General features: G+C 33.9%; 6 protein-coding genes across 16 annotated transcripts in view; 4 read left to right on the top strand and 2 right to left on the bottom strand.

Moving 5' to 3' along the window:
- The first annotated feature begins 3,380 nt into the window (after positions 1-3,380).
- On the top strand, positions 3,381-4,139 carry LOC112096996. Its single transcript, XM_024181257.1, has one exon. The coding sequence runs from the start codon at positions 3,381-3,383 to the stop codon at positions 4,137-4,139; it is 759 nt and encodes a 252-aa protein (XP_024037025.1).
- Positions 4,140-5,527: 1,388 nt separating this feature from the next.
- On the top strand, positions 5,528-6,049 carry LOC112096995. Its single transcript, XM_024181256.1, has one exon. The coding sequence runs from the start codon at positions 5,528-5,530 to the stop codon at positions 6,047-6,049; it is 522 nt and encodes a 173-aa protein (XP_024037024.1).
- An 18,949-nt stretch (positions 6,050-24,998) lies between these two features.
- On the bottom strand, positions 24,999-29,020 carry LOC18035850 (protein BRASSINOSTEROID INSENSITIVE 1). Its single transcript, XM_006427869.2, has one exon. It carries the CDS (start codon positions 28,771-28,773, stop codon positions 25,207-25,209), a length of 3,567 nt encoding a protein of 1,188 aa, XP_006427932.1. The 5' UTR covers positions 28,774-29,020; the 3' UTR covers positions 24,999-25,206.
- Positions 29,021-39,168: 10,148 nt separating this feature from the next.
- On the bottom strand, positions 39,169-46,761 carry LOC18036660 (UDP-rhamnose/UDP-galactose transporter 4). Of its 6 annotated transcripts, none has more exons than XM_024180531.1 (7): positions 46,559-46,761; positions 46,230-46,308; positions 45,486-45,728; positions 44,462-44,646; positions 44,149-44,349; positions 43,616-43,777; positions 39,169-39,771 (listed from the first exon to the last, which is right to left on the bottom strand). In XM_024180531.1, exons 3-7 carry the CDS (start codon positions 45,616-45,618, stop codon positions 39,448-39,450), a joined length of 1,005 nt encoding a protein of 334 aa, XP_024036299.1. In that variant the 5' UTR covers positions 45,619-45,728; positions 46,230-46,308; positions 46,559-46,761; the 3' UTR covers positions 39,169-39,447. The 6 variants fall into 6 exon arrangements, with proteins under 6 accessions (XP_024036299.1, XP_024036301.1, XP_024036298.1 ...); XM_024180533.1 differs by having other exon boundaries at positions 45,486-45,666; XM_024180530.1 differs by lacking the exon at positions 46,230-46,308.
- Positions 46,762-58,072: 11,311 nt separating this feature from the next.
- On the top strand, positions 58,073-62,010 carry LOC18036875. The gene is made up of 3 exons (XM_006427866.2): positions 58,073-58,496; positions 59,057-59,137; positions 61,292-62,010. The coding sequence occupies exons 1-3, from the start codon at positions 58,338-58,340 to the stop codon at positions 61,679-61,681; spliced, it is 630 nt and encodes a 209-aa protein (XP_006427929.1). The 5' UTR covers positions 58,073-58,337; the 3' UTR covers positions 61,682-62,010.
- A 592-nt stretch (positions 62,011-62,602) lies between these two features.
- Positions 62,603-63,895, top strand: part of LOC18036186 (TSL-kinase interacting protein 1) — a 5,548-nt gene continuing 4,255 nt past the window's right edge. For 3 of the 6 annotated variants that reach the window (XM_006427865.2, XM_024180474.1, XM_024180475.1), the window contains exon 1: positions 62,603-62,871. The gene's annotated coding sequence lies outside the window, so the exon portion shown is untranslated. Of the gene's footprint in view, positions 62,872-63,406 lie in introns of those variants that run through there. The other 3 variants (XM_024180471.1, XM_006427864.2, XM_024180472.1) reach the window with 3 other exon arrangements.

Raw genomic sequence — 63,895 nt, 5'->3', positions numbered from 1 at the left:
ATTGTTCAGGAGGTTGATTAGTCTTATCCTTAAGCTTACCTTGTAAAATTAAATACTCATTTTTATTTTACTTGAATCGGTTTGTATGGTGTTCTATCATACCTTATGACGGAGCATCGCCGCCATATCTTTCTCTTAAGTTTAAATTTAATGGAGAAAATCTGAGAAATGGATTCTTCAAATCACATATTTATGGCACTAGACTCTGATATTCAATATAAAATCAAATTCGCTGTCTCCTCTTCTTCTCAGAAAGCAAAGGAAAAAAAAAAGGCTCTTGAGCTCTTTACTTGCTCCAACTTTTCTCTAGACTACACGAAATTCTGGCAAAAGATTTACAAAATAGTTATGGAATTACAACTATTTTTTCCTCTACCAAATTTTACATTTATTAGTAAAGATAAGTGTGCCTTACTTAGAGCAAAAAATACATTGATGTTTAAAAAACATTCCACCGTTGAGAAAAGCAATCATTTATTTGAGTACTCATAACACCATCAACGGATCAGCGATTTACCAGACTTATAAGTTACAATCCATGCCATGGAATGCCTCTATGGGGTTAATGCTTGGTTTCTTCCAGCACGTCTTCTTTCATGTACTGACTTTTGTTTAAGCCCCTGTAGCTCACTACTGAAGCTTTGTAGGACCATGGTGCTCAAATGCTAAATGATTTTCTTCACTGATGACCATGCCCTAGGAAACGATTGACGGATGATGAGATTCCATTGTTTTGATTACAAAAGCTGCTCTAATGGAAGCTTGCATTGTCATTTTACTTTTAAGTTGTGAGTTGAGTATTTGGCAGTGGTTAACAATCCGTGGGTTGTGATTGAGATGTATATTCTGGATGCTAGTATCAACAAGTACTTGTTTTGAATAAAAGAGTTGTTAATTTGTAAATTATAATTCCTCTCTCTTGTTCAGTTATGATTTTTTTCTTTTATAAATTTTGCTCACCTTCTACCTTTTAAATAAAATAAATTAATTAATTAACATCTCACAAAGAAATTATTCAAGAATTCCCACGTTCATATAATAGTAAGAAATTGATTTTTTAATCCTCTATCTCACTAGAATTTATTCATGATTGGTAAGTCAAAGAAAATACTAAAACAAAAATATAATGATAAAAACAAAAAGAGTTAATTGGATATTTATTAAATTAAGACCAAACTCTTTGTAAATCGTTAATTTTGAATTATCCCCTCATAAATTGACTATTTTTAAATCACCCCTTTCTTTTAAAAACCTCAATTTATTCCCATTTTATTTTGTTGAGAAGAAAAAAAAATCATCATTTGAACCCTATTTTTTTTTATCTTTTGAACAAAAATAGGGGCAACTTGAAGTTTTCAAAGTGAACGAGTGATTTGAAATAGTTAATTGAGGAGAGGATTAAACCAAAATTTACCCCTTTGACGAATGCATTTACATTCAGGTGGTGATATTCCACTCTACAAATTTTATAAACCTACCCCATTTTCAAAAACTTATTACAACAAGTTTACATTATTTTTAAAAAAATTCAAATTAAGAAGAAATTTAAAAAAAAATTGTCAATTAAATCCATATTCATTTTGTAGACTTTTTTTATTATATTTGACCAATAAGGTTACTTTAACATAAATTAATATGACTATTTTACCCTCATCATAAAGTATAAGAATATATCAATTTTACTTTTACTTTAATAATTTTTTATACATTTTTTTCATATTTTAATGATATAGTAGTGACTTATTTGACATTCATTTATTTTTTTAAGACTATGTTTTTTTATTATATTTAAACAATAAGGTTGCTTTAATATAAATTAATATAATTACTTTACCCTCGTAAGGTAAAAGTATGACAATATCTAAAAATTTATTTTAATTATTTTTATATAAATTTTTAGTTTATATGTGAATGATGTATAAGGAGTAATTTATTGGTATGACTATTAATATTCCACCAAGCTGGCAAGATATAATGAAGGCATGTGAATTATTAAAAATTATTAAATTTTATATAAAATATGTTAGATTATATATATAAACCATCCTAGCATATCTATAGGGAAGTAGCAAGTTAATTATTTGTTTATCTTACTTTAAATAAATGAGTTGTTTTTTTTATTTTATTAGAATAATGATCGGATAATTTACCAAGTTTTTGTCCCAATTAATGTGGCTTTATTTTATAAAGTTACGTGATGATTTGTTGTTAAACTTTATCATTGGTCGAGTTTATTTTGGCTCGACACAATCGGTATCCCAATTTTATAATTGTATCACTATCGTCGTAATTATATTCGTCTCTCTTGTTTCTTTGTATTTTTTCTGTCTTTATAAAATCTTCATGCCAGATTGGTATTACTGCAATTTTAAAGAGTAATCATATAAAAGAATTAGCTTTCATGAAAAGCATGATTTATTCTTTGGTCTACCCATTGAACATGGACTCCAGATTCACTGACTCTTCAAGCTTTGTTTCTCCATATGTACGGGCCATGGAAACCATATTGGCGTCATCAAACTTCAAACTTACGTACTAGATGAATTTTGACTGTGTATTTTGACTTCTAATATAGTGACAATATGCACTAAATTTAATGCGAATTTTATGAATTAGTACTTATTGCAAACAATTAGTTTAGTGAACAATTTGAATATTTAATTGTAAGGCCCTTCAAAAAAAAAAAAATGAATGGCTAGTAATAATGGACCAACTTTGAAAAGAAAAAAGCCACTCAAAACTCTCTTGAGGTTTATTTAAATAGTAATAGAGATCCCGTTAGTTTCGTTAACGATCACGCTAAACCTTATTATTCTTATTTTCACAATTATAGCCTCTGACAAATTAACATGAAGCAAGATTATGGTTTAAGGCTTGCTTTTATTCTGAGTTTTCTAACCTGAAATTTCATCCTCAATCTAAGATGTATCCTGAGCCCATTTAAGAGAAAAACTGCCCATTTCCTCCCCCTTCGGCCCTAATAGATTTAACATTATTGAGCCCTGATCACTTCTCTTATCACACTTCCTTTAGAATAAAGCAACAAGGCATTAGTGCTACGGCTATTGCCCAAAACATCAAATCAATTTATAATCAACTTCCATGATTGTCAACAACTAATAGTATGTTCTAAAGATAATCTCTCTTCACAGGTGCTCTCCTCTTCGTGAGAAAACCTTGAAGGAGAGAAACAACGAGTCTTTATGGCTCATATAGCCACTCTTTGATAGTGGCGGCTAGTTTAGTTCTCATAGTATTGTCCCCAACCTTCTGAGGTTGGCAGTGAGAGTCATAAAACAGGCGGAGTTCATTAAACACGGGGATTGTTGCAGGAAAACTTTTAGAAGTTCTTTATTGAAGTAGTTGAGAACTAGTAAGGTATGGATACAGAGGAGTTAATTCGCAAATGCAAAGCTATTTCAATCAAAGGAGAGCAGCCGAATAAGATATCATTCATGGGTAGAAAGAGTGCTAGGGGGGAGCAAATAGCAGCATGCTGTCTGGTGGGCAAGTTTATGCACCAAAGAGGAGTGAATCTAGAAGGTCTTAGATCTGCTATGCTACAGATATGGAGAACAAATAAAGAAGTGAGAATAGAGAGCTTGGGCGGTAACATATTTATGTTTAAGTTTGCTGTGGAGGCTGATAAAAAGAGAGTCATGGGAGGAGGGCCCTGGCATTTTGATGGGGCGCTAATGGTGTTAACGGAACCAAAAGGCATTGGAGACATAGCAAACCAGTCATTCACTCACACACTTTTTTGGGTTCATCTTCGTAATATGCCGATTACATGGATGCACAGAGATATGGTCCAAGAGTTGGGAGAGTACATTGGTTCAGTGGAAGATATAGACACAGATAAAGAGGGGAACTGTATTGGGGAGATTGCAAGACTCCGAATCTCGGTGGATATCACTAAACCCCTTCGGAAATTTCTGGAAGTGGAAACAGAAGATGAATGCAGCATCCCAATTCCAATTCTATATGAAAGACTACCTGATTTTTGTTTTTGTTGTGGGCTTATAGGGCATCAATATAAGGAGTGCATAGAGTATAAAGGGCAACCCAAGAAAGACCTCCCTTACGGCTACTGGATGAAAGCTACAACACGATTTGGAAAACTAAAGCAGAATCGTTGAGATAAATGGCAGCGAGAACAGAATCAATTCAAGAAAGGAGATGGTGCTTCGGATACCCAAAGTCAACAGAAAATGCAAAACAGTCAACGAGACTCGGAAACTGAATATGGATCTGAATCCAGTCCTCTCAAATCAGGTGAACCTTTAGACCCAATGGTCCATGGAAAGAATGGCAAAGTAGATGGAGAACATTTAATGCAAGAAGTTGGAAATTCGAGGAGACAGCTCAAGCTACTAGCTGTAGAAGTTGCAGAAGCTGACATAGTAGAGCAAAGCGGGAAATTAATCACAAAATAAGGAAAAGAAAAAGAGCGGGAAAAAGAAGCTGAAAACTCATTTAAAGAAAACAACACATGCCAAGCAAGTGCGGAAGAGGAAGTGGAAAATGGGCCAATAGCGAGCCAAAGTAAGCCCAAACGCAGGAAGTGGAAACTACAGGCTAGGGAAATAAGCAGCAGCAGTAAGGCAAAAAAGGGATTGGGAGCTACTAAACGGAAAGGAGAAACAATTTCATGAAGAAGCCCAGATCGTAAGAAGAAAAGATTAAATAGCCTAAGGGCAGCAACAGCCATACACTTGCACTGCAGCTCTCCCTTGGCAAAGATCAAATTGAGCTAGGAAAATACAAACCCAGAAAAGCAAGATGCTACAGCTTTAACAAAGAACTTATCGATGGAGGCTGGTGACCAGCCCCGCCGAGAACCATGAGGATCCTCAGCTGGAATGTCTGGGGAATGGGGAATGACCGGACGTTCTTAGCACTCAAAACCATTCTCCAAATGCACAAACCTCAAGTTGTTTTCTTGTGTGAAACCAAATTGATGTCTGTGCAAATGAGAAAAGTTGGCAAATTACTGAAGTTTGATGGATGTTTTGCAATTAGCAGTAAAGGGAGAAGCGGAGGAATAGTCATGATGTGGGACTCAGAAATCTCAGTTAACATTACATCTTTCAGCAGCCACCATATATATGCTGAAGTGCAAACCGAACGAGGGAAATGGGTGAGGTGTACGGGAATTTACAGACATCCGGAGGCGGATCAAAAAAGGCATACTTGGACTTTACTCAGAAGGCTCGCAGGCTTATCTTCCACTACTTGGCTTTGCTTTGGTGACTTTAATGAAATCCTTCACTTGCATGAAAAGAATGGAGGTAATGACAGAGACTCAAATGCTATTAGCGAGTTTCGAAAGGCTATCCAGGACAGTAAGCTAATTGATATGGGAAGTAATGGTTGTTCTTACACTTGGTCCAATAGGAGAATCGGATGAGGTTTCATTGAGGAGAAATTAGATAGATTTTTTTGTAGTAAAGACTAGACAGATCACTTCCACGATGCAATGGCAACAAACCTTGTAAGCTAGAGCTTCGACCATAATCCCATCTTAATGGAAGTTCGGGAAAGAAGTAATAAGGTGAACTATAAGAGGAAAAATTTTTCAAGAGTCTATTACGAAGATATGTGGAGTTCTTACGAAGCATGCAAGGAAATTATCAAAGCGGAATGGTCTTGTAACGGCAGCTGGTTGGGGGATTCGGTGGTGCAAACGTTTGCCAAAACAACAAGAGACTCTTTAGCTCAGCTAAAAAATTGTAGCAGAGAAGAATTTGGTGGTAGGGAAAAGAAGCTTCAAAGGCTGATTGATAAGCTTGGAAAGCTAACGGAGGATCAGAAGCAGGAAGATAGTGGGGAGGAAATCAAAATGACTGAAAGGCAAATTCACAGATTCTTGGCTGAGAAAGAAATTTATTGGAAGCACCGTTCGAGAGCAGATTGGCTTAAGCAAGGAGATAAAAATACCAAGTTTTTTCATTCCAAAGCATCATCTAGGAAACGAAAGAACAAGATATGGGGCATTGAAAATGATCAAGGGAATTGGACTGAAGACGATGAAGAAGTGGAAAAATAAATTTACGGATACTTCGCAAATTTATTTTCTACCTCGAATCCAACTCAAGATCAATTAGAAGCTAGTTTAAAGGGGTTAAATCCAAAAGTCAGTGCTGCAATGAATGAGGAGCTTGATCAACCTTTTACCGAGGAGGAAGTAACAGAGGCTTTAGCTCAGATGTGCCCAACCAAAGCTCCGGGTCCGGACGGATTACATGCTATTTTTTTCCAAAGGCATTGGCAGTCAGTTAAAACGGGAGTCATTAGTACCTGTTTGTACATCCTTAACAAGAAAGGTACCATTGCTCCTTTAAATCACACCTACATTGTTTTAATTCCGAAAATCGGAAAGCCTAGGAAAGTTGCTGATTTCAGACCCATTAGTCTATGCAATGTCATTTATAGGATTATTACAAAAGCCATAGCTAATCGGTTAAAACATATTCTTCAGCATGTTATTTCCCCAGCACAAAGTGCTTTTATTCCCAATAGATTAATCACTGACAATATCATTATTGGGTATGAATGCTTGCATAAAATCAGACATAGTAAGGGGAAAAAGAATGGGTTAGTGGCATTAAAGCTTGATATAAGCAAAGCCTATGATCGGGTGGAGTGGCATTTTTTAGAAAAAACAATGCTGAAGCTAGGTTTTTCTAATAAGTGGGTAGAGCTGATAATGGGCTGCATAACCACAACATCCTTCTCAGTCCTCATTAATGGAGTGCCGAAGGGTTTGATTCAGCCTCAAAGAGGACTAAGACAAGGATGTCCTCTTTCTCCATATTTGTTCATTTTGTGTGCAGAGGTTTTTTCAAATCTCCTGATGCAAGCTGAAAGTCAAAGGCTGATACATGGGCTGAAATTCGGCAACAATATCACCATTTCTCATCTGTTATTTGCCGATGATAGTCTAATTTTTGCAAGAGCCTCGAAGGAGGATTGTGTGCATCTCAAAGGAATTTTTTATTGCTATGCTACGGCATCCGGGCAAATTTTCAATTTCGACAAGTCATCAATTTTTTTCAGTCACAATGTGAAAGCAGATCAAATTTCGACCATAAAGAATTTATTCAAGCTCAAGGTGGTTTCGAAGCATGAGAGGTACTTGGGGCTGCCTTCTATGATTGGGTGAAAAAAGAAATCCTTCTTCAATGAGATAAAGCTCAAGATCCTGAGCAAAATATCAAGTTGGGAGCATAAATGTTTTTCAAGTGGAGGTAAAGAAGTGCTCATCAAAGCAGTAGCGCAAGCGGTGCCAGCCTATGCCATGAGTGTGTTCAAATTACCAGTGGGCACATGTAATGACATCCATAAAGTAATTGCTAGGTACTGGTGGGGAAGTAAAGAGGACAAGCGAGCCATACATTGGGCTAGCTGGCATAAGTTAAGTCAAGCAAAAAGTCGTGGTGGCTTGGGATTCAGGGACTTATCCAGCTTTAATCAAGCATTGGTAGCGAAGCAAGGGTGGCGGATTATTCAAAATTCTAATTCACTGGTGGCTAAAGTTTTACAAGCCAAATACTTCAAGCATGGAAATTTTTTGAAAGCAACCGTAGGCTCAAAACCGTCCTATATCTGAAGGAGTATTTTATGGGGTAGAGAAGTTATCCTCAAAGGCTACAGATGGAGGATTGGTGGGGGTGATCAGGTGCTGGTCTACAAAGACAATTGGATTCCCCGACCTCTTACTTTTAAACCAATCTCAGTGCAAACACTTCCAAGTGATACTACAGTCTTTGAGCTAATAACAAATGATAACCGATGGAAAGAAGCTTTGCTTTTTGACCAATTTGTGCAGGAAGATGCAGATGCAATCATGAATATCCCCCTGCCCAGAAACCACAGCAGAGACCAAGTAATATGGCATTATGACAGGAAGGGAGAATACTCTGTCAAAAGTGGATACCAAATAGCCCTCAAGATAAAGGTTCCGGACACACCAAGCAGCTCAGTGAACAGCAACAATCAGTGGAAAGTCATTTGGACTCTCAACATCCCAGAAAAAATCAAGATCTTTCTATGGAGAGCTATTCGAAATTTGCTTCCAACTGCAGTGAACTTATGGAGGAAAAAGGTGATGCATGAGCCTTTCTGTCAAATTTGTGGTAACAGGTTTGAGAACACTTTTCATGCTTTGGTAGAATGTAAGGCAGCTCGGAAAACCTGGGAGCACACCAAATTCGCAGAAAGCTTTAAGGATATGGTAGGCCCAGATATGCTTACGGTTTTCCAAGAATTAGCAAAGAAGATGAGCAAAATAGATTTCGAGCTTGTAGTGATTTAGTACCCTTTAAGATTCAAGATACTGAGCCACTGCCCAAGAGACTCAAGTTCTTGATCAAACAAGTTGCAGAAGAAACCAAGATTAGACGACAAGTTCTCAACTCAATCTATGTATGCTCTAGGTCTAATGATTAATAACAGTGTTTAACTAAAACAAGAAACAACTCACAAGAACAGAATATTACGTGGTTCAATTGTGCATTACATGCACAATTTACATTCACGGGAAAAGCCACAGGAAAAGCTTTATTGATGAATCAAGAAGACAAATACAGAGCTCCTTAACAAGAGATTACAAGCAACAAGATTACCCTCTCTTACTTTCTGATCCCTCTTTAAAGCTCTATCAAAACCACGCCCATTTTCCCCTCAGCAACCAGTTTTATATCCCTGATGCTGAAACCCAGATTGCACAGAATCTGGACACGTGTGTAACGGCTTTTAACAGCCTTGATTCCCTTCTTCACGAGCTGACTCACGTGCATCACTTTAGTTTCTCCAAAACGACAGTTGCTGAGTCGTTTAGCTTTTGGATTAAAACACCACGTGCAGCATGTGACAAAAGACTGAATCACTTAATCAAAACGAACCGTTTTGGGACTCTGAGTTTTGGATTCATTGCACTCAAGTCCACATTCTCCACCTTGAATCAAAAACTCATTTTCCTGCTTCCTTCTCCTTCTGCTTATCAACTTAAAGGCTACTCAAACCAGCTAAGTCCAAGCATATGTTGAACTTTGCAGAGGGAACTGCCTTAGTCAGCATATCGGCTGGATTCTCATCTGTATGCACCTTGGCCATCTTTACATCTCCTTTAGACACTTTGTTTCTAATGAAATAAAGCTTTATGTTTATATGTTTAGTCCTTTCATGGTGTGCAGGGTTCTTGCACAAATGAATGGCACTGGAACTGTCACAATGTATAGTCACTGACTTCTGCCTCACTCCTAATTCACCAAGTAGCCCCTGCAGCCATAAAGCTTCTTTTACAGCTTCTGTAGCAGCTGTATACTCAGCTTCTGTTGTTGAGAGAGCAACCACATGTTGCAGGGAAGCTTTCCAGTTGATAAGGCATCCTTCATACATAAACATGAAGCCTGTGAGTGACCTCCTTCTATCCAAGTCTCCTGCATAATCTGAATCAACAAAACCCAGCAGCCCATTACTTCTTCCTTTGGATCTTCCATATACCAGTCCATGGCTTAAAGAGCCATTCAAGTATCTCATGATCCATCTAACAGCTCTCCAGTGTTCTCTCCCTGGTTGTGTCATATATCTGCTAACCACACTCACTGAATGGGATAGGTCTGGTCAAGTGAGTACCATAGCATACATTAGGCAACCTACAGCATTTGCATAAGGGATATTTTTCATATCAAGTTTCTCTTCATCAGTTTTTGGACACAACTGATTACTCAGCCTGAAGTGAGCTGCTAGAGGAGTTAGTACAGGCTTGGAATCCAGCATCTTGTAGGTTTCCAGAACCTTAGTCAAATATCTCTCTTGACTGAGAAATATTTCTCCCTATGTTCTGTTTCTTTTAATTTCTACACCCAAAATCTTCTTAGCAGTCCCTAAGTCTTTCATGTCAAATTCTGAGTTCAGCATTACCTTCAGCTTTTCTATTTCATCCCTTCTTTTGCAGGCTATCAGCATGTCATCTACATAGAGGATGAGATAAATGTAGAGATCATCTTCCAGCAGCTTGAAATACACACAGTAGTCATAATTGCATCTCATGAATCCATTTGTTATCATGAACTCATCAAATCTGAGATACCACTGCCTTGGGGACTGTTTTAAACCATAAAGAGATTTCTTGAGTAGGCATACATGTCTAGGTTTCATGGAGTCCACATACCCCTCTGGTTGAGTCATGAAGATTTCTTCTTGGAGTCTTCCATGCAAAAATGCAGTCTTGACATCGAGTTGATCAAGTTCCATGTCTTGTACTGCAGTTAGAGCTAGGATTACCCTTATGGAGGCATGCCTGACCACTGGTGAGAATACCTCCTTGAAATCAACCCCTTCTTTTTGTGTATACCCTTTTGCCACCAGCCTGGCTTTGAATCTCTTTGGTTCATCTCCTGTCAATCCATCTTTAACTTTAAAGATCCATTTGCAGTCTACAACTCTCCTCTTATTAGGTTTTTTAACCAGTTCCCATGTGTCATTCTTATAAAGGGACATAATTTCTTCATACATGGCTTGCTGCCACTCTTTGCTAAACTTACTTTGGACTGCTTCTTTGTAGGCTTTTGGTTCATCTTCATCAATCTGATGTGCAGCTGCTAGAGCATATGAGATAAGGTCTGCATATCCATATCTTCTAGTCTGTTTGATTTGTCTCTTGGCCCTATCTCTAGTTAGTTGGTATCCTTGCTCATGTCTCTGAGACTCTTGTTCTTGTTGAGGAAGTTCTGGATCACTTGAGCTGTCAATGACTCCACCTGAATCTTCAGCTTCCAGAAAGTCATCAGACCTGGGAAGCTCCACCTCAAGTTGTTGCTTTTTACCAGTCTCAGTATCTTTCTTAGTTGGATGTTGTGCTGACTTCTGATTCAGTAACTCTTTTTCATTAAAGGTCACATCCCTGCTTATGATACATCTGGGTGGACTTAAGTCTGTGCACCAGATCTTATAGCCCTTTACTCCCTCTGGATATCCTATGAAGAAACCTTTCAAAGCCCTAGGAGCTAGCTTTCCTTGGCTTGTGTGAGCATAGGCTAGACAGCCAAATGCTCTCAGGTTCCCATAGTTAGCTGGTTGTCCTGTCCATCTCTCATAGGGTGTTTTGAACTCAATTGCTGTAGAGGGACTCAGGTTAACCAGATAACAAGCAATTAAAAGTATTTCTGCCCACAAAGTCTTTGGAAGCTTGGATTGAACCAGCATACTCCTCACCCTCTCCATGAGTGTCCTGTTCATCCTTTCAGCTAACCCATTCTGCTGAGGTGTTAACCTCACTGTTTTATGCCTAGCTATTCCTTCCTTCGCACAGAAACTATCAAACCTTTGATTACAGAATTCTAAACCATTGTTTGTCCTGAGCTTTTTAACCTTCTTACCACATTGATTTTCAACCAAGTTTTTTCATTCAAGAAACTTCTCAAAAACTTGGTATTTGCTCTTAAGAGTATAAACCCACACCCTCCTAGAGTAGTCATCTATAATGGATAAGAAGTAACTGTTACCACCTAGAGATACTTGTTGAGCTGGTCCCCATAGGTCAGAATGTATGTATTCCAGCTTGTCCTTTGACTTGTATACTGACCTATTAAAACTAGCTCGAGTTGCCTTCCCCAAGACACAACTCTCACAGAATTCCAGATCACCAATCTTATCACCTTCTAATAAACCTTGCTTATCTAATTCTTTCAGCCCTCTCACCCCAATGTGCCCTAACCTCAAATGCCATAGCTTGGTTTTATCAGTATTGGCATCTACTGATACCCCAACTTCACCAGTAACTACTTCCCCATCTAAGACAAATACTCCATTTTTCCTTAAACCCTTCATGATGATTTCAGTGCCTTTAATTATCACCATTTCACCAGATTCAATCTTAACACTATATCCCATTTGGTCAAGCATTCCTAAAGAAATCAAATTTCTTTTAAGTTCAGGTATAAACCTCACCTGTTTTAGCTCCCTTATGGTTCCATCATGAAGTTTAAGCCTTATATTTCCAATACCTATGATCTTACACATGGCATTATTACCCATTATAACTCTACCCCCATCTAAGTCATGATACTCAGTTAAGTAATTTTTATAAGGGCACATATGGAAAGTACAGCCAGAATCAAGCACCCATTTACCTTTGTCTGTGCTCTCTGTTGCTACACACACACCAGCAGATTCATATCCTTCTTCCTCTACAACAGCTGCATCACCATCCTTTCCCTTTTTCTGAAACTTCTTTTCTGGATAATCCTTCTTGAAATGCCCCTCCTTGTGACACAAGAAGCATCTCAGATTCTTTTGCTTTTCTTTATTCTTTCCTTGCTTCTTTTTCTTCCATTCTGGTTTTGCTTTTGCAGTTAACCCCTCACCAGAGCTATTACCAAGGCTTTCTTGCTTCCCTTGCAATTCTTTAGTGCTAAGAGCTGACTTCACCTCATCCAGTGACAATGTCTGCCTTCCATACATCAAAGCATCAATAAAGTGCTCGTATGACTTAGGCAAAGAGCTTATCAGAAGCAAAGCTTTATCCTCATCTTCCAATGCTGCATCTATGGTTTCAAGGGTGTCACACACTTTGTTAAACTCATCGAGATGTTCATCTAGAGATGAGCCTTCATGCATTTTCAATGTGAACATCCTTTTCTTGATATACAATCTGTTAGCCAAGGACTTTTTCATGTAAATGCTCTCTAGTTTTGCCCATAGGTCAGCAACAGTAGGTTCTTTAGCTACTTCTCTTATCACAGAATCTGCAAGACTCAAGATGATAGTTCCCTTGGCCTTTCTATCAATCTCTGCCATCTGTTCTGGAGTTTTTGATGTAGAGACATCTTTCCCCTCCTTCTTGGTAACTGGTAACAGGGCATCTCCAAGACCATGGGTTATTAACACTGCTTCCATCTTCACCTTCCACATATTGAAATCGTTTTTTCCATTGAACTTTTCGAGATCAACTTTGGTAGAAGTCATACTTGGATCTTTGACTTCAAGACTCCAGCTCTGATACCAAGTGTAGTGATTTAGTACCCTTTAAGATTCAAGATACTAAGCCACTGCCCAGGAGACTCAAGTTCTTGATCAAACAAGTTGCAGAAGAAACCAAGATTAGACGACAAGTTCTCAACTCAATTTATGTATGCTCTAGGTCTAATGATTAATAACAGTGTTTAACTAAAACAAGAAACAACTCACAAGAACAGAATATTACGTGGTTCAATTGTGCATTACATGCACAATTTACATCCACGGGAAAAGCCACAGGAAAAGCTTTATTGATGAATCAAGAAGACAAATACAGAGCTCCTTAACAAGAGATTACAAGCAACAAGATTACCCTCTCTTACTTTCTGATCCCTCTTTAAAGCTCTATCAAAACCACGCCCATTTTCCCCTCAGCAACCAGTTTTATATCCCTGATGCTGAAACCCAGATTGCACAGAATCTGGACACGTGTGTAACGGCTTTTAACAGCCTTGATTCCCTTCTTCACGAGCTGACTCACGTGCATCACTTTAGTTTCTCCAAAACGACAGTTGCTGAGTCGTTTAGCTTTTGGATTAAAACACCACGTGCAGCATGTGACAAAAGACTGAATCACTTAATCAAAACGAACCGTTTTGGGACTCTGAGTTTTGGATTCATTGCACTCAAGTCCACAGAGCTGCTGGCTGTCACTTGCTGGACAATTTGGACAGCAAGAAATAAACTTATATTTGAAGCAAAGAAGCCTGGTTATCAAATGTCAGTAGCAACTGCAGAAGCATTGTTAGAAACTTATCAGAGAGTAAAGCCTTCAGGACTGATTTATGGAGCTGACAAAGAGAAGAAAACAGCCAAAGCTTGGCTTCCTCCGCCGCAAAGCTGGTTCAAGGTGAATGTTGATGCAGCCATAAGGAAGGAGAAAAATTTATCAGGGTTGGGAGCCGTGATTAGAGATGCAACGGGGAATATCATAGCTGCTGCAGTCAAGACTACTAGGTTTCATGGGAATGTTTCGTATGCAGAAGCTGAAGCAGTAAGGTGGGGTTTGCAAGTAGCTGTGGATGCGGGTTTAACCTCTTTAATTATCGAAACTGATTCGCAAATGGTGGCTGATTTAATTAACAACAGAAAGGGCAGCAAGAATGAGATTTACTGGGTTACTTCAGAGATTCAAAACAAGTTTAAGGATCTCCACAATGTTAAATGCCATTATACACCAAGATCTTGTAACGCGATTGCCCACTCATTGGCTAGTTTAGCTTTTGATCACTTAGAAGCTGTTGTTTGGTTAGATTCTTTTCCAATCGAAATTATGAATGTATTCAACTCTTTTGTTTGAATGAAAGTTAGTATTCCTTTTCAAAAAAAAAAAATTTATAATCAACTTCCGAGCTTCGTATTGTATTTGATGGTTACGGTTTTGAATTTATGTAGATTTTGGAGAATTATTATATATATTATACGATTTCATCACGACATTGAAAATGTTGAAAACAAAGGTTTTAATTTTGTCTCTCCGCCTATCACAAAGGTTTTAATTTTGTCTCTTCGCCTATTTATTGCTTTCAGACTTTTATTTCGCACTCACCAAATCAACTATCTCAAACTCTGTAAAATTTACTATATTTTAAATCATATTATTAACATTTGACGTAAAAAAAACTTATTAAGACTTGTCTTTAATACTGATATTAATAATTTATGTATCAACTTAAATTTTTTATTCCTATACCAATGCACGTTTATGCATCTACCACTCTTGAACAAGAAATAAAGATCAAAAGCAAAAACAAAAAGATAATGATTGAAACTTGAAAGCCTATTGAAATTCGTATTGGCCTGAAAGAGTACTTCCAAGTCTTCAACATCTTGGACCTGGAAATGATTCCTTTGACCGGCTGCAATATTTCTACACAGTTGATATATTCTTGTTTGTTTTTTTATCGTTCTTTGTTAATAATTTCCAAGACAGCATCATAATTGTCTACGTACGATCACACACTGTTTGCATACCTGCAAAAACTGTCTGATTCCATTGATCATCAATCGGAGACCATCATTACCATTTCAGAAATTTCACAAGATATATGATCTGATCTGATGTTACTATTCATCTTTGGAATTATGTGAGTTCCATTGTGAAAAATACGCCCTAGCCCTAGCAGTAGCATATTTAGGTTAAATATTTTTTTTTTTTTTTGAGTATCGTAGTGAAATATAAAATCTTTATAAAGTGCAGCCAAATTCATGAAAATTGGGAGATCATATATTTTTTTTCCAAACCCAAGAAGATTCCTCTAGTGGGAAAGTCAATTTTTTTGTAAAGAAATTCAATTTGTTTCGAAAAAGGCATGCTCATTGTCATGAGACTGAGTGCAAGGATTACAAAACAAAGACAACAATATTTATGTTTCCAAACATCCCCATGCATTATCATGATGATTGAATTCATAGTTTAAAAAATTTCGAAAGTCCAAAAACTCCTGAAAAGCATAACATTAATTATAATTATTGATGCCTAATCCATAAGTTTAATGTGCAATAAACAAAATCCAACAACGAGAAGAAGAAAACAAAAATAGAAAGACAATTGAGACATCGATCGACTAGTGACGGGTGCATTCTAGAATTATTTTTATAATGTCAAAGTGCCATATTTTTCACTTTAAAACAGCTTGCTAGTTAAAATAAATAGTACCTACTCATACTCAAATCAAGTCGTTAATTAAAGTCATTTGATTTGTTAATAATATCTTCGGATCATTACTTTGAGGTGCAACTGGAACTGATTGCGAAAACGTTTTTTTTTTTTTTTCTAGCATAGGATCACTTGAGTTCGGATAATAATAATTAGTAAAAAGTTGATATTTAGTGAATGAGGTTCATAAATTACTCTTAAAACTGAGGGATTTGATTCATTCTTTTTTCTTTTCTTTTTTCGGGTAGAAAAAAAAAATCTTCAAGGAGGGCAGAACTAGCCAAATATTGGCCTTAGATTTTCAAGTCCGCAATCATATATTTTTAACAGATTTGAATTTTATATTAGTTTGATTTATGAGCAAATTACAAGCTGTGACTAGTTGTTATTAAATGATAATAAATAAACAAATTCTGATAAGAATTAAAGTACTCAATTAAACTACCAATATCAATTTTACAAAAATAAGATAAATGAGAGGCTTTAAAAGCGGGGGGCCTCGTAAAGCTTGCGAAGACTGGTGAGTGAGTTTCCTTGAATGCTAGGCCCGAAGCCACCGGAGAGACCACGTGGTGCCTCGTGACCCGCACGTTCAATCCCTTATTTCAAGGACTTACTCTTCATTTAGTATTAACGTTGTATTTAATTTTAATCCATCAACTCATTGCTTTCTAGTTCCTCTTGTGTATTACTCACTTATACCAAAGTGTTCCCTCGGCTGGGCCTTAGATTTTGCCACCAACATGATCATTTCTTAAAAAATTCATTTTGTGAAATAACCGTAATAGTCCTTACAATAAGTTGTATTAAAATAGCCATAATTATTCTAACAACAATCGTATTCAAATAGCCGTAATTGTCCTTACAATAATTGTATCAATGAAATAGCCATAATTGTCCTCACAATAATTATATTTTGCCATCCATATGTACCACTATTTAACTTAATACAAAAATATATTAAAATCTTTTCGAGAAAATTAATGGGCATGTCAATTTGTGTTAGCATTGCCGTATTCACACCATCTAAAGTTTGGGCCAACATTGATCTAACTTGATTATTAATCGAACAAAAAATTTTTAAAACTAATCTAATTTTTACATAAATTGATTCGTATTCGCATCATTTCGTTTAGCATATTTCTAATTTAACAAAAAAATACCCTTTAACATATTTTACTTGAGAAATTATAAAAGGTCGAGGACCCATATGTTATTAACCCCAATTACAAATCTTGATTATCATCAATTGATCATGATGTACACTCATACTGGAATCTTACTGTCTACTAACTATACACACAATTCACATACTCAACCGACAAAATGCAATATTAAAATCAGTAAATTAGGGCGCGTGACCATTTGGGACTCGTAAAAGCCGGAGCTTTGACCCGGTTTGGAACTACGTGAGTTAATTGTTTTATTTTTTTATTTTTTATTTTTTCAAGACGCTAATTAATTAAATATTTTGGCGCGTCAATCGAGCGAGTGCATTAAAAAATTAAAACAGTGCGTGCGACTGCGATGACAGAGTTCGCGTTCAATAGTAATCAATTAATAAAATAGTAAATGATGGAATCAGAGCCGTCGCTTTTTGTTTCTTTGTCGCTTCGTCGTCTCTATCCAGAGGACAGGGGATCGTGGGGTAGGCGCACGTGGGTAGATGGTGCTAGTGACTATACGCTCTCAGCTTGGGATTAAATTTTAATTATTCAAACGGGATTATTTATTATTTAAATTATTTGGCTGGGCCCACAGGCGCCAATATAATGCATGCCGGGGCTTTGTCTGCTGCCCGAAGGCTTATCCGGTCAGTTTCGCACGTGTGGAATGGGCATATGTATCTGGCACGGGTGAAGTGTGATTTTTGGTGGTCCTTCCTAACTTTTGGAAGTTAAATTTCGCTATAAAGTCTTGGTTGCTACTTGGCATCCTTTTCCACGAGTTATTTTTTTGTTTTTGTTAAAAGTGAGTTTATGAAGTTTGTTTTATTTAAGGAAATAAAAAAAAAAACTACAACAAAAACAATTATCAATGTTTTCCAAATTTGACGGAGAAAACCTCAAAACCTTTTGTGGATAAGTATTGTCTCATAATTTGATTTTATACTGAGCAAAAATTTAAAGGATGATTATGGTTACTAAATAAAAAATAAATAAAAAAGTTATCTACTCATAAAATATCATTAAAAAACATATATCACAGAATCCTTAAAAGTTAAGGAGAACTCATACCAATCTCTTTCTATATAAATAATTTATCATTAAAGAAAATAATATAACGATAAATTTAATTAAACTCTCACTGTATATTTATAAGAATTTATTTCCACCTGTAAATCATTAACCCCCTTCTTTTGTTATAGTATTTTCTTTTAATAAATTATTTAAAATATGATATAATGACAAAATGTGTGTTTACAATTATTCTTCTTCTTCTTCTTCTTATTATTATTATTATTATTATTATTATTATTATTATTATTATTATTATTATTATTATTATTATTATTATTATTATTATTATTATTATTATTATAGTTGTTGTTATCTCTTTTATAGTAGGGATTTCAACTCAAGAATTATTGTGCCATTGTCATTTTCTCATATGATATTATGATGCATGAGGTGTGAATATATTGTAATAAAATGAGTTAAATTGAATTATATTTGTCCTTTTCTCTAATTTTATATGAATTATACAGGGTGCTAATAGCATCACTTTGGTCTTTCAACTTTGTACATTGCGTATTACTTTACAACCTGCTGTTAATTAACCTGAACTAAGATTTTTTCGTAGCTTCGTAGATGTATCCTTGAGTGGTTCGTGTTTTGGGCTAGAATATGTTGAAAGAGCTGAGCTATTGGCACCCCTTTGTTTTAAAATTTATAATTTTAATCTTAATTTGAATTATTTTATACAAAAGTTAATTAAACGCACCCATCTATTTCAATAATATTGTCAACAACCAAGTTTATTGTTCATGATCTAGATATAAAATTTCATTTACAAATCATTTATTAACTAATATCAAACGAAATTTTCAAAAGAACAATCTTGACTAAAAAATAAAGAAAGTCTCACTCTTATTCAAAGCATAAAAATATGGATTTGGTGATGTGAAATGAAATCACTCTAAAATTGAATATAATAAGTTCCGTAGTTTTAGAATTCTGCCAATCTAAAGTATTTTATCTCCATCATTGCACATGAAAGTTTCAGTGCTGAACTTACGATGTTGAATAAGCACAATCATTATAATGTCGTTGAACTTGAAAGAGTTTCATAGAGAGAGAGAAGGTTTTATTGAGATTTTGTTGAGAAAAATAATTTGAAAGTTATTTGTGAAATTAAATCGACGTTATTTTTAAAAGGGATTTTATGAAGATATTTCAGGGTGTCAATAGTTCAATTCATGTTGAAAATATAAATTCATAGATAATAGAAATGTAGTGTATCGAGCATGGTTCAAAAATTTGTACCAATAAATATAATATCTGCTCCCTATTTTCTTAAGTAAAAATACTACTCTCGTCTAAGTCGTCTTTATTTTCTTTATTTGCTCATGATTGAACCTATATATTTTTTTTTTCTCGTAAAAAAAGGTTGGTTTCACTTTAAAATGAATTTATCATCTGATTAAAGGGAGCAGTTCGAATGTAAAGTGAATTAAAAATATAAATTTTAACTTTATCATTTATCATTTGTTTTTCCAAGTATTTACCATTCTTTTCTTTTAAAAAATCCAAATTATTATTTTCTAAAAATATTAGACAGTAAAATAGTGGACCCATCACCTATCTAAGGAGAAACGGACCAAAATCCACCTCAAATATCGTTAGAATCACCCTTAGCTAGCTCATTTAAGAAATGTTGGCTTTTATTTTACAAAAGTTAAAGTGAAAAAAACCGGACCCTACGGCCCCACTCATGGTCGTAACCGTGTCCGTCTAAACCAACTAGCCGGGAACGCTGACGTGGCGCTCGCTTAAGAAGGAGGGGGGGAGGGGAGGACCCTATTGCAAAACTTGCTCTATCCCTCTGGAGTACGTACGCCCGCCGCGATGATGGCGAAAACACATTATGGTGATGTTGATCAAGGAGGAATGGTGGGATCCACCGTGACCAATTTTAGTACAAGTGACAGCTAATGGCCGTCCACGTGCAATCACAATTGAATAATACTGTGACTCGATATTCGCACGTCCTCGCAAATTGCTTATAAGCGTTGTAGAATTTAATAATTTTAATTATTTTTTCAAAGGTATTTGATTCAATAATTCAAAGAAAAATAAGCCCCGAATACTAATACGGTTAAGTATTATTTTAGCTGTCCATCCGAATTCAAATCCGAAAAATAAGAGGTTAAAAATTAAAATTAAAATTAAAATCAAAATTTTTTTACACTTGTATTTAAAAAATATAAATAATCTCATAATTCATAATTTTTTATACACATTTAAAAAAGTCAAAATAGTCCAATTTAGATTAAAAGTCATAAATTTATTGTTGAATTAAATGCCAAAAAAATTTTGTTGGGGGGAGACTTTACCCAACAAAAAAATTGTAAATCACATGAATGAGAGAATTAATACAAAACATCACATGCCTTTCATTTACTATCGCGCAGGTCGCTCTCACGTAAAACCAAAAACAAACCCCACCGGATCAATAACAATCAAATAAGCTTAATCAAGCTCTTGAGGAATCAGACGGTGAAAAATGTCAATCAGTGTGGGGCTAGAAAGCGACAGCAGGGAAATACGGAAGGCGACGTTGTATAGGAAATGGTCCGACAAAGCCAGGTTGCCATTGGCCCACGTGTCTGCCGCACGCGTGCTTGGGTGAAAGCTGTAGTTAAGAGTTTTTGAGCCACATGAAGTGTTGAGCAACCAACTTTGAAATTGAAAGCCACTAAACTTGCCTCATATTCTATTTTTGTCGCTTCAAAGTGTTAATATTTCCACACACGCACACAAATTGATTGTAACCCTTCAAAATAATAATAATAATAACGAAAATCTAAGTTATTTACCTCTTCAAAATAAAAATAAAAAAGATTGTTAACCGGTATCATATCTAAATTTTAGTAGTCAACATATGGTTGACATAAATGCTCGATATTACAAACGAAAATTAATAAATGTTTCATATGAAGGAGAGAGACTGTTGAATTATCTGGTACTTTAGAAAGAATTATTCACGAATTAATAATAGAATCGATTACTCTACATAATAGGTTAGACATATTCGATCGTGATGCATGCATCAATCATGAAGAGATTGTTAATTATTGTAAGCATAATTTTAGAGATTACATATAGCCCACCATATGATTGCCCACCTAATTTAACCAATGACAAGTTTAGGATTCGAATTAGAATGGTGTACATGTGTTTGATAAAATTACTTTGTAAAGTAATTTTTAGATTTTTCTTTAGAACACACTTTTAAGTGACTTTCTAGACAAAAATAGTTTTCAAATTTGGCAAAACAATGTGACAAAATCTCCATCAACCACTTCAAAGTATCTTTGTCATGACCCAACCCAGATCTGGCAAGATATTGTCCGCTTTGGGCCTTAACAAGGCCCGCACGGATTTGTTCTTGGGGCGCCCATACACCCCAAAACGCGTCTTGCCAATTAAGGTGTGGATCACCCCTTATAAACCCAGCATCTCTCCCGTGCTTTGCCGATGTGGGATTCGCCTAGGGTGTTACATACACCCCCCCTTGGGGACTCAGCGTCCTCGCTGAGGTTTGCCCCACCATCGCTCAAGAGGACACGCGGAGCCGCTCTGATACCACAATGTCATGACCCAACCCAGATCTGGCAAGATATTGTCCGCTTTGGGCCTTAACAAGGCCCGCACGGATTTGTTCTTGGGGCGCCCATACACCCCAAAACGCGTCTTGCCAATTAAGGTGTGGATCACCCCTTATAAACCCAGCATCTCTCCCGTGCTTTGCCGATGTGGGATTCGCCTAGGGTGTTACATACACCCCCCCTTGGGGACTCAGCGTCCTCGCTGAGGTTTGCCCCACCATCGCTCAAGAGGACACGCGGAGCCGCTCTGATACCACAATGTCATGACCCAACCCAGATCTGGCAAGATATTGTCCGCTTTGGGCCTTAACAAGGCCCGCACGGATTTGTTCTTGGGGCGCCCATACACCCCAAAACGCGTCTTGCCAATTAAGGTGTGGATCACCCCTTATAAACCCAGCATCTCTCCCGTGCTTTGCCGATGTGGGATTCGCCTAGGGTGTTACATACACCCCCCCTTGGGGACTCAGCGTCCTCGCTGAGGTTTGCCCCACCATCGCTCAAGAGGACACGCGGAGCCGCTCTGATACCACAATGTCATGACCCAACCCAGATACCACAATGTCATGACCCAACCTAGACCTGGCAAGATATTGTCCGCTTTGGGCCTTAACAAGGCCCGCACGGATTTGTTCTTGGGGCGCCCATACACCCCAAAACGCGTCTTGCCAATTAAGGTGTGGATCACCCCTTATAAACCCAGCATCTCTCCCGTGCTTTGCCGATGTGGGATTCGCCTAGGGTGTTACAATCTTCTCAAACATGATCACATTGATTTATGATTTGTTTTTCAAGTCATGATTGCAATATAACATGAAAAATAATTTTGTGTCATATCATACCTTAATTTGGAGAGATTTTATGTGACACTCGTGAACGATTTTTATAAACTTTAATCAAATTTGGTAATCGGAAAAAGAAATCAATAAAGTTTAAAAATGATAGATTGTGTTAAAGATATCTTTTTAATAAATAAATTATTATTTTTAAATAGAATGGTAGATAAAGTTCAAATTAATTTTTTATTTCTTACCTTCTCAAGATTCGAATTTGAGTAGTTAACAAAATTAAATTACTTCTAAACCAATCAGCCAAACCTGTAGAAGTCAATAAACCAATTTAACTACATATTATTTCCAAACCAATTGGCCAAATCTGTAGAGGAGTTTAACTGAGTAATGCCTCCATGAAAGCATTTGATCAATTTTTTTTTTTTTTTGGGATAAATGTTATATAACACAATCCCAACAAGATACCGAAATTTCTCTCACACATAAATTAAATTTGTACAAAATTCATCAATTCCATGTCACTCATGTTGATGTAAAGATTAATTAAAATAATTAATGTCTTACATAACTCATTGAATTAATTTTTTTTTATTCTCTCCCTTATAAAAATTTTGTATAATTGTTATACAAAAAAAGTACATCAATTTATAGGGAACATCCGTACAAAATCACAAAATATAAGACAAAAGTCTTATATCTTGAGGTACCAAATGTTATGTACCTTCAGCAGTCGGCACGACAGCGTCCACAATTTGATCTTACAAAAATTGTAAAAAGCTTGGAACAAGCTGTAAGCCTGTAACCCATGATATGAAATAAAAACAAAAATAATTAAATTAATCAAACAAAAAATAACCATTTATATATGAATTAATTAATTAAGTCATGGGAGTACAGCTAAGTTTGCAAGTATCAAATGCGATGAGGTCGGTTTTGACGGGAGAGATACAAATTAATTAATTAAAATAAAACCATAATCCTGTTTCTTGGGATCCGAGATTAATCAAAGGGTAGAGCTATTAATTTAATTGGACTTACTTGCATTGTATATAAATTAATTTAACATAAATGTTAAGATTGTAAACTCTTTAGTTATAGATTTATTGTATTTATTTACTGTGAAATAATTAGATAAAATCTATCATTTTATGTTACTAATTGAAATATTGTATATAGTTTTTTTAATTAAATTTTGATTATTATTAAAATACTCCGAAATATTCTTCATTTACCAATGCAATTTCTTAGAAACATCATCTTTCTTCAGCTAAAGGTAAAGAAAAAACAGAGTGCTTTTATGGTGGCCAAGTATTAAAACTTGTCCCCATTTTCAGAACCACCAAAAAAAAAAAAAAAGTAGCTATCACTTTATTATAAAGTTAGTTGATTATTAACTTTATGCATGTATTATATCTCAATAATTCATCTTTTATATTTATGCATCGTTCATATAAGCCCCATCAGTTGTGTAATTTATGCCATTTAACCACTGTACTTCCAAATGTTTTTTATGTTATTATAAGTGTTGTAATACATAGAAGCATTTGATAGGCACAAATAGTTTTACACAATCTTAGTGTGAATAAATTGATATGACATGAAAAAATTAATTGAAAGGTAATAATTATTATTCTATTTTAATTATGTGAATGCGTGATATTTTATACAATCAATCTCGTATTCTATAACAATTTGTATACACTTGTTTGTATAAGGTGGTTGTAGTTCTATAATTAATCTTTTTACAATGATTTTGTATCGCTGAATTATTGACGACAACGCAAAACGTTTAAGTTGTTTGGTAAGGACTCAACGATAGTATTAAAGTCTATCACGTGTCTTTAAGAGAGATCACTACATATTATGGATGGGCTAATACGATCAAAATAACTATTAGGAATCAATTCCTAATTTCCTAAAGGAATACTCAATAACTATAAATTGCCCATCTTTTGGCTGCTTTTCAATTACTTAAACTTAAGTGCGACACACAATAAATAACCTAAAACTTGGAGAATAGTTGTGTTTCCTAAATGGCTATAGGACCACAAACAAATAATATAGGTCCGTTTATATTGAAACTTTAACCCCACACTACAAAATCGAAGCGCATTGAGTCATTGGCTCATTTCTTTCTCTTTTTTTTTTATTTTGACCACGAGGTATTCTGGAGAGGGCCTCAACTGTGGGAGGCACTTTTAAGCCCGTACCACAATTCAGACTAGAAGTCTCTGCTCGAACCGAGAGGCACGGGTTCTCCTAACAAAGGCGACTTCCCTGCGACTCGAACTGGGGAGCAAACTCAATCAAGCCACTTAAGGGAATTCCATTGCCAGTGGAGCCAACACTTTGTTAGGTCATTTCTTTCTCTTTTATTCAATCACTACCAAGAAAATAGACCGCCTGTTACATACAACAAACGCAAATCACAACCCCCATTTGAGAATTTAATTTTTGATGAATTTTTTTTTTCACAGTATATTTTGTATAAAAATATAGTGCAAATTTGGACGCATACTATACATGAATGGAACAAAAGTAAAAGAGAGTGTGAAAACAAAATCATAATCATGCAGAAGAAAGATGATGCCAAAAGAAGTCTCCAGTTGGTCACCATCACTGTAGTGAGGTCACACATAAATTGATCGGCCAAAAAATTTCATCATAACGAAGCAAAAACTAAAGAACCAAGATAGCATAACAAACTTGGGGTTGTATATTTACACATTCGATAACAAAGTTAAAAGCAACTTTTTTTTTTATGTATAAATAACAAGAATTTTCAAAAGGGATACAAAGATTACATACACTAAATGGTAGAGATACCAAAGGCAACTTTTTTGGTTTTCAAGTGGGAAAATTTTGGGGCACTGAAAGAATGCTTGTCCTGAAAATTGAATGGCCTAAGGCTTGGTGCTTAGTTCTGGAGCTTCTTGGATGCTCATCTCTACCATTTCGACTGTACCGAAACCTCCTTCATCAGTGGCAATAGTAGATTGCGAGTCAAGTCCTGAACCGGCTTGGATTTCTTTAAACATTGCCATAACCTGAATCATTGTCGGTCTCCTCCATGGTCGATCATCCAGGCAAGCACTCGCTACATGCAAGTGTTGAAGAAGCTCAATCTCGATGTTTGGATCCTCTTTCATGAGTTCTGGATCAAAGACATCGCTTATTTTCAGCTTCGCATGCTGCTTTACCCACCCAACTAGGTTATTGTCACCGAAATCTGCTGAATCTGTTGGCCTTTTTCCCGTTAGCAACTCGAGCAAAACTACACCATAACTGTAAACATCGCCTTTCGTCGAACATCTAAAGCTTTGATAGTATTCGGGAGGGACATAGCCGGGTGTGCCTGCTAGCGTACTGACACTCAAATGTGTATCCATCGCACTCATTAGTCTTGCCATTCCAAAATCTGAGACTCTGGCCTCAAAGTTTTCGTCTAGCAGAACATTGCTCGATTTCATATCCCGGTGGATAATGTGTGGGATGCAATTGTGATGAAGAAAAGCCAAACCTCTTGCTGACCCAATTGCAATCTTCCTCCGTGCTGCCCAGTTCAGCTTGATCCCCACTTTCTTTTGGTTGTGTAATACATCTTCTAAGCTTCCATACCTCATGTACTCGTATACCAAGAGCCTCTCTTCTCCTACCTTGCAATAACCCAAAAGGGGTACAAGATTCCGGTGCTTGATTTTCCCTATTGTTTCCATTTCAGCTGTGAATTCCCGATCACCTTGTCCGCTGATATGTATCAGTTTCTTGATAGCTACAGTACTTCCATCTTTCAGTTTAGCCTTGTATACATCACCAAAACCACCAGAGCCTATAAGACTGTCATTGTGGAAGCCGTTAGTGGCTTCAAGGAGATCTGCAAAGGTCAGCTTTCGAAGGGGCTTCTCAAATGTGGCAAGGTTGATGCTCAGTGCTTCTCGTGCTCCAGTTAGCTTCCAGCTGGTATTTGCAGTGCCTGAATGAGAACGGCTATCAATATAAACATCAAGAGCTGATTCTTTCTTTTTCCTCCTTTTTCTTGTTTCCACAACAACTATGATCAAACCAAAGATGCAGAAGAGAGAAAACAACAATCCCATAGCAATGCTCCCCGCGAGAGAAGCTGGTCTCCTATGAGACTTCTGATGCCGAGAATTAGCACTCGCCCCTGAATCTTTTTCACAAGGAGGAAGAGGTAATCCACAAAGGCCTGAATTGTTCAAGAACTTGGCCGGTTGAAAAGTTTCAAACTGACCCATTTCAGGAATCATACCAGTGAGTTGGTTGTTGGACAGATCAATCTCATTAAGCAACGTAAGCGAACTCATGGATGATGGAATTGTCCTTTCAAGCCTGTTGCTCGAGAGGTCAAGAATGTTAAGACCTCGTAAGTCTCCCACCTCTGTTGGAATAGGACCAGAGAGATTGTTATGGCCCAAATTCAAGATGAAAAGATATGACATAGAACCAATCTCCTTCGGAATGCTACCCGACAGCATGTTGTACGAAATATCAAGAAACATCATCGATCCATTATGGTTAAATGTAGGCTGAGTGTGACCTCCATATACTCTAGTGAAGTTGCAGGGGCTCCTGGTGGAAATTCTGCTCAACCGCTCAGCTCTAATTCCTGCAAACTCGAGCAAGTTTCCAGCTCCATGACACTCTTTGCTACCATCATTCTTGATATACACATACTTCTTCCCCACAATAAAGTTAGCCGCAATTTTACCAGATTGCTTGAACAATGCAGGAGGGATGGATCCATTAAATAAGTTGGTATTAAGATCCAACCATATCAAGCTTCGACAATCTCCAAGCTCCGGAGGGATCCTACCATAAAAGGAGTTGTTGCTGAGTTTGAGAATGGCGAGGTTCGAAAGCTGGCCAATCCAAGTGGGAATTTCACCACCCAAATGATTATTCGACAATGAGATCCAATTAAGATTGGTGCAGTTGCTCAAAGCAGCAGGCAAGGTTCCCGTCAACTCGTTAAAGTCAAGAAACAGAGTTTCCAGTGTCTGAATGTTGCCAAGCTCTGGTGGGATCTCTCCATGGAGCTGATTCAACCAAAGCTTCAAATCCTGAAGTTTGGAGAGAGACCCCAAGCTTGAAGGAATAGTTCCAGTAAGATAGTTGAAGCTTAAATGGAGTGAAACAAGCTGCGAACAGTTACTCAGAGTTGAGGGAATAGAGCCTAGTAACAAATTGTTTTGAAGAAACAGCTCTTTCAAGCTGTTCCTAGGGCCCTGACACAAATTATGAGGAATTGCCCCGGAGAGATTATTTGAACTCAGATCTAAGGTCTCCAAATTGGTGAGATTTGACAAAGAATCGGGCAAAGCTCCAGTGAAATCATTAAAAGACAAAACCAACTCCTTTAAGTTGCTCATTGACAAAAATATTTCAATGGGCAATTCACCAGAGAATTTGTTACTAGATATATCAAAAGATTCCAATGAAGAGCAAGAACCGAATCTACTGGGAACTTTACCAGACAGATTATTTGAAGAAAGATCAAGCTTGACAAGACTTGAACATAAATCAGCTAGATGCAAAGGAATCTCCCCTTGAAACTCATTGTACCCTAGGATAAGATACTGCAAATTTGAAGCTGACGACGCCACAGGAATTGGCCCCGAAAACAAGTTGCTTGAAACATTCAAGAAACTCAAGTGCTCACAAGCTGAGATTGCGTGCCCAACATCACCGGTAAACTTGTTAGCTGAAATATCAAGATGCTCCAAAGCTAAACAGTCTCCAAATGAAGGCACGGCCATTGAGAAATTGTTTGAAGACACATCCAAGAACTGCAAATTCTTGCACTTGGACACATTTATATCACCAGTAACTTTGTTCCCCTTCAAAGCCAACTGCTTTAACTCATCACAACCATTGAACAAAATCCAAGGCACAACGTTGGCACCTGAAATCTTATTGTAAGAAAGATCAAGCACCTCTAAACTGAGCTTCAAGCTACCAGCCTCTCTCCCTGAAAAATCAAGTAGATTACTTGACAAGTTCAAGAATTTCAAGCTTGAACAAGAACCCAGATAGGAAATATCAGACAAAGGACCGGACAGAATGTTTAAAGACAGATCTAATGAGCTCAAAAATGAGCTGCACCTAGATCCAGCAGGCAAAGAAATGGTGCCAGAAATGTTACTATTTTTCAAAGAGAGAGTTTCAAGGGTATCTAGAGTCAAGAGAAAAGAAGCAACAAGGTGAAAATCAACACTCAAAGTAAAGGGGCTCAAGTCTATGGAAGAAACAGAAGCTGCTTTGCATGAAACACCTTTAAACCCACATGGGTTCTGGTTAGGTGACCAGTTTGGAAGCACTGAAGGGTTTGGTAATGCAGCCTTGAAGCTAAGAAGCTGCTGCAAGTCCTTGTTTGGGGAGGAGGCAGAGGCTAGAAGAGAGAGTGAGATGAAGGAGGAGAAAACAAGGAAGAGAAGAGAGAAAGCTTTCATTTTTGTTGTTGTTGTTGTAGGTTCATACAAAGAAAAGCATTTAGGGTTTGAAAGCTTTCATTTCAGTTTACTTGTTTTACTGAAGAAGAAGAAGAAGAATACAGGGAGAGTCAAAAGACGGAACAAGGAAGGTAAGAAGGGTATTTATCAAGATGTGAAGAAGAGTGGACACAGCTGGTGCTCACATGCCATGTGACCCATCTTACTCTCTATATTTCATTTCTTCTCCATAATCTTCCATCTATTAATTCACTTCCATTATTATCAATTTTTTTTAAATGACTGCTCCCTTTAATCTTCATGTACAAGTACAACTATTTGTGAGAGGGTAACGTCTTCTAGCTTCTAGGTCCCTGACTTTCAACAAAATCACAAATTAGTCAGATAAAATTTTGTACCTTTTCACGCATGTCACTACCACAAAATTTTAACTTTACTGTTGATTGTTAATTTGTTATACCTATGAAATGAGCTTTATCCAAATACATTCTTGTTTCAAGCTTTTTATTAGTACAATAACAACAAATTATCAATTTCTTTTACAAATTCTTAACCAATATGATGCTAGAGTTATTAGTGTTAGTTGAATCAATTGATAAAATATTTTAGAACGGAAATATTTCTCAAGTATAAATGTATAGTCTTTTTATACGCCAACCATAATTGAACTTATATGATATATACACATTAAATTTTTAATTGTTACGATGCATTACATTTCACTCAATCCTAAATCAAACGTGTTTATTAATAATTAAGTCTTCGTACTCTTGTTTTCTTTAATATATCAAACTAATTGAGTTATATTTCGGAGTTCGAGAATAATAAGCTATATGTAATGTCTAATTCCTAAAAAAATTGATTTTTTTTATCTCATAGAATTAGGAATATTGAACCTAATGTTGATTTTACTAATAAAATCAACCGTAATTTGACAGTAAAAATCATCATGAAAAAATATAACCTGACTTGTTTGTAATTTTTTATAAAATTAAGGATGTGGGTGTTATTATCCCACTAATGATGGGTTTGCCTTTCTGGGTAGTTTTTCTTCACTTTGCCAAGAACGTGAGACTGGGGATGGAATCAGCTTCTTTTAATGTCAAAAAAATGGCTTCTCCTTCGGCTTCATGCTAAAATCAATAAAAGCTTGCGTGTGTTTGTGCCTTTTTTTTTTTTGGACATAATTTTATTTTCACTTTATTTTGTGTTTATTTTATCTCTCTAGAACTGTCTCTTTGTCTCTCTAGCTTTTTCGAGCGTACGTGTGATGAAAGATTGATCCATCACTGTCAATGAATAGAGATTCCAAATCTACTACTAATTAATTACCGCATTAATTAATTATTTATTTAATTAATTGGAATTGGGGGTCTTTTTGTTCACGAGGATTAATCTCACTCATTTTGTCTTCTAATGCTTTTTTCTCGCAAGCAAAAGCACTCAATTTCTGACATTCAAAAGCCATTAAGAGCAATAAAGGCCAAGCCCTCATGTGCCTCACCATGTTTTCTGTTGAGTCTTGGCAGATACAATATTTGTTTGTTTTGCTTAATTATAGCACTATGAATGCTTCCATAATTTGTTTACCTTTTTTATTGCAAATTTTATTAAAAATAATATAACATATAAAATAAACCGAGAAACAAATATTAAATATTTACTTTTGATGCCTTTTATATAAATAATTTGTTAATAAATAGTTTCTCTTAATAAACACTAAAATTATGAGTGTAAGTTAATTTAGTTCGTAAAATTTTTAAAAAAATCAAGAGTTTAAAATTCGTTCACATAGATGAAAAGAGAAATTAGCTGTTTAGTCGTTACATTAAATTTAAAAAAACACACATCCACATAGAAAAAGAGAAAATCTAAATATATTTAGACTAAATTTAAAAAATATTAAGAAATTTTTTTGCGAATTCCAATAATTGCAAGGCACAAACTCATGGGCATAAAATGGGCAATAAAATGCATTTTAAATTGCAAAGATAACATATTTCTATTTTTCTTTTTAGGTTTTTTTTCCGCAAATAATAAATATAAAATCATTACTAATAGAAAAAAAGAAAAAGAAAGAAAATAACAGCACGTAAATGACAAGATTATAAAAGTGTCACTGGCGCTCGTGTATCTAAAAGACTGCCCCAAACACTGACCTTGAATTTATTATTTCGTCATACCCTCCCACTCTCCTTGTAGAGCGTGCACACACGCCCCAATCAGCAATGAACCATAATGGCACAGTGCACGGTAAGTGACAAAACCAAATTTATTTGAATAATGCCTTCAGCCTCACCAGCCACCACAAATCTGACGGCTCACTTTAACTTTAAATAATAGGTCCGTGTCAAACACGCGCGGTAACCAGATTCTCTTTCGTAAATAATTTATTATCTGTACTATGTACTACAGGGTCCACTGTCCGTCTTTCGTAATCCTCGCCGTTGATTAGATTGACGGTCCAGATTTTACTGTACGCAGGAACTAATGAGTGACCAGTTGGTGTCTTGTACAGAATCTAACAGTAAATCTAGTCCTCATGTGTGAAATTACTTTATGGCACTTGCCTGTCGAATGTCGTTAAGGCTTTTAAGGGTACGAAAGTAAATTCAACTATTTCAGGCGCCATTTAACAGACGTTGTGGTTGGAGAAAAATTTTGAGGAATGAGCTGTCACTGTGTTGTCGCTTTCCTTTTTCAGTTTCGAGTTTGATAACAGTTGATGACGTGGACATAGTCTGTATGGGCCCCCAGTTGGGCTCTTATGGCCCCGCCAAGCGTCCATTAAGCCGACTTCTTCCTTTTTTTTTTTTTTTTTTTTTCAAATACTACAAATGGATTTTAGAGTAAAAATCCTTCCATAATGATAAAATGTGAATTTAGATTTTTATTAGATCCTTGATCGTAATATCGGTACATTTTGTTATAGATATAATTTATGCTTAAGTCTCTCGACCTTCCCCAATTCACCTTAGATGTTAATTTATTACAAAGGTCGAAACTTAAAATATATTTAACAAAATGAACATATTCTAATGAGCTCCTTTAATAGAAATAAATTTTGTACGTTAGTAGTTGTAAAATAATAATAATAATAATAATAGTTTAAATGTACATCCTATCGTAAGAAAATTCAAATGAGTTGCCCTTATTGCTTTAATTTCCACCCAATTTTTGTTGCATAAATGGATTGAAATAATGAATTTTACAAGTACAATAATAAAGTCATCAAACAAGAAATAACTCTCAAAAGATGAAGACAAGCAATTTCAATTGAGTAGGTTCAATGTAGCCGATCAAGGGTCCCAAGCGAAAATGAAATTGGCTACTTAAGCTTCAATCAATATGCCTAGAAAAAGAATGTTTTTTTAATGGGGTGGGTAATTAAAAAAGTTCTTTTATTTGATCCTTTTAAATGAAACCAATAGATCGTTTTCATTGATTTCCTCTCACATGCATTGTTTTTTTCTATTGGAAATGTAAGCCATTTAATAGTTCTGAATTTAATGTAAAAACTATTCAATCACTTTCTTTTTCCATGTAGTATTTAGTGGGGATGAATGGACGTGAGTGAGTGCAAGAAGCAAATATCTTTAGAGAAATTAGAATCTCCTAATAATAGCATTTGTAAACATTTAGTAATAATAACTCTTTAGAATCTATGAAATTGTTTTTCTTTTTTTAATCGCGAAAAACAAAATTTTTTTTTAAAAAAAAGATTATTATTGTGAAATATTATTTGGCTCCCCACCACTTGGCATACGTGCGTGGTGTAAGTAACACACACCAAGCCCAGCCAATTATTGAAGGGCGTGTGGCACAACACACCAATTGTGTAGTAAACGCCACCCACAAGTTGCCATTTGTCAACGGGTGATTGGTGCAAGATTTAGTATGATATAGGTGGCGAATCCTTTGTAATTGATATCCCATCAATAACGTGAGACCGAGAGTATAGAAGCTTGGATTCTATATTTGGCTTGTCCAAAATCATTTTGCTTCATTTGACTTTCTTATAATTTATATTACTTACATGAATATTTGGATACTTCCCAATTAATTCCACAACAGTTATTAATTTTAGTAACATTGTATTTCAACCAAAAATTACGAAACATATAAAAGAATACCAATATCTTCTTATACTATGTAAGGTTTGCTGTGTTTTTGAAAAATATGTTACAGTAAAATCTTCATAAAATAATATTGTTGGGACTACAAAAATTATTATCCTAGCAGAAGGTTATTTGTTTATCAATACATACAAATACCAATAAATGAATATTTATCAATTGAACAATTATATATATATATATATATATATATAATCTAGTATTTTCATTGGGCCGTAAGAGATTTGAAAAAAAAAATATCTTATACATTTAGTGAGATTATTAATTTTAGTATGCTAGTTCGAGTCAACAACGGAAGATTTTACTATTTAATCAAGATTGTTAATTTATCAAATATTCAATTATCAAATTTTTATCTTATACGGCCTTCATATACAAATCTTTTACCCAAAAAAATAAAATTAAAAGTCACATCGATAATGAGTTTAGACTAAAAACCTACTCTAATAAATTGATGAGAAATCTTTAATTATTTGCATGCTTTGTTTAATTCTCACCATTCAAACAACCATTGTATCATATTCTTGGTTATAGCTCTCCAAGATGCATTTCATTTTTTTCCCCCCCAAAGAAGACAGTTTTCTTCATTTCCATAAAGCATTTACAGAAATACAGAAAGTTTTAATTATTTATAAATTTAATATCTAAAATATAAAAAATAAATAAACTCACTTTATCTCATTTGTTTCCAAAATTTCTTGCAACCTTTTATGGTCAAATGATTAAAACCTAAAAGCGAGTATCGCCTAAAAAAATTCATTACTTATTTCACACACAATATAAAATAAAATAAGAAAGTGGGGAAAAATAGTGACAAATAAATAAATAAATAAATAAAATAATAATAAAAGTGATGAAATGCCTTCACTTAAGAAATTATTGTTAGATTACATGATGATCTGATGATCTGACCGGCAAATCTGTCATCATCCATCTCTCTCTGGGCCCCATCTTTTTCTATCATTCATTTTCCTTAACGTGGGGTCTACTTCAACTGAAGAGCTTTCTCGTTTCTCAACTCTCATCCAATTTTTTTGAATCAAATAAGTGGGCACTGAAATACATTAGAGAGATAGATAGATACTTGATGATCATGATCATGATGGGTGGTGATGATGATGTGAGATAGGGGACCCACAAGCTGCAATCAACACGTGCCCGTGTCCAGTGTGATGACGTGCCACGCAGAGGATTCTTATCGTAATTCCAAAAATATATCATTAAGGTCCTAATATTTTTATGTTTGCAAATAGTCGTTTAGTTTATATAAAAACTAACGCTAGGGACACTTATATTACAAGTTATAAAATATATGCTCCATTTAATAATATATGATAAATATTCGTACTTAGATGATAATTATTATAAATTGCACGCAATCAAGCGAACGCTCACCATCGAGCGGTCTGACCCTTCGTTCACCGACAGGTTGGCGAGGCGGCAGCGGCTGTCACTGTTACTTTAGCCAAATATTAATTGTGGCGTGTTTGGTTTTCACTGTTTGGGCAACTAATTTTCTTTGTTTCCAAAAGCCATTTATTGCTAAGGATGGGCATTTGACCCAAATCCAATATCACGAAAGGGGGGGAAAAGAAACATCACACGTGCGCAAACACGCGCACTGCAATTATTGAGGGCCCACTTGAATGCGACCATGACCCACTATTTTCGGGTTGTTAGATTATGTGCATGCACGCATACATTCGTAGGAATTAAAAATTTTGAGATCTTCTTCAAATTTTTCGTTCTATTCGGTCAAAGTACAAGTAGTTTCGATTGACTTGGAAATTTATTAGGGTGTAGTGATTCATCTATGATGTGAATGAATTTGAAGTTTGAACTAACTAAAGTAGACTTGTGAAATTTGCAAGAGTAAATATGTTTTTGACAAATTTAAAGCTTGTATTGTAACAATTGAGAGCTACAACTTAGTTCGACATTCAATGTTAGATTTGTGATATATAAAATCGAGATATATATAATTAGAACAACAATTATTTTACATTATAATGTGAACTTGTTATGCATTTTTTTTAGTAGAATTAGATATTTTATTGAAATCAATGGACACTTTATCGTAATAAATTAATGTTGTTATTATAAATTAAGGATGTGATTGTGGTACCCATATCACATAACTTGGACACTATCATATAACTAAATTTTATTGACTTTTATTGACTTTCTAATCATTTGATGATGTCTAAATTATAAGATAGAGGTACCGTAATTAAACATGTCAATATCCATATACTTTATCGATACAATAGTCGAATTTATTTATGGGTATTGCCAGAATGCATCATTTATAATAAAAATCGTCACAACTTTTTAGTTATTTGATAACAAATGTTTGGTTATTTATAAAAATATTATTGTTAGCACACATTGCCTGAATACATAAGTTATATCAAATATATTTTTGCCAAGAGCAAAAAATATACCTGATGTTACTTAAAGATAATTCAACAAGGTAAATCCCTTTAAAGTTAGAGAGAGAGAGAGACGGTTAGAGTGAGAAAGACTGGTGTGAACTGTGGAGGATAAGAGAGAGAGAGAGAGAGACGGTTAGAGTGAGAAAGACTGGTGTGAACTGTGGAGGATAAGAGAGAGAGAGAGATTTTGTTTAATGGAACAATAAATAAGTAAATTAAATTGAATAAGATGATATTAAATCAGCATTTGTGGGCAATGTTGGGTTGGAGAGGGAGTGGAAACGGGGGTGGGACACACATTCTTTTTGGTCTTTCTTTGTATCAAAATGGGGAAAGTACAAAAGAAAAGATGAGAATGAAAAATCAATGCTACACGAGAGATGACTACTATATGACATTATAGGTGGGCCCATCGACCCGACCCTTCCCCTAATTATTTTGCTATCATCAATATTCAATAAGAGAGAGGGATCGAGGGAGGGAATGATTGAGAATAAAGTTTAATGGCATTGGGTTGGGGTTGGGCCCATCACAAGCCCAAATGACTCTGCGGCCCAGATAGAGGTTGAAGACTTTAAGTTTATATCCTAAATAAGCTTAGGAGTATTATCCATTAATGGACTAATAATTTCATGCGTTTAATTAATATCTCCCTCTGCCACTTCTCTTCTTGACAAAACACACCTCCATCTAATAAATAAATCTCTATGCCAGCCAAACACGCCCTTAAGGCCTTAGAAAGAATATTAATTGTACAAGCAAAGTATAACACATTTACACATGTCGATGTTGTTGTGTTGTTGCAAGCTAAGCAAACATGTATTGGTCAAAAGCGTGTCCTTTCAGATGACAACAAAGATGGGTCATAAAATAGATAATCCCGCTTTTGATATGCTAGTTCAACAAGAAAAAAATTTTCTGCTGAGATTCCGAACAATGAATTTGGGTTCCTGGTCTCCAAAATCAAACACCATATCCACCAAGTAGAAAACTTTTGTGGGTATTTTCCAGCCTTTTCTGACAAAAAATTAGGCTTGCAATGACTTGTTGCTTGACATTTGGAACGATCAAACTAAATTCCAAAACTGGCCTAATTTGAACAACCTCTGGCGTTGGGGCACTGTTGCATAAAGAGCTTTATCTTTTGAATTTCGTGCATTAATCTAGGAAAATGATTGGAAGTAGTCGTTTGGCTAGAGACTATTTGAGAGATATTAGAGACTGTCGTAAAAAGCTATTTTAGATTTTGGTTAGCATCCACTGACTCTTGACAGCATTGAGGAGAAGCACTAAAATCAAAATAGAGGGACTTGTTACATATACAATGAACTGCATATGAAAAATGGGATTAATATTTAAAGGCCCCACTGGTTAAGGTGAAAATTCTCAAGAAAGTGGGAAAGTGACTTTCCCTCAGGTGAAAAATTAAATGGAGAATTTTGAGTGTTTAATGAGTTTACGAAATCGGTTGATGTTACATCCTCATCACCATAATTCAGCTTTCCTTTCTGAAATAAGCAATTAATGGTCAAATTATGGCCAAGACAATCAATCCTGTCCTTTCCCGGTTGCTTCCAGGAAATGGCCTGACAAAGCAAGCTTATACCATTGCTATAAATACTACAGGGCCCTACGGTGCAGCTGCTGTAGAAATCATATTAGTTGTACCGCAAAATGGAACGTTACACACTTATATTATGATGAAGAGCCTTCACTAGTGCAGATGTTTGCATTCTAAACTGGAGATTATAGCTAGACCAAACTGTTTTAACTACTACACAATGTTAAATCAGAACTAGGCAGAACAAGCAAACTTCATTACTTCAACATGTAAACGTCCGCACATAAAAATTCTTAAAAATACGAAACCTTTAACTCAGAAGTTTCACAGGAAATGAATATGATAAAAGCTGGGGTATTAAGTACAGGTATATATCATGATCAATTGACCATATTTGAAACGTGCAGTTCCAAGGATAATGACTGATACATACAAACATACAAGAGTACTGATGATACAAGTAAGTTGGACTACCAACTTAACACATCGAATTTCAATTTGATACGTAAGACTTGCAACCTAACATATAACGAACTGTTTCAAGGGCAATGATTAAGATGAAAACGGGGGCATTTATAGAAGTACATTAGACTAGTATGCTTGCACATCTTATGCTAAAGTAAGAATTAACATCTGACACATTACATTTGCAATTTGAATGATTGAATTTCCAATATTCTCTTGATGCCCTTTTATAAGCCAAATCTAATTTTAAATTGAATAGTGCTACACTTGAAAAGTTACAATACAAAGAAAGCTAATTGATGTGACAAACATGTGGCCGTAACAAATCATCATATATGACAATGAAATGACAAAAGTTACCATTTGACACACAATATCCTATGATGAAGCCAAGTCGCATGCCACAACAATTAGATCCCAAGTTTGTAAGCATTGTATGCATAGCATCATTGCTTTTAGGTTATATTAACGAGTGCTTGGTGCTATTGAACAAAAACTATACACACAGCAAAACGTCGTGTATGTGGAGTGTTTAAGACAAGGAATAACCACCTTACTTTAGCCCTAACCTTATAACACACCAAATTTTTCGTTACCCTAGCCGAGTTTTTCTTCGCGTGTCTCAAGCTACAGGTTGTTTATAAAAGTTCCAAATTGGAAAAGTTTAGAGTGTAACAAACTATTTGAGACATATAATGAATAACTTGAGAAATATAACAAAAAATTTGGTGAGATAGAACGTTAAACTTGAGCTCAAAAAGCAACATGACTTTATGTTCCAACCCAAAACAAGGCCCACGGAGCACGTGCACGTGTGCAGCAGGTACCAAACACAACATTAATGGCTGAATTAAACAAAATATCAACAGTTTGAATGAATGTATCATTCCACATGGCTGAAAATGAGGTTCTATTAAAGATTTGGCTTTGATTTTGGCTTGTCTAAGTGATTCAAGTGCTCGGTGTTAGAAGGCAGTTATAACTGTAATGGGACCACTAATTGCGAAACATACAAGAATCTCCTGTATAAGCTCAATTATTCAAGTTCAAGGCATTTTCTCCAAGCATACCTAACATGTTACATGTATCAGCATTAACTAAGCTGCTTTAATTTCTCACATAGGCAATTAACTTACTAGTCCAAGTTCCAATACTACAACTTGACGTTAGGTGGCTTAGTTGTTTCTCAGGAACAGGCAATTGATGAGCAGAAGCCAAAAGACTAGCCCTGTGTTTTTCATCGCAATGTCCAAACAAGGCATTGATCCATTCAAGAGAAAGTGAATAAATATTAAGTGTGCCCCTGATTTTGATATTTTATGAAATAAAGGGCATAGTTTCATTGGTTTGTCTGTTTGTATTAAACAGGTCCTCACCTCCTAGTAAAGGACCATGTTGTCCTCTAGAAGCTATCTATCATTACATTCACAAGGGCAATCTGGTCATTTTGTCAGGGACCTATTAAATAAAACATGGCAAACTATGTCGTTTATTTAGTGAAAAGCAAAAGATTCAAGGATCTAGATGACAAACCAAAACGAAATTGGCCACAAGGCTGAAAGGGTGTGTTTATTCTGGTCTGAAATGAAATCTTACATGATCAAGTACAACATGCGATTTCTTGATGAAAAAGGAAAATAATAAAAAATATATATCTTATTACATATGGGTAACAATGTGCATGTCTCAAAAAAATCTTAAAAGGTCGTGTAAGTTTAGATCAAGCAAAGATCCTAATTAGCATGTCTAATGACATTTTAGCAACTAAGATGAAAAAAAAAAAGAAAAAGAAAGGTAGTATGAAAGAAAAGACTCGTATTGAGTAATGAAATAAATTACTATGAAAGATATTATTCATAAAATTATCACTTTTACAGGGAACTTGCTTGCACTCTACTGCATCTTTTCCCTTGAATCAATTCTAAAACACAAAAATGAACTATAATTTAAAAAGAAAGAAAATTAATTATGATCAAGGATTCTGACCTTCTGGGTATAAAGAAATACTGAAATTAGGTGAGTAAGATGCTGAATTCGCTTTGTCTCTGTCTTATAACTTCCAATGGTCAACTAAACTCTAGACTTTTTCATCTTCTGAAGTGGTGGTCTCTGGTACACTCTGTTTTTGAGATTTAGGCAATGAAAGGCTGCGACGCTCCTTTCCTCCTGGCTTTGACGAGGCATTACCGTACCAGATCATTCCTAACACCGCGATGACCATACCCAAAATGACTTGCATATTGAGACCCTCTTTTCCAAAGAAGATGAATCCCAGAACCAGGACGAGAATTGTCTTCATATGGCCAAGCACTTGGAATGTCACAGCAGTAAACCTGCCTATGCAGATAAATTGGCTGAGGTTGGTGCCAACTGCTATGCTACAGGACAATATCATAAAGAACTGCACACAAAAAATAAGAGCCACCATCATTTACAGTAGTCAAACATGCTATAAGCAAATTCATATTATCGAAATATCATATGCACTTATCATATTTTTAATTAGCACCCGTCATGGGTAAGACTTTGCAATTGGATAAGGGCAATGCCACTTTACTATTGACACAGATTTTGTTAACAAAGATTTGCAGTATTAAAGCCAAGATTTTCATCCGAACTCCTCAATTGTACTGCATAACATATATCAAAATCTTGAACCTCCACTGAGACCCTGTATAAACATTGTATGTAGCTTCATAAGACAGCAATTTTGTGAACTAAGTTTTATGTCTTTTTTCATTTTACTTCAGAATTATCAATAAGATAGTCGCATTGACCTTTCCTTCATAACTGTTTCAGAGGCTGCCAAACAATATTAAAAAAGTCCCATGACTTTCTATTTTCACATGGGGACTACTGTAAGTACAAACTTGGTAGTCAGTAGTCTCTTGGTTGAATCTCTGACATCTTGGTAGACAGGTTTATCCACTTGTTCATAGTAAAGCTAAAAACTCTATGGAGATGAAAAGAAATCATAAACAGAGTACAACTTGTAAATCACTTATGCAACAAATAATGCGAAAATACTATAAAAGAACAGTAAAGAAAATCTGTAAAATCAATAATATATGGACGTAATCATATCAAAATTGTAGACTTCATCTCATTCCATATTATCAAATATTTGGGAAACTTCATTATTGCCCTCCCTTTCTAGTACTCTTCTATTTTTCCCTTCCAGTTCTTTATTTGTCATATTGTCCCCAAGGGTGCCTCATAAATGTTCATGAAGGTACACAACGCCCATCATACCCATGTTACATCAATCGACTAAGTTGGAGATGCCTAAAGGGCAACAGAAAGGCCCCAAAAAATGGGTATGAAAGAACGGAAAAATGCAAGGTTCTTCTTTGTTGACGGTTGGGAGAAAAGAGGGAGGTGGGTGGAGAAGAATATAGCCATAGACAGCTTTTACAAGGGAATAAAATTTCTACAAGTAACCAGGATATCATCAATTTAAACCACACAGTCTGTTATAATGGTTCAGAAGTAAATGCAAATAGAACTAGGCACCTTTAATATATAATAGAGAGCCTTCTTTCAATCTTCATATAAACAAAATCAATCTTAACGGCAAGTACTTAACCCCCCATTCCTTCATGAATAGTTCAGAAAATCTTATAAAAGGAAAAGAGTTAATCCTTTGTGTGTGTGTGTGTGTGTCTGTGTGTAGGGAAAACAAGCAGTGAAAATGAGCTCCAATGGATTAAATACTCAAAAACATGGATTCACAGCCAACCTTTATAGCATGCATAAGGCTTTGTAAAAGAATTCACGTTAAATAACTGACCAGAAAAGACAATATGAATTAGAGAAATATCGTACACATATCATTCCTAAAGCAAATGCATTGGCCACATCACATTGACTGGTGTACCTTAAACTTTCAACGTCTACGATCATGTTAACATTCTATCAAATCACCTATACAAGCAGAATAGTCACCAAAGCCTAATAACTCAAAACTAATTATGCTATTTGTAGCACAAGTAACCTAATGATTCCCATTCCCCTAACTCTGAAAGTTTCATAGCACTAGAAAACTGGACAATAATTTGTGTTCATTCCATAGAAATCTTAACTTCCCTTTAGGCCACGTTAAGTTTCATCATTGGCACAGCTAGGGGTGGGCATCGGATCAGATTCTGATATAGCATGTGATCGGATCGGACGATATTTGAGCAATCCGATCAGATTGGAATTGGATCGGAGTAGATCCGGGTCAATCCAATTGGATTGCAATACAAATTAATAAAAAATAAAAATTTAAAACCAAAAATATAAAGGAAATAAAAACTGAAATAAGTGAGAACCCTGAAATTCAATTCCCAAACAAAACCCAGCCGGCGGCCGCATCACACCACTCAAAAGCACCCATGAACCCTAACCAAGCCATGACCCAAGACCGTCCAGCTGTATCCGCCAGCCAGTCAGCCCCAATTGCCTCGAATTTTTATAAATTCTGCCTGTCCCCAATCCCCGCTCATTTTCTTCACGCATTTGCCTCACATTTCCTCTCTCCGGGTTGATCTTTTATTTTAAAAAAAAAAAATTCCAGGAAAATGGCTTTTACTGGATGCTGGATTTTTCTTGTTCGGTTTTCTCGATTTGGCATGCTTATGGAGGTGGTGGGTGAATGCCATTTTCTATGGTGGTGCTGATGCTTCAGGGACTATGGGCAAGTGTTAACACTGATGTTGTTCATTTAAAGCTTGTAAATTTTGGTGAAGCTTGAATCTTTCAGCTATAAATTAAATTTATTAATTAATTGGTGCTGGTGGGGCTTGTGGCTATGGGAATCTGTATAGCCAGGGTTATGGAACAAACACTGCAGCTTTGAAATACCCCCCCCCCCCCCAACAAAAAAAAAAGGATAGCCAAAGGGCGCAAAAAGACCACAAATCCAGACTCATCAAACCTGAAATATCGTCCATATCGGAAATATCACCCAAATCCTAACTCATCCGTATTTAATCTCATCCAATTCGAATTCAAATTGATCTGAAATCCAATTGGATTGATCCTAATCCAATTTAATTTTGCCCACCCCTAGGCACAAATTTAGAGGTCACAACATAAGACAGCTTGCACACGTATCAAGGTCAACTATGCTTAATACGTGTGATATGGTTTAAAAAAGAAGACCTTCCTTGGTCTGTGATATGTAAGTTGAAATCTGAAGATGTGGACCACTAGTTTATTCACTGTAATGTGGCACTAAATTTGTGGTTTAAGCAGCTCGAACCTGCTGGTATTTCCTTGGTGATTCCAAGCTCTTGTTCTTAGATGTTAGACTGTTTTAATGCTTTGGGAGGAGGTGAAAAGGCAAGGGTACTATATAGAATAGTTGTGCTGTGGCAATTTTCGGGTGAATTGGCTGGAGAGGAACAGAAAGATTCTTGAAGATGCTAAAGAGGACGGCTTTGATTTCTTTTCAGATAAAGTACATTTTCTTGGGTCTCTATGGGCTTTCTTTCTACAAAGTTTACGGGGAATTCTTTTTTCTATATTTATCAAAATTGGGAAGCTGTTACCAAATGATGTTAGGCCTTGGTTTCTTATCAGTATATGTAAAAAGCTCTTGTTCTTAGATGTTAGACTGTTTTAATGCTTTGGGAGGAGGTGAAAAGGCAAGGGTATTATATAGAATAGTTGTGCTGTGGCAATTTTCGGGTGAATTGGCTGGAGAGGAACAGAAAGATTCTTGAAGATGCTAAAGAGGACGGCTTTGATTTCTTTTCAGATAAAGTACATTTTCTTGGGTCTCTATGGGCTTTCTTTCTACAAAGTTTACGGGGAATTCTTTTTTCTATATTTATCAAAATTGGGAAGCTGTTACCAAATGATGTTAGGCCTTGGTTTCTTATCAGTATATGTAAAAAGCCTAAGCAACCCCAAATGGATCATCACTCGTTTAATTGGTAAAGCCTCACTACTTCTGACCAAAGGACTGTTTCATTTCTAAATTGTACACTCAATCAACCACAACCACGACTGGGATGCAAACTATATGATGATTAAGACAAAGAAAAAGGTGAGTGATGGAGACAGAGATATTAAGAATGACGTGCTACATATACATGCAATTTTAAAATTTCAAAAGAGGAAATATCACATAAACTTGTTGTAAAATGACATAAACCATTCTGCCTAAAATTTTCCACACACGTATACATGCATGAACAATATAGAAGTGCTCATCATTATTCCAGATAAAATCAAATGAGCTCTGGTGTAAAACTTACCACGGATAGAAAACCATAGTTGTAGGCATCAACTCTTTTACTTGTCAACCAGTAGTCCACAAAGGGTCCCAACAGCAGCAGAGATGCAGCTTGGGCAGGAGCAGTATGCCCCAATAGGTTGAAAGATCCTAGATTATACTTCCTCTGAAGATAATGTACATACTGCACAAACATAAAAGATTAGATGGATAACATGTAGCGACCACCTTGTGAATAAGAAGAGTGGCTATAGGGTGATCAACAGATGAACAGTTGAACACCGCCCAAAATCATTCAAAAACCAAGTATAATCCATGTCATTAATATGTCACAACTTCCCCCATGAAAGATGGTGAACTACCATATTTTATAATTAAATGGTAAGACTAAAATGTATGATGCATGTATACAAGTATATCAGAGTAAATACTAAAAAAAAAGTGTAAAACAAACCTAAATAGAATATGCAAGAAGCAATTTTATAGTACTACCAAAACCCAGTAACTCAGTACTATTTGTATGAGGATCTGGAGTTTGAATAAAAGGTTACTTACATACTGCTGCATGGCTGTGCTCCAAACAGCTACAAAGGCAGCTATAAAACCTTTGGCATTGACACTCACATCTGTAACAGTACAGACTCCAACACCAAAGAGAACTAATAGTATGCTTAGCTTTGTGTCTCTAGAGTATCGCACTTTGTCCAAGACAACTTCCAGAAAACATGACACGGGGATCATACTCAGCTTAGCAATCTGATAAAAGATACTGAGATAAGTAAATTCCAAATTTCCCAAAAAATAAAAAGTTAATTAAAAAATAAAAAGACAAAAAGAGAAAGAATTATCTCAACTCTCATAGACTGACCTGATAGAACCCCACCGAGTTCCACATTAAACTCACATTCATTCCCACAATAGAGAAGTTTGCAAAGACAACAAATCTCACAAGTTCAGAAAACGGAAGATGAGAGGTCTGGATATATCCCAGCCACCTAAGAAAAGTAGTCAACATGGTGGTTGTGGCAAAATGCAGACCAGTTAACGTTGTAGCTGCACAATATATTGAAAACAATATCAGAGCTTAGACAGAGTGCTGAGGTTCGTGTGCAGTTTAGTAATATTTTTTAGTTTTAACTAAAGCAAACATTGTTGCCATACAAACAGTCCTGGTGCCTTTTCAGAAGCCATACTCCAATAAATCAGGTCAGGCTTCTATGGATCTTTCTTACACACACACACACACACACACACACACACACACACAAGCGGGTACATATGGTGGGCATATATCCATACATATTACATCTGTACACACAGAAAATAATTAAATAAAAAACTGAACAGGAAAAAGAATTAAATCAAATTACAAACTGGGAAAAATTTATTAAATAGAAAGACATTCGAAATAGGAGAAAATGCAACAGGGTCCAGTGGAATCAAAGAGGAACCAGATTTTGTTAATGGAGACTAAAATAGATCGAAAGCCCATAACACTCTTTTCCTTTGCCTTCACCTAAAGAAGAAACGACGAGGGAAGAAAAAGCTTCAAAACAGAATAACGGAAACAAGTGACAAGTAGGTCATGCATTAGCAAACCATTGTTACTCAATATTACCCTTGAATCAAGTTGTTTTTTTCTTTTCCTTTCTTTTATTTATTCATTTGAAATAGTTAGAGCATACTCTTACAACCACGTTCAATGGGCATTATCGTTCAGTTCTCATCCATCTATCCCGATAACATTAACAAGTATTGAGAACTGGGAAGACTATGAACCGAAGAAACACAAGTCAAGTGGCTAGATTTGTTCAGGCAAAAAGAAAGGAAAAAAATTAATAATACTAAGAAATAATACAAAGCAGAATCTTTATAAGTCATAAGGGATATACCAAAACTGAAACCGTATGTAGCCATCAGGGCTTTATTGACCATGATTATTCCAACAGATGTGACAACGTTGAACATCCATGCGGCAACATCTGTAGCTGCCTTCCTGTCAGCGGCCTTGGTTGTTGAAGACATTTTTGTTTCGTAGCTTCCAATATATCAGCAGAGTCCTAGCTAGTCAATCTACATGCAAGTAAATATTATACTCCTACATCAACAGCCAACGGCACTATCAAAAAAATTACCTGAAAACAAACAATAAAAGAAATATAAGAAAAAACAACATTTCCTGCCGGTATAAACAATGCTGTTTTTCCCTTTGTTTTTCCTTTTTGTACTTTGAAGAAGAATACATCATCATCAAGACACAGAGTAAGCCAAAAAAAATAAAAAATAAAAATGAATAATAAAGTACAATCAAACATAATTAGTGTAATAATTAATCATTCGAATTGTGCGATCATAGCTTGTTGTTCTATAAACTTTTATACACTAATGAGAGAAAATGGCGACCATAGCTAATCATTTAATTTTAAATGTTGATTGGCGATTACAATTTCAAACAATAAGTAAAAAAAATCATTTAAAGAAATTCTATAAATCTATTGCAGTTTCAAACTTGTAACAAAAGTTTTCAGCATCTCATTAAAACAGAATAGAGATCATAGCTTGTAATAATAAAAACTAAATCAATCGAATGAACTAAAAAAAATATAATAAGCTAAAAAATTGAAGCAAAATTATACCGTTGACAAACAGATCCAACACGCTTTAACGGTCCACGGCATCAATTTCACAAAGAATGAAGAAAAATCAAGTAAAATTCTGAAAAAAACAACGGTTTCAAAATGATAAGTAACTTGCTATATCTCACACTATACAGAACAGGAAACAAATAAAACAAGTGATTCATTTCCAACTTCGATCATGACACTCTTTATACGAAGCAGAACATTCAATCCAAAACAAAACAAGCAAAATTTTCTCTCGCCAGAAAAAGAAAAAGTCATTTTCCCGAGAAACAAACAGAATTCTTTTTTTCCACGAAATTAAACCGAGAGACAGAAGCGGATACCTGGAAGATACTTTACAGAAGAACAAACGAGAGGAACTTCGAGCCGTGAGCCACGTCAGCAAATAAAAAACATTCAGCAGAAACGAATGAATCCGAATAGAAGGAACTGCGGTTTTTGTAATCGAAGAGAGTTTCGTTTCCTCGCCATTAAAAGTAAGAGAGAGATGGAGAGAGAAAGAGACGTAAGACAGCATGAAAAATTGAAAAAATTAAAAATTAAAAGTTAAATGAGTTTTGTTTGTTTAATTATTTATTTATCTCTGTTGATTTTTTATTTTTTTTAATGATTTGAAATTAATTTCATTACTTGTGTCCACGTGCTATGAACCTAAAAAAAAAAAAAAAAAAAATTGGACACATTTTGGAATAATTATTTTTATTGGATCTTGCTCTTATGAGCTAGTCGACAAGTAGTGGTGTTCAAATGACGGATCTTGTTCTTATGAAGTTTATTTATTTGTTTATTATTAATAATTTTATCTAACCTCACTATTATTTATCATTAATAATTGTTATTATGAAAATTAATTATCATTTTGAGAACTTTTAATTAATTATCATTTTGAGAACTTTTAACTCATACTTGTGGAATACAAATCGCAAATTATTAAGAGTGAGTTATGAAGGGGGAAAAAAAAAGAAACTATTAAAAAATTTTCTTTTTGAATATTTAAAAGTAAATTTGATTTTTTTTAGGTTTACATATTCGAGATGTACAATATCTTATTATGATTTAAAAAATAATAAAAGATTTTAATTGTAAATATATTAAAATAAAAAAAATACGTCAATAATGAATATTATTATTAAAAATAAAAGTGAATATTTACTAATCTTGTTATTATTTTAATGTTATGTTCTTGTTGTTACTATAATTAACCTATCTCGTGTTGTAACTGCAACTCGAGAGTCAATTGATCATGGATGAATTCCAAAATTACTCATAGACTTTAGGGTACCCAAATAATGAGAGAATTTTTAAGAGATGCTTTGAGAATATAATTTCAATTTATCATAGAATGTTCAATATTTATTCATATTTCAATATTTCTCTTGTAGATCGTGTATTCATGTTCGTTCTAAATTTATTTTTATGAACCAACTTTGAATAAATTGTAAAATAATAATTAAAAGATTTACGAGTTAAGGGTCTCTAAATTATTTAAATGTATTAGAGTTATGGCATAAAGTGTTTGTAGGTTTTGTACAATACTATGGAAACGGTCCATAAAAGTGTCCTTTTCTTTTTTATTGTTAGGCATGACTTCTTCAGAATTTTCTTAGTGGCAAAGTCATTTTCTAGTTGTTTTCAATTGTTGCCCGTGTTATGATTGTTTTGATGCCAAGCGTGGGAATTTTTGTCATTTTTTTTTTCTCCTTTGTTTGTGAATTGTGATAGCTCCATTTGCGGCATGACATTGAGTGAAATTGTTAGGTCTTTTGAATATAAACTTGCCCAGGTTGGGGCTGCTATTGTGAATAATTTTGGTCAATTTGTTTTCCATGATGTTCCAAAATTCAAAAGAACATGAAATTTTGATGTGTATAAAGTTTTGTGTTTAAACGATATTTCAAGTGCTTCTTTGATTTTTTTAAAAAAAAAAATGATATATGTTGTTAGTTGTTTCATGTAAATATTATGGGCAGCTTTCTAAATTCGAATGATGAAATCATGAAATTTTGTTTTTGGACTCCCTAACATTCAATAGAAATTCATAAAGCAAATTTAAGGGAAAAAAAAAGGTCAAAATTTTAATTTTTTGGTCATAATATTTAGAAGTTTATTTTTTTTTAAAGATATAAAAAACTCATAAGCTATACAACAAAATGTTTTATTCTATAAAAAAAAATCAATTTTCTTTTTAGAAGATAACTAATTGGCAATAAAGTAGCATAAATTTAAATTTATTTTGATGAAAGACAAAAATAATAAAGTGCCCAAGACGTTTTATTGATCAATTTTTTTAATTCTTAGTTGAATTTGTTATATAACACACATTAAAAGCTAACAATTTTAAGTGCCTTTATTATGTTAATAAAGTGCCCAAGACGTTTTATTGATCAATTTTTGTTTAAGTTTTAGTTGAATTTGTTGTACAACACACATTAAAAGCTAACAATTTTAAGTGCCTTAATTTATGGCTTAAGAAACTTTATTTACTTTGCGTATCAACAACATAACTCTCTCACGTTTTATGTCAACGGCTTGATTTAAGGCAAGCAAGGTACTTATGATCAATTCATTAATTTTTTTCTTTAGAGTAGGATTACATATTCTAAAGATTTTTATCCAAAAAAATTATACTAAATGATATGACATTTGTTAATTGGCTGGGATCATCATACAATTAACTCCCACTAAATTAACGATGCCTACTATTTAAGACGAAATTTTAGATGTTTATCATTACTTTTTTTTTATCCCTTCTGAAATTTCTTTTAATATTTCATTTAACTTTTTTTTTTATATTATTTTCAAAAGGTTTAGATGGGATGAGAAAAATCTCATATGATGAACATAACTCTTGTCCTATTATTTTAAATTCGGTGATTGCAGATACAAAATATATCTATAGTTTATGGAGCTACAACAAAAGGGCTTTAAAATTTGGTGACTTGAACTTGAGTAATAGAACTTTCAAAATTTTGGTTAAATAATTAAGGGATAAAAAAAAGAACATTTTCCTTTTATTTTTGTCTTTTGATCATCTATCCCATAAGTCTAATAATTTTATTATCCATATATGCAAAATATTTGTGATAACCTCTTAGATTAGATCCCAACATCTAACTTAAATGGGACTAAAGTTTCATTTGTTATTGAAGTTGCTAGTTGGTATTGCTTGGAAGTTAAGTTACTTATATAATGAAAAACTTATAATATATTCATTATTTTTGTAAAAATTATTATTTTAAAATCATATTTACTATATATTATTAATTATTATTCCATAAATATAATATTTTTTTATAATTAAAGGAAACGACACTTTAATACCAAATAAAGACTAAATATGCTTCTAAATGTTCAAGCGAAAAAAGTTTTCTCCATGGCTCTACCATTAAATACCATGGGCTTAGCCCCTTTGTCACAAAAGATGGAATAACGGCCATGGCTTGTGGGCCTTTGATTCTTGAAATCCTAAAGAGTAGTGCTTTTCACACTCTCTTAAAGTTTTTATAAAACCCCATATTTGAAATCGTAATTCTATTACTAGAGAAAATTAAATAAAACGACAAACATGAATCTAACTAAACAAATATAGATTTAACTAAATTAAAATGTTAGTTAAAAAAAACTAAATTAAAATGTTTTTACACTTACAAATCATGGGCTCTTCTTTAAACAATTTTGAGACAATTAAGTAATAAATTATATAATGATAAAAGAGTTATGTATATAATAAGTGAGGGTGAGTTTTAAAGGGGTATTAGGAGCTTCACTCTAAATTCAAATTGAAAACGGCCATCGAAATTTAAGCCCAATTAATGTGCATTTGTCCATGTTGCAATTCAATATGAGTAATGCTTTCCACACTCCTTTAATATTCTCATAAACCTCCATTTTTATAATAATAATTTATTATTTGAGGAAATTATATTAAAGGACATATAATGAATGTAATTTATTATTTCCCAATACAACAACGTTTTTTCTTTTTCTTTTTTTAATAAAATTATAATAATACTGAATCAATGAATAAATAAATTACAATTGGAATTGCATTTTACAATTGAAATGGTATGTTTACAATTTAATTAATTTATTTAAAATTTAATTCAAATTCTATTGTGATTTTTTGTCTTTTTTATAATTTTCATTTAAAAAAAATTATAAATATAAAAAAATGGGATTTCATAAGAGTTTTAAAATTAGAAGTTCTACTCATTAAATATTTTCAAATTTGCGGTTGCCAAAGGCCCGTAACTGCACTTCTGCCTCGTTAGCTTCTTTTTTATCAACAAATCAAAGTCGCAGTTCATCATTCCTAGACCTTGATCAATTAGTATCAATATAAACTCCCTCAAAATTTAATTAATAATAGGAATAAGAGAGATGGTCTTGAATATTAATTTAATTATTGACGTAACGTCTTACCTATCATATTTTAGCACATATTATTTTTATTGAAAATTTTTGCATTGCATTATTATATGTAACAAGCTCCTTCTAGTTTAAGTTTCAGGTCCGCTACGAGATACCACCCAACAAGTGTATACACACACACACACACACACATATGGGGGCAGATCAAGAGCCCTCTAAAATTACACTTAATTTTACATCAATTTTAAATCTTTGGATTTAAACATATCAACGGTGAGAATTTAATAAATTAAATGACATTAATCTTTTTACTTTTTATCATTAATTTACTTTATAAACTCCTTCCAAATTTTTATTGAGATGGATTAGAGAGGAGAAAGCGCTGGGGAAGAAGATGGATGAGAGGAGAGAGAAAGCATGAATTAATGATAAAAAGTAAAAAGATTAATGTCATTTAAACTATTAAATCCTCCCTGTCAATATGTTTTAAATCTAAAGGCTTAAAATTAGTGTAAAATTAAGTGTAATTTTAGAGAGCTCTTGATCCGCTCATATGTATGTATGTATGTATGTATGTATGGATTGACACTAAAAAGTGTATATTTAATAACGATAAAATTATCAGTTTTTCAATTATTGTGTTGTTTAATGTGCTCATTATTCTTAAATTATTTTAACACTCTCCAAATATATTTTTTATGTTAAATTAATTTGTAATATGCCAATTTTATTTTAATTTTTTATTGTAAATATATTTCAAGAGTAAAGAGGAGTTGAAACTAGAAGTGAGAACAAAAAAAAATTACTGAAGCTATTTAGAATGTATTATTGATGAGATGTAATTAATAAAAAAATATACTTAAAAAAAAGAGAAAAGGTGAAAAATGCCCGTAATACTGACCATCACACTTCTCAACGTACATATACATTATAAAAAAAAATAAATAAAGGAGGATGCATTCCTTGCCTTTAAAAGGCAAGGAGATGCAGACATGAGGAGAGCCGAGCTGGGAGAGTACGAGAGAGTGAAGTTAAGAGATTTCTTTCTTTCTTTTCTTGCTTTCTTTTATATCAATTTTCTTATAATATATTCTAGAAGTTTGTCAAATAAAAAAGAGCGTTTTGTTTTCTTAGAATATGAGTGACTAATTTTACAAAGATGAGGTGAAATGTGAAACTCAAGATTTCAAATTATTAAATTAATTACCTTCTCAAGTAAGTTTTAAGCTTATTTTATTCTTTTCTAGTTATTTTTATGTCATGTTAATTTGTAAATCTCCTTGGATCTATATGGTATTTTGACATATTGTCAACACATTAATATGGTTGTGGGCACATTAGGTACTTGATTGCATATTTATCCACATATATAGTTAGTTAAGAATTAAATGACATAATAAGTAATTAGTAAAAGTGAGGTAAAATACAAAAATGTGAGAGCATTAAAACCATAGTTTGAATATTGAGAGTGGATCCTGTAGTCTTAGCATATTTTTATATTGATTCCTATTAATTTCTTTTCTCGCATTTAATTTTCTTTGTTTAACAAATTGACTACTAGATTTTAAATTCTCTGTGATTCAATTCCAAACTCATCGGGTTATATTATAATCAGATACTCTTATACTTGAGAGTAATAATACTTTTAAGTCGTGTCATGTATGTATGTATTCAAAAGAAATCATTGTCCATTAATAAATGGCATGAGATTTGTGCCCATTCTCACACAAGTTGAAGGTATGAGTTACTAAGGCTCAGTCTGAGATTGTGTATATATATACATACATACACAAACACAAACACACACATAATAATTCTCTAGTGAGAATATTCTTATTTTGATGAAGTGAGAATGTCACCAATAGATTAAAAAATATATATTTCAATATATTAACAAATATTTTTCAATGCGTTATAAAACTGTGTGATTCAATAATATGCCTACACCTACTTTATTAAAATGTACGGTTTACAACATGCGCGCATTAAAAAACTGAGGTGCTCGCACTATATATATATAATGTTTAACCATTATATTAGATTGAAAAAAAAAGGGTCAAGAATAAACGACATGAGTTATTAATTTCATTAATATGTTTATCTTGTTAATTTTTAATTATCTTTTTTCTTTTATTTAAAATTTTCTCATTTCTTTCTCCTATGAAATTGTAAATAGAATAATTAAAACTACCAAAATTAATTTACTTACATAACCTCTAAATTTGCGATATTATGAATCATGAGAGAATAGTTATACTGTTACATAATATTGACATTTATATCTCCAATTTACCTTTCAAAACCCACCCAGGAAGGTTCCCCTCAACCATCAAACTCAAAATGTCTGATAGAGTGGCACCGAAGAATGATATGATAGCAGTGCTTGGATATTGACTATGTAATGCAGCTTACGATAAAAAAATATTGAACCAATGGTCCACCTCTCTTGTCTTCTTACACGAAATCGTCATTCTTGTTACATTGTAATTTGTGGCTTGAACATGTGGGTGGGATATTAGCTTTCCTCTTTAAAAGGGTTAACAACACAGCTCCACCAATCAAATTAACAACCGTGTGCCTAATACCTTCGTCCTCCCAGCCAAGCTGTTCATGTTCACTTTCTCAAGGGTGCCAGTTTTATAATTTTGATGATTTTAATTATTCCATTTACAAATTTACAGGAGAAAGAAAAGAGAAAATCTTAAATAAAGGAAGAAAATAAATTAAACATTAAAGAGAGGAAAGAGAAAAAAATTAATGAAATTAATAGCCCGTGTCGTCTAATTTGATCCATCATTTTAATTTAATCTAATGATTGAAAAATTGTGTGCCCTTAATATGTATGTATATGTATATTAATTTACCAACTATTTAGAATGATAATCTTTCATTTATATTAAAAGTGTGAAAATATCATGTACTTCCATTTACTTTTTAGAGGATTAAAAAAAAAGAGGAAATTATCAAAACACCTCCCATTTTCCATTAGGGGTGGGCAGAACTAAACCGGTTAAAAAAAACGATTCGGTTTGTTTATTTGTTATGTTTCAGTATTTAAAAGAGTCAAATATAAAAACTCAAACTGAACAGAAACTCTTGGTTCAGTTCTCGGTTCAAATTCTCAAAATTAGAATTGAATTGAAAAGAGTAATGATACAGCCACAAATTCTTTTATAAATTTATTTTGCACAAATTGATGTGGCATTAATTCATTGGTTGAATGAAAATATAAAATAATAAAAATAAATCATGTGGATTAAGTGATATTTAAGTCAACCAATCTTATCATACCACGTCAGTTTGTACAAAATAAATTTGTAAAAAAATTTGTGGCTATATCATTACTCAATTGAAAATGTTCGTTTACTTCGATACTATTTTTATATTAAAACGGTGCCATGTGGAGTGATTTAAGTGTATGTAAAAAATAAAAATTAAAAATTAAAATTTTAAGAAAAAAAATTATTATTATTTAAAAAACCAATCTAAACATAAAATCCCAGTATCAGTGTGGTTTTAATCTTGGTTCGGTTTTTATTTGATTTTTAAAATTTAGTATTGAACCAAATCAAAATTCTCAGTTTGGCCTTATACCGACTTGTTATCTCTACCCATATTTGTGATTATCTTTTGAATGAAAATGAAAATGAGACAAATTGGGAGTAAATTCGATATTTTCATTTCATCTCCAAAATGAATTGAAATTTAGGGCATGTTTGATATTATTTTTGACTAGTTGTTTTTTGTTTTATGAAAAAATAAAAGTGTAGAACTTGTTTGGTGGATGCGTTTTTGAACCGTAAACAAAGAATCACTTTTTCTTAATAAATGTGGAAAACACTAAATTGGGGTTCTTTACCTTTTTGTTTTTTGTCATCATGAGTCTCACACTTTCAATGTAATAATTACCACTAAAATCTGGTAGGTCCCACATGTTTGTTAGATAAATAGTTTATTTTAATGTAATAAATCTATAATGAAAAGACGGTTATGCATACATTAATAAAAAACTATATTATTAATAAAAAAATAAATTTAGCATAATTAAAATTAATAAATGTAACAATCAATAAATAAGTTTTAAAATTCTCATAAATCATTTAAATACAAAATTAATTTCTTTCAAAACTTAGGAAATTTACAAAATCAACGATGATATTTTTCTTAAATTTAGACTAAATTTTTATTTTGATAACATATTAAAATTAGATACATATATTATTATAATGTAACTATTGAAATATAATTTTTTTTAAAATATATATATACCAAATAAGTCTTCATTATTTTTATTTTTCCAGATAAACTATCAAACGCATCTTTACAGTTTTCATTTTCAGACATTAGTTTTAAAATAAGCTACCAAACATGTTTTTATTTTTAGGGTCCTCCTACATTGCAACAGTTCCAATGTACCATGATTTTTTGTCCACATGCGCAATGGCCGTAGGATCTGGAGCGCTTCTATCCAACAGTTCAGTTTAGTCACTTGTAAAAAAATGAGTGTACTGGCAACCGTGGAAGCTGGTTATTTACTTAAGTAATGGCTGTTGAGGGAGCCTTGGTTTGAAATAGTTGCAACCCAAAAGAAGAAGAGGAACGATTTACTCACGACAAAAGATAAATAAAGGGTTGTCACCTAAACAAGAGGATCACACATTCTTGGGGGAAAATATTTGAAGGATTAACTAACCAAAGATGGTACCTGGGTTGTCAGCAGAACAATTTGGGTGGCGAGAGGCAAAGAAAGTAGAGGGTGTAGGTGATTTAATTAGACAAATAATTAGGATACACCGAAGAGAGGAGAAGACGGTTGCAAATTCGTTGGAACAGTTGATTCCGATGATTTGTTTAAGAACACGTGTTGTCGTGGGAACGAATCGGATGACACTTGTGTAAATGTAGCAGCAAACTGCAACCCACTATGCGGTGATGAAAGTACACGAATTCCCCATAGCCAAAAGTAGAGGTAATAGCGCGTCTGTTTGATTTACTATTAGCCCGTTTGGGAGTGTGGTGAGGTAGTTGGGGCGTCAAAACTCAGCTACTAAGGTATTTGGTAATACTTGTAGTTGAGTTTTGATAGTTTAGTAAATTTTTTTTCCTAACTTCTATTCCATAGCTGTAACTTTTGTTCCACAGCAACTGCAGCTTAAAAGCTACAGCACATCACTCCCGAATACATCCTATGTCCAATACGAACCGAATGAAGAAGGTAATTTGTGGAAAAAAATGGTTACTTGTGGTTAAAAGAGTTGCTATTCGTAATTTGATGAAACTAAAGACGATTATGCTTATTGATAAGAGTGCGATGAGGTGATATAGGCAACAAATTGTCAATGTTTAATAATATTGCAAGCAACAGTGGATTGAAAGAGGAAAAGGCGATAAATTTCTTGGAGGAGGAAATGTACAAGTTTACTAAAAACTAAACACATGCTAGTTCTTCAATTTCTTCTCCAATTGCCAAATATCATCTTGCTTTTTCTGTCCTGCACTTGTTACAAAGAAATTAGACAATGTTCCCTGGAAAGCATTCTCGTTGATGTGTTGGCCATAGTTGACTGCCACACTGATATAATCGTCTTCAATTTCTCTCAGCGATTTCAAATTTACTTCAGCCTCATTCGACCGCACTTCAATTGGAAATTAATTTCATGATCTGATTTTACTATGTTTGGAAATGATTTCAGGAATTTTTGGTTTTTGGGTACGAATTTGACTATCTTCTCTCCACATTGATTCAATCCCCTATTTTTTAACAGTTTTGGGTTATTTAATTTTTTATTAAATTTACCCACAGTCTCTGTTTCCAATCGACTACTTTACTTATATGGGGGACTCATCTGAATCGTTGGATGGAAGCACTCTAAATCCTACGGGCATTACGGATGTGGGCAAAAGCGTGATACGTTGCAATTGTTGCAAGATAGGCGAGTCTTTATTTTTATCAAAAACTAATCATTCTTTTTTTATAAAATAAAATAAAAAATACTATATAAAAAATAATACTAAACGCACATTTACTCCTCTTGGGTCTAGCTACCTTGCAACAGTTGCAAGGTGCCACTAATTTTTGTCTTATGTGACGTTAAATTTCATTTAACCCCTTATTTTCTTTGTTATTTATATTTTATTTATAAGTTTATGTGCTCTATCTAGTAACCTTTTAAAATGTAATTTTATTTTATTTAATATCGTTTTTTACATTTATTTATAAGTTTATGTATTTTAGCCGGTGACTTTTTAAAATTTTATTTTATTTTATTTAACATTATTTATCTTTTTGAAAAGAATAAATATAATAATAAGCCTATAACTAAATACTATTTAATAAAATAAAGTAAATAATATTAAAAATTTATTTTAAATAAAATAAATAATATTAAAATTTATTTTAAATAAAATAAATAATATTAAAATTTATTTTAAATAAAATAAATAATATTAAAAATGATATTATTTTTAAGATGCTATTATTTTTTAATATTATTTAGTTTTTAAAGAATAAATATAATTATAAGCCTATGACTAAATAAAAATAATATTAATTTTTTAACACTCATGACTGATTATTTTATTTTATTTAACATTATTTAGTTTTATGAAAGAATAAATATAATAATAAGCCTATGACTAAATAATATTAAATAAAAAAAAATGAATAATATTAAAAATGATATCTATTTTTAAGGCTCACTACATATTATTTTATTTTATTTAAATATTATTTATTTTTAAAAGAATAAATATAATAATAAACCTATGATTAAATAATATTAAATAAAAAGATAAAAAAATGTTGAAAATAATATTTATTTTTAAGGCGCCCTACTGATTATTTTATTTTATTTTATGTTATTTAGTTTTTTGAAAGAATAAATAAAATAATAAGCATATGACTAAATAATATTAAATAAAATGGAATCAATAATATTAAATAATATTTATTTTAATAAAATAAATAATATTAAAAATTTATTCTTTTAAATAAAATATATAATATTAAAAATAAAATTTATTTTTTAATATTCACTACTAATTAAACAATATAAATTGGAGACAATCTGGACATATGTGCTAAAAATTTTAACTATTTAACTTATTTATGTTTTTAAGAAATATCAGGAAGTGTAATGTTAATATTCAAATAAACAAATCTCTACCATTGAAACTACCTTTCTACTAAATCGAATGATAAAAGACTGAACTCAAAAAAAGACAAAAATTAATGGTAGCGTACAACTGTTGCAAGATAGTTGAGTCCCTCTTCTCGTTGTCACTAAATTTTACAATGATACACACGAGCTGGCTGATGAGCCACTCTGCGGGACCTACAATAAAATGATTGCTCCACGTGTAAGTCTACGTGGCAGAATATCCAAAACTGCGCCGTTCGTCTCTCAATGTCGCTTCCTTTCTCTACCAACTTGCCTTTTAACTTTTCTTTTTCCACCCAACAAAAACAAAAACCAAAAGCAAAAGCCTTTCGTTCTCAATCTCACGCTCATCGGTTTCTCTTTTCTTTCGTTTTAATAATAAACACAAAACACCAAACACATTTTTTTTTTCTTCATTCACCCGTCAAAAAAAAAATCGAATAAATAAAGTTAATAATATTTACAAAAAATTATTACAAATATATAATAAAAAACATATACAAAACACTCTCTCCTTCTCTGTATTTGTCTGAGGATTTTTTTTACTTTTTTTAATTTTTTATTCGTTTCAATGGCGAAGAAGAGGAAATCGGATGCCACGCGCCTCGACGAGGTTGATCGTACGATGTACACCACCTTCTGCAGCGCCGCCAACTCGCTTTCACAGCTCTACACGCAGGCTATGAACCACCAGCGCCTCTGCTTTCAAGCCGGTGAACGCCACGCGCTGGTACCTTTCCCCTTTCAATATATGTATATTTTTTAGAAAATATTTATTTATTTGTTTTCAGTTTTGATCTTTTGAGCTTTCTCTCTGATATCTGTTTTATTTGGGGTGCTTGTCAGTGTGTGTTTATTTTTTCATTTTCATTTTAATTTTTTTTTAAATTATGAGAAAAACGAAGGTCGGTAACTTCATTGTTATTATTATTTTTAAATTCGACGAACTTGTAGCTGCTTGGTTGCAGAGAGAATGAGAAAAAAAAATATTACTTCGAGGAAAGTTCAGATTTTTAGTGAGCTCGGATTTGGAGTTGCCGTATCCTTGATTTTAGTAAAGCCTTTTATAAGATAATCACGTAATTGTATATTAATTAAATGGATATTTTTGGAAAAGATCTTGTTTTGTAATCAAGGTGACTTTTATTTCCTGCAATTTGCAGGCAATGGGATGCACAATGATTTGAACTGTGGCTGTCTCATTTGAAATGTTGCATTTGACTACTTTGTTACTCTGGCTTGCTGATTTGTGTGTCAGCATTTAACTGTTGGCGCTTTGTTTTCTTGCAGGAGAAACTTTATCAATGGATTTTGAGGCAGCAAGAAGAAGGATCGAGAGTGACAACAGTTGATATAGTTTCTTATTTGCAGGTTTTTTTTTTTTTTTAACACCCATTTGTTTTAATGCGATTTCTTTCTCTTGTTGTTTTGGGATGTCTTCGATGTTATTTCATGGCTATTTGAACTCTTGAATGTTTCTGTTCTGAATTACTTATATGTTATCCATTGTGTCAAACTTGTGCTTCTGGTTGTTTTTTGCATCCAGATGTTGAGTTAGATGGATCTGCTATGACAATTGAGAACTTAGTATCAAGTCTCTTCGACATTTTTTTGATTGTTGATGTTATCACACGGTGTATTAACATTTGGATTAGTTGTATTATGGTCACCGTATAAGTATTGTCTCTTACCCTGGAAGAAAACAAATGGCTCTCAAGATGGCTTGACCTTTTGATTTTACCAGAGTGTGGGTATTTATAATGCTTTTGTGAAATTTTATGTTCTTACCGACACTATAAGTGCACAAGATTGCTATTCTAGGCCATTTAGTCCCTGAATTTCAATAAGTGGTATAGCAATGTTTACTTCCTCATCTGTATGCTGAATTTTGAAGGGTTGAATATACTTAATTAGTTAAGTACATTCTGAACTTGAGAAAGATTGGAGAAAGAGTGTTATTTGTTAATCGCAGTCTTGATGATGAAAAGTTTTACTCTTTTTAGAGATAGTGAGCTATTGAGTGTCTAAGCTTTACATGAGTGTTAACACTGACTTTGGTAAAGGGTGGCGAAAGACGTTATTGGGGATAAGGCATTTGATTCTGTGATGGGATCAGTTATAGAGCATTTCAATATGAAAGAGGGGAATGATAATTGTTTTTTAATTGAGCAGATCCTGACATTAGTCTGATGCATAATTCGGCGCAGCCATGTTGACAAGAGTCATCTAGTTTATTTCAAAATTTGGGAAGGAATTATTCGAGGTTGAGGTTCCCTTCCCCTGCTTTTCTGTTAATTCCCACTTTATTTGCTAGTTGCATAGGTCAATTTAAGGGCTATAATCCTTTTCATTTTCTGGCTCTTAGTCAATTTCTCGAATGCTATGCACTTAGTAGGATATTTGCTGCAAGTTTGATCAAGTACTACATCTGTTTATCTTGAGATAAGTTGATCAATGATTCATATTATGGGTGACATTTATAGTGGCCTAACAGGAAACTGGAAATTATTTTACAGGAATTACATAAACATGCAATACTATTGTCCCTGCTTTTATGTGTTTCTAAAGTATATCAAAATAAGTGAAACATCCATGCCCTCATGCTGAGTAGCTGTGTGCCCAATTCGTGAACGGTGATGCATCTAACACCGAAATACAAATGGGTATTTGAGTTTACTTTAAATTAGAACCAAACCTTGCTAGTAATGAAAGGCCAGATGGTCTTGAACCATCAAAATTAAAGGATGCTACCCGTCTTCGTGTAGTTCTAATAATATTTCACTTCAGTATGGGTCTTCATTCCCAAGATCACTAAGGATCGACTATTTTCTATCATTCATCGTACAGAGGGCAAAAAAGAGAAAAGAAAAAAGAAAAAAAAGGTAAGCTGATAGGTGGAATGTGAATGTATTTTGGTTCAGGCATTTGTTCATTTGGTCTTCACTAAAGATCATTTTGATCTGATTTGTGACTCTTAGCTTTGCATGGTTGAATGACATGAAGTTATAGCATATCTTTTTAGTTTAGGATATATGTCATGCTTGCCTTGGGGACTTTCATTAGCTTGTTGCCTTTTCAGCTTGTTTTGATTGCACCTGATGAGTGCGATTGACAATTGTTGCACGTACCCATTTGTCTTTCCCTTGTAGTGTATTTTTATTACCTGAAACTGATAATGATAATTAAAAGCTTTTTTGTGGATTCATGAGGTATTAGGAAATGAAATTTAAGTAATATGTTGGCCCACTTAAACGGAGTTATGACCATTTGCTTAAGTGATTGCTTTTGAACACGAGTGCATGTTTTTCGCAGCATCCCAAATGAGGGTATGGCATATCAGGTATGGAATATTCTTTTTTAGTGCTTTGGTGACTGGCATCTCACATTTTCTAATATGAGTGGATATGTTTGTATCAAATGGATGGCTGCTTTCTTATTGGAGCATCCAAATGCAGTGGAAGACGCATAGAAGAATTTAATTATTTCTGCGAAATTATTTTAATTTTTTATTATGATGTTTTGTAGAATGAGCTTGAATATGGAGCAGAGGAGCCGCCAATGTCCCCCAGGCTGGCAGTTCAGCACCAGCATTCCCAAGCCGTATTAAACAACTCAGGACTTCCATTTTCTTCTATTCCATATGCACCATCAACAGTCGGACCTGGAGTTCGATCTGGGCAGCCTGATCATCAAGCTAAGAACTCAGTCTTTTCAAACGCTCTCTCCAGCCCAGTTCGCCGGAGCCTCCAACACTATGACTTGACACAAGGTGGTTACCAAATGCCGCCTGGAAACGGACCTCGGAATGGTGACACCAACAATGCTCATCACCAGCAAAACAGGGATGCCAATTCCCCCAGTTCCGATTCTATGGATATGCATGCCGATAGTCCAGGCCATGAATTTACTTACTGAAATTTCTTGTGTGTTTTTTCTTACATAGTTTTTAATGTTTTTCTGTCTAAAATTTCTGTGGTTAGAATGCTTACAATTAGCTGAAATGTAGTGCAAGGTCATTTTAACTACATATATCTGTTAATGGTTTAATTTCTTCTAGTTTTAGAGTTCTCACAATCAAGTGCTTGGAAACAATGAGAGGTTGCATGAGTGGGGTCTGTGGGGATTGGGGAGATGGAAGTGGATTATCGCTAGGATCTTCTTTAAAGGGTACTTTAATCACCTTTTAACATTCGCATCAAATGTTTGTCATGTACGCTATCTATTAGTAAGTTATTTGTAAAATATTATTGGTACTTGTTTGTTAGTTTATTCGAGCCATCGTAAAGGGCCTTGAAAAGGACAAGGCAATTTGCAAATCACACATTAGACGGTTCTGCTTGAATTGCACGTCCAAAAGAGGAAGAAAAATGGAAAACGAAACCAATATTATATTCACTAAATGGGAGTCATATTTATTGGAATTTACTTTGTTGCAAGGATGGCAACAAATGTAATCATCGTTGATCTATGTTGAACAAAAATCTTCTACAATACATAATCTTATATGGAGTAGAGTATATGAAAATTCGTATTCGAATTTGAGTAGTTAGCTAAATAAAGTTATTAGATAATTATTTGGTCGGGCTTTTAGGAAAATTTGTTGTTGATAAAAAATTATTAAAAAATTACTATGTTAGAGATGTTCTAAGTCAGAGCGTTTTTCATAATTATTAGATTTAAAGTTGAAATGATTATTGGTTCTTTCAACTTTAGATCTAATGATTCTAATAGATGCTTTAATTTAGAGCATAACTAACGTAGCTAGACCCAAAATTGTATGTGTGAGGTTCCAATTTTACACACGGAAGGACTTTATGTTTATGAAGATATATTTCAAAAAGGTCCACTTTTTCCAAACTAAATGTGGATGTATGTAATTTAACTAAACGTTAAGTAGCTAAATGAAAATTTACCCACAAAGGCCCAAAACAACACTCACAAAGCCCGATTATATTGTCCGGCCCATGATTCTCCACTCAGTTATAAAATGGCGCACGCAAACGCGCCCTTATCCGTTTCGTAAAATTTCGTTCCCGCCAACGTGTTTGTCCAATTTCAATCAAATCCAAACCCCACTCTCTCTCCCCTTCTGCGCTCTGATTTAGGTACGTCAATTTTCTAATAATTTTTACTTCTTTTAAGTTTTAATAAAATTAATCTGATTTTATTAATGATTTATGTACGTTGTTATGTAATTTAATTTCGTTTTGAACACTTTCATTAATATTTTAATATCAAGTCGCATCTTTGATTATTAGCATCGAGGCGTAAATTAGAGTCGATTGGTGATATTAGGGTTTCTTTGATTTAATGCATCTCGTGCCGAAGTTAAAATCTTAATAACAATAAAAAAAATGAAAGAGTTAGATTTTTTACTGAACTTTGACTTTTTTTTTTCCTTTTTTGAGTTAAATTAATGTAAGAAATTTTGCTTCTTCTGAAGTTAAAAATAGGAGAAATCAATTTTGGGAGATTGTTATTTTTTTTTTTATGGAGATCAAATTGGGAGAACTTTTAATTTTCTGTTTGTTGGAATTATATGACTGCAGAGTGATTTTGTTGAAAAACAAGGGATGAAACCACTTTCTATAGAAATAATTAAAAGAATTTTTTTGGAATAAACTTTGTAATTTTTTTTTTAAATAGGCTTTTTAGGGAAGCCACTACCATTTATTTTTGCTAGGTAGAAATCCAAGTGCTTTTTTGATCTTGAAAAGTTGATATAGAATCACTTCTGACTCTTTGGAAATTCTCTAACTGTGCTGAAACCATTTCGAGACACAATACTGTGCTTGTATTTGGTTTTAGTTAGCTTTGGTTTAAGTTTGCTAGTTCTCCATTTTTTTTTATTATTATTCCTTTCATTTTCTTTCGATATCTAAATTGTATTTCAGGAATATAGGTTGCAAACAGGAGTTAACTCTCTTGCATTTAGCAAACTTTCCTTTTGGAGTGAACAAGATTCAATCTTAGGCCACTTTGTAGAAAGGGAAAAAATTAATCTACCAGTTAAATTAGTTGCAGCCGCCTCTTTTAGTGTCTTTAATTATGAATAAAAATTATTGATTTCAGAACTTATGGCATTTAGATTGTTTCTTTAGTGTAACGGTCATATTGACTATAGATCAA

This window comes from Citrus clementina, unplaced genomic scaffold (genome assembly GCF_000493195.1).
Source record: "Citrus clementina cultivar Clemenules unplaced genomic scaffold, Citrus_clementina_v1.0 scaffold_7, whole genome shotgun sequence".
Taxonomy (NCBI): domain Eukaryota; kingdom Viridiplantae; phylum Streptophyta; class Magnoliopsida; order Sapindales; family Rutaceae; genus Citrus; species Citrus x clementina.
This window is presented reverse-complemented; position numbering and strand designations above follow the sequence as displayed.

Excerpts from the sequence above, each read along its gene's own strand:
- LOC112096996 (XM_024181257.1), top strand. The coding sequence starts at position 3,381 with ATGGATACAGAGGAGTTAATTCGCAAATGCAAAGCTATTTCAATCAAA.
- LOC112096995 (XM_024181256.1), top strand. The coding sequence starts at position 5,528 with ATGGAAGTTCGGGAAAGAAGTAATAAGGTGAACTATAAGAGGAAAAAT.
- LOC18035850 (XM_006427869.2), bottom strand. The coding sequence starts at position 28,773 with ATGAAAGCTTTCTCTCTTCTCTTCCTTGTTTTCTCCTCCTTCATCTCA.
- LOC18036660 (XM_024180531.1), bottom strand. The coding sequence starts at position 45,618 with ATGTCTTCAACAACCAAGGCCGCTGACAGGAAGGCAGCTACAGATGTT. Across the intron at positions 44,647-45,485 it reads TACATACGGTTTCAGTTTTG|CTACAACGTTAACTGGTCTG; the intron begins GTATATCCCTTA and ends TATATTGTGCAG. Across the intron at positions 44,350-44,461 it reads ACTCGGTGGGGTTCTATCAG|ATTGCTAAGCTGAGTATGAT; the intron begins GTCAGTCTATGA and ends ATCTTTTATCAG.
- LOC18036875 (XM_006427866.2), top strand. The coding sequence starts at position 58,338 with ATGGCGAAGAAGAGGAAATCGGATGCCACGCGCCTCGACGAGGTTGAT. Across the intron at positions 58,497-59,056 it reads CCGGTGAACGCCACGCGCTG|GAGAAACTTTATCAATGGAT; the intron begins GTACCTTTCCCC and ends GTTTTCTTGCAG. Across the intron at positions 59,138-61,291 it reads ATATAGTTTCTTATTTGCAG|AATGAGCTTGAATATGGAGC; the intron begins GTTTTTTTTTTT and ends GATGTTTTGTAG.